We start from the raw sequence: 72,089 nt of genomic DNA, 5'->3' as shown, positions 1-72,089 counted from the left end.
AAAAATTCAGTCTTCAAAGTCTTGATTTCTAACCAACCAAATGGACATCATTTCATTTTATATAATTTAAGAATTCTGGTTCCATTAATGCAGCTGGGATAAGCTACATAAATGAATAAGGCTGTCAGGGTGGAGCAGTTTCCTTTTCTCAATTCTCCCTTTGTTCTGGTGACCATGTTCTGGTTCTTTTTGCCTACACTGGAATTACGCCACAAGGTCTTTGTCTCTCCAGCGCTCTCCACCCTGTTCTAGTTAATCCTCCCTCTTTGATCTTTGTTACTTATTTCTGCACATGTGGGCTGCTTGCTAAGTCTCTGATTGTAAGGGGGTAAGCATTTGTAAGAGTGCATTAAAGCAACAGAAAGAGCAATCGGTGATTTAATTCTGTAACTGTCTGATACTGAGTAGAGGAGGTGTTGATTATACAGTTGTGGAAAGGGGTTAACTCTCTGAACTGCCTGTTTGAAAATGTTCTATAAGAAACAGGCCTTAGAAACATACATTTGCTTTTATTTACAATCTTCTCAGATTAAGCTGCAGGTTAAACAGAAGGCAAACTTGATTAAACTCGGTTGCAAACACTCAGCATTTATTCAGCTGTGCTGTAGGATTGTGGTACAGAAAATATTGTGTTGTCAAATGTCTGTGGCTGAATATAACATCTTTGTGAACAAGGTGCTCTCCTTGTCTTCATACATTTTAATCAATAAAAAAATACATTAATTAATAAAATGTTCTACATAACCCCCTGATTCTAATGCAAATGGATGCAGGTGATTTAAATTCATTCTGGATCTATCTCCTTCTGATTGCACTTCCAAGGAGTGCAGCTAATTAATATGATCATATAAGTGTCATTGTTCAGTTTGAAGCTCCTGAGAATATTATACTCTATATTTCACTGGGATCTGATGGCTAATTACATTTTTAGTCAGTATTGTGAACAATGTAGCCAGGCTTTTGATTTTATCGCCAAAGCTGTGATCACACAGGACTCTGCCACTGGACAAAACTGGCACTCATGAATAAAAAATCATCCTGTTTTTAATTAGAAGAGCATAGTAATGTTTTTCTTTCATGTAGATCCCAGCTTTGTATTATTAAAAGGATGCAATTTGGGGTTGGTCTTTAAAGTGCAGCTAACTGAATATTCGTATGAAAAGTAACCATGGGTATTTACCTCCTATTTAGCCTGTGACTATATAGTTCTGCCTGTATATTTTTTTCACAAATGATTGTGTTTTACACTTATTTTATGTAATATTTTGTTAAAGCTGTAATCATTTTTCTATATATTGTGCACTACAGCCTGTTGCTTGTTATGTCCCGCTGTGGCCTTTGCCCTGTGGCCTGTGCCCCGTGTGAAGCCAGTGGATTGAGTTGCTCCTTCCCAGGCTTCATAGTTCCGGCTGGAGTTATAGTTATTTAATTTCTCGCTTTGGCTTTTAGCTGTCCCCTTTGGGCCCTGGCGGGCTACGAGCGCAGATTGGCCACAGGAGGACATACTGTCCATCGAAGCCTCTGAGAAGGTGGGCGAACTGTTCCTGTCTGAGGACGTGGAGTCTGACAGTGTATCCCCTGCAATTAAGCTCTCCCTTTTGCAGGGCACTACCTGCCCCAACAAGCAGTGTCTCTGAGGTGATCCTCAAGCAAGCCTATTCAGCCAGTGCATTCACAGCAAAGCTAAGTAACTATAACAGAATCATGTTAGCCTACCAGTGTCATTTGCTGGGGTCCCTTTCTGAGAGCCACAGGCCTTCACCACAACACAAGAACCCTGTCTGTGTGTCCAAGTTCTATGGGCAGGCAGTGGGTAGGAACCTGGCTGCGCTTGCAGCCTCATGTAGGCAGTTTTGGCTTTCCCAGCACAGATGTCTGACTGTGACAAAGCACCACTATTAGACACCTTGATTACAACAGGCATGTGTTTGGTTACATGATAGACAAGATGCTGCAGCGCACTCACTGTGCATGGAAATCCATGAAGGAGCTGGTTCACCAGCTTCCCAAGCACTAGGCCCCAGCAGCTGTGCCCACTGCCAGAAGAGATGTTCGGTACTGGCCCTCGGCTACTTACCACAGAGGCTTTAACCCTTTAAGGACCAGGATCACGTTAACACCATAATAGTGAAGTGATGGTCACTTCCTGGTGTTTTTTTTTTCTCTGTGTGATGTCACTGACAAGGGCATGTAATGTATAAAGAGCAGTTTACAACAGCCAGGCTGAGACAAAAGCAGAAACAAAACATCACAGGAACTTGTTTAGAGGTAAGAAAAAATGGGAAACACTGTAAGTCTGATGTATTATAACATTTATTCTGTCTATAATGTGTGTGTGTTTTTACAACATTTATAAATATCAAGAAACGAGTGGCTATAAGCATATTCTATTTCATTAAATGTATCAGGTAAGTTTTTTTTTTTTTTTGTTCCTGATATAATGGAATTAATAACTAGTATTTTATTCATAAATATTTATTTTAAGAAAATAATTGAGAGTAGTGTCCATTATTGCTTATAAAGACCCTGAGACCAAAAACATTTTTGTATTCTAGTATCAAGGAAATGGGGACAAGGTCTTCAATCCATAGTTTGCCTTTTTAAGTGAAATAACTGAGAGTGTTTCATTAATGTTTAAAGCGTGAGACAAAGATGCGGAGCCAGAAATACCACGTTTATATTCATGCAATCACTCTCTCCAGAAGTATTTATAGGTCCCTCTAGATGCAAAATGTTCTAAGAAGCAAACATACAGGATCTGTTGAATATTTAACAAAATATTGTAATAAGTTTGTGTGTTTCTGTAACATGTATATCTTCTAAGCTTACAGGATCATACCGATTCCAAATGCACTGAAAGGGTTGCTGCCACAGGCCCAGGGCCCCTTCTTAGGGAGCCATCTGGAGTATTGGCATCATAATAGACCCCCTCCAATGGGATTAAATGTTCTACTCCAGGAAAACGTTTTTTTTTTTTTTTGTTCCTGATATATATTTATTAACTCATAGCCCAGGGCCCAATTACACCTGATACCATCTGGAATTATTGGATTTCAAGGTAACTTTCCTAGTTGAGGAGATGGGTTTTGCAGCCACAAGCCCAGGGCTATCATTACGTTACGGCGCCTATATACCACTGGGGGCTCCCTGCCGTCAGTCATTGACAGATATGGTGTTCGTACAGAGGGAGCATTATCAAATGTTTTCCGCAGACGTGAGAAAAACTAACGAACGTTCTCAATATTGCATCTTGAATGAAAAACAAAAAGTTTGTATGGTTTCTGAAGTACTGTATAATCTTCCCCACAGTTTTCTGAAAAAAGGATACCGTTTCCAAGATGCTACTGTAAAAAAATAGAATTTTTGTAAATTTTTATAGGAAGAGAGTCAACTACAGCCAAAAGACACCTGGTCCTGGGGGAGCCCCACTAAAGAATGCCTGGTAATGAGGAGGAGTTTGGGAGTTTGCTGCCACAGGCCCAGGGGCCCTTGTTCAGGGAGCCATCTGGAGTATTGGCATCATAATAGACCCCCTCCAATGGGAGGAGAGGTTCTACTCCAGGAACTTCCTAGTGCCAAGGCAGGATGGTGGCCTAACCACAGACAGATTATCGACCTCAGACAGGTCAACCGGTATCTGTAGCCAAAGGAGGTTCAAAATGTTGACGATCAGACAACAGCCGTTGCAGGTCAGGGCCTCTTTTTTACATTAAGTGTGTACTTCCATCTGATACGGCCTCACAACATGCAGCCATGCCCGACACGGAAACACCTTAGGCTTCTCCGGGCTCTCCAAAGCACGTACGGGAGAGGCCATTTCTCACCCAACCTTCGGACGGACGCCATTGTAGGCTAGGATGGGTTGATCCGTTATCTTACCGGTCCTCAACATGGATGCCCCGATCTCCGCACTTGGCCACGTTGAGTCTTTGTTCAGAACCTTCCCTTCAGTCCAACATGTTTATAGTGTTTGAGTTAACCTCGTTTTCACACTGGCAAATTTGGGATTTGCCTAATTACAGCAGGTCCAGTACCAAGACCAACAAGATGTTTTTTACCTCACGATGACGATTCAAACAAAAGCTCCAGAATATTATGTTTTCACGAACTGGGAATGGTTCTAGACTAAATAAACTATGATTTGAGCAAAAACCCTCTTAGTTCATTTCATTGTTAAACTGTGCCCTGTCAAGTGAGAGGAGTTCCGTGTGCTCAGCCTTGCGGGCCTTGGAGACTGGGAAGACTTCTCTGTACTTTGCTCCATTAATTTTCCCTTCTATCCTGACACGTGCCCCAGTCCCTGCCGTTGAGAAACATCTCCATAACATGATGCTGCCACCATCATGGTTCACAGTAGGGATGGTGTTCTTTGGGTGATGCGCTGTATTGGGTTTGTGCCAAAAAACGCTTTGCATTTAGGCCAAAAAATTCCATTTTAGTTTTGTCAGACCACAAAACCTTTTGCCACATAGCTACAGAATCTCCTGAGTGTTTTTTTTGCATACTTCAAATGGGATTCAAGGTGGGCTTTCTTGAGTAATGACTTCCTTCTTGCCACCCTACCATACAGGCCAGATTTGTGGAGTACTTGGGATATTGTTGTCACATGCACACTTTGACCAGTCTTGGCCATAAGTCTGTAGCTCTTGCAAAGTTTCCATTAGCCTCTTGGTAGCCTGCCTGATCAGTCTCCTTTTTGCTCGGTCAGCCAGTTTGGAGGGACGGCCTGATCTAGGCAGGGTCTTGGTGGTGCCACACACCTTCCACTTCTTAATAATTATCTTTACCGTGCTCCAAGGAATATTCAAGGCCTTTGATATTATTTATAGCCATGCCCTGATCTGTGCCTTTCAACAACTTTGTCCCGGAGCTCTTTTGAACGCCCCTTGGTGCTAATGGTTGAGTCTTTGCTTTGAAATGCACTAACAAGCAGAGGGAACCTACAGGAACTGCTGAATTTATCCTGAAATCATGTGAATCACTATAGTTTAACACAGGTGGAGACCACTTACCTTGGTGTGTATTTTTGAAGGTGATTGGTTACACCTGAGCAAATTTAGGATTGCTATTACAAGCAGGGTGGAAACTTATCCAACCAAGCTATTTCAGTTTTTATTTTAAATAAATTTCCTACAAATTTCCAGAATATTTTTTTCACTTGGAAGTTGTGGGGTAAGATGTGCAGATAAATGAAAAAAAAAAAAAAAAAAAAAAACTATTTTAATGCATTTTAACTCCAGGCTATAAGGCAACAGAAGATGAAAATTTTGAAAGGGGGTGTAGACTTTCTGTAGGAACTTTATATATATATATATTTTTCTAGATTTACAATGCGCATTTCTGAAGAAAACCCTGCAATAAGTGTTTTGTTGAGAAACAAAGCCCTGGACAGTTGTATATGTTGACTAACAGAAACCAGAAAAAAATGTCATTGTTATTATGTGCTGGATAAGCAAAATACGTGATGATTCTGGATAAGCTGTTGAGGAAAGCCATAACCTAATTTTGAGCTTTCAGACTCACCTCACTTGTGAAATATCATTGGAGTACCCTCTAGAAGATTGTGTCCTCTATTTAGCTAATAGCCTCAGCTTCAGCCTAAGAATCCTGACATCTTCAGCGTTTCAGGGTTTCACAGTCTGGGATCTGTGTGGAGCCTGAGGTACACAGAAGTTGAAAGCAGCTGAAAGGCTTTCTCATTGAGTTCCTGCTTGGTAAACTAGTGTCATTTGTTTTGGAGAGAAAGGGGGCTGTGAGAGGGGATTGTAAAGTTTGCTGTGAGTTTGAGAGAGAAATTACAAAGTTGCAAAGAATTTAAGGGTCACAAATGTGTATTAAAATCCTTCTTATTCGTAATATCAGTACTATATCATGAACAATTAAAAACTCTTTATTAATTAGGATAGTCCCTAAAGTGTACCCTTATAAAGCCTCAATTCATTCAGTTTACCTCCAGGCTAAACCCAACTGTGTTCATCCTCGCTGCTGTGTAATTTACTGCTTATTCTGTTTTGTGCTGTTTTTTTCTTCCTGGCAGTGAGAGAGTTAAGGCCTTTAGCGATGTATCATGTCATGAACTTGGACTCCAGCAGTGACTCTGCAAAGCTGGCTTCCCCAAAGGGAAGTGGTGTAATAGCAGTGTTCATTTATTATTAATAACGCTGTCCTTACTAAGTGTAGCCCACTCAGCTATCTGCCCTACTTCCCTGCTTGCTCTTCCTCTCTCGTTCTCTGTGTCTCTCGCTCTACTGCCTCTCATTCAACTGTTGTTTCTCCTCCACACCCACTTTACTTTTTCTCATGACCCCTCTTTTCCTCATTCCCTTTCCATTTCTCTCTCATAGCTTTCTAACACACTGATGAAGGCACTAGCCAAAACATTGGCCTGCAGTACTTTGCTTTTCTTTTGACATTAGCTTTCCTTTATAGCCTGTCTCCCCCTAGTTTATCCTTTTCTGTGCTATAGGATCACAACATACACCAGTCCTTCTATCTTCTTGTGTCTTTTCCCCCTTACTGCTTTTGAACTTAGTGTAATTGATCAGCAAATCTCCTCTCCTCCCCCTTCCTCATCCTTTCACTCAAGTTAGTGGAGGTACAACATCTCTCCATGTGCCTCTTTCCCTGTCTCTCTGTCTCCACTCCACATTATTCTCTGTATCCTCTTTTGCTGTGTCTTGTTTATCCTTGTGATAAACATGAACCACACACACAGACCTGTCCTTGTCCCTTGCTATCTCTGCCTCCTCTTCTTCTTTCATTGTTCTCTCCCTCCACTCTTCTACTATACCACATTAAACCAGGAGCCTTATTTTTCACTGTGCTGTAATGCTAAGGCATGACTTTTCTAATTTAGCACATGTCAAAAAATTATGCTGTAATTGCACCTGTTTCATAGTTACTTTTCAGTCTCAGGAGGCAGCGTGAACCAGTGATTAAAGCCCTAGGCTTGTACTCAGAAGGTCACAGATTCAAATCCCACGTCTACCACTGACTCACTCCCTTTGTGACCCTGAGCAAGTCACTTAACCTCCTTGTGCTCCATCCTGCGGATGAGCTGCTAAATCAGTGTACTATTGTAAGTGACTCTGCATATAATGCACAGTTCACAGTCTACCTCTGTAAAGCACTTTGTGATGGTGGTACACTATGAAAGGCGCTATATAAACAATAAAGCTATATATTATATTATGCCCTTAATCAGGGATCTTTAGGGTATTTAACTTAACGGTACATTTTATGTTACAATATTAAGCTAACAGCAAGCTACTTCTACTGTTATAAAGCCTAAAACCTTAAAATGTTTCACAATAGAAAATTACCACAGATGCTTGTAGTGATCTTCATGCCTTTTTCTGTACATCTGATTTCTCTGAGAGTGCTCCATTTTAATGACAAAAATACTATTCTAAATATGTTCAAGAATGAGGCCTAAAGGGGGCAACCGAGTTGCAGAGCAAGATGTCATTGCAATTGCAGTTCTGACACAACAGGAGAGAAAGAATAGATGAGGGTGGGCCCTCGCCTTTGCAGTCACAGTAATTGGAATTGTTTGCATTAGTTGACTGCATAGCAACTAAATTCTAATGGTATTATATAGAGCAGGTATGGCCAAGGTGTACATTTATATACCCAGGATATCCACAGGATCTCATACTTTCAATGCTATATAATGTAATACCAAGTTTAATGACTTTCTGATGAGTGGTTTTCCAGATCTATGCAAAAAGTGTAAGTGTGACAATTAGATGGACAGAGTGGAAATGCATTAAATGGAAAAGATCGTGGTGGCAATGAGCCTGACAAATCTCTATGAATAAATATGTCAATGTGAGTTGCTACACTTTGTTTGGGATTTAGCTGCTCTCTTCGATTCCTCATGAGCTTTGTTCTTCTCTCTCCCACCTTTCCCAGCTTTCACATTTAGCCTTTGTCCCACTGGCCTGCAGCAGCACACCATGACCAATGTCTAATTGCATCTCTATCGACACGTCTTGCTCTTTTTTCTGTAAATGACACTGAATAGTCTTTCTCCCTTCCCCATCCTCTTTTTCTTCTCCTGAATCCAGGACAGATCGATTAAGATGCAGTCTATTTTCTTTTCTGGTTGCTGATAAATATTTGATGCTCACATCTGGCATTGGTGACTGGCCTTGACTACATGGGTGGATGTGGGGCATGGGGTAGTTTGTGGGAGTGGGGTGATGTCAGGTTTAGTTTTTTAGTTTTTTTTTTTTTTTGTGTGATTGGTGCCCGTGCATATACTGTCTCTTGTTTTGTTTTGTTTTTTTATCAATGAAATCCCAGAGTTCAACAGATCAAGAGATGAGTCATTCAATGATTTAATTACTGTCTGTCAATACTTTTTAATGATCAAGGTCATCTTCACTCCATCTAGACAGCCTTTAACCCTATTAAACTAGCTTTACATTCAGGATTGAAGTATAAGGAAATTCCTGTTTTCTTTTCTTTTATGGAGTAGATGGAATCCTTTAACCTCTTGGTAGCCAAGTAAAGTGAAGATCCAAACCTTATCCAGTTTATTTTTTGTATTTTTTGTATTTTTATTTTTATTTTTGATGAATTTAACTCACTTTAAGGTTACTTAGAAATATCAATAGCAGGGTTGGTCTGTTTGATTTAGTATGAAAGTACAGTACAGGTACAAAGAGGTGTACATTCCAATGGTCTACAAATCCAGCTAAGAACTTCTATACCGGGAATCTATGAATTATCTCAAGAACAATGCTGTAGTAACACTATAATTATTTATCATAATTATGTATTGTTACTGACCATTTTATTATTAATACATTCAGTAACATTTATTTTACAAACAGAATAATTAGAAAATTCACATATATAATATATATATATATATATATATATATATATATGCAATAAGGATTTCAGTAATTTTTCAAGGTATGTGTCATTGAGAGGCGGATAATTTCCAGAATGGTCTTTTTGTGTTTTTCTGTGACGTTTACAAACCAGCTTTTTATCAACTTCACTGTTTCAGCCCAAGTCACTCATATTAAAGACGGGTTGAGATTATAAAGATATATATATATATATATATATATATATATATATATATATATATATATATATATTATATATATATAATATATCTATAGTAAAATAGTGTATCACAACGCTTGTTATTAGAGGTGCAAGCCAACATAAGGCAATTTATAAATTAGAAAAAGGAAGATCCAAATACTTTTATCATTGCTGGCAGACTTATTGCTTGATGGTTGATCTTTTTTTTTTTTTTTTTTTTTTTTTTTTTTTAATGCACATGGCTTCTGTTTTATGAAATTCAGGAAAATGGGCCAGTGTGCCAAAAAAGTTGAAAATGAATTTACAAACCATTTTTTAAAGAACATAACTACTAACTAATCCTAACTTTCCCGCAGCACGTCATATTTGTTGTACAGTCAGAAAGTAACGTTTAACCTTGTTTGGCGTCAGTTTCCTAGACTTGCAGATAAAACAGTAGCTTTATTTGTCGTGAATTCAACATTTTGATTACATCATATCCAGAATCACTGTAAGATGTCCCGGTCGACACCCAGATATGCGATCGAATTGTCTAAATTTTTTTTTTGGGGGAACTGATGCGTTCAGGTCAAAAATGCCGTTTAATCTTTCTAGGAGTCGCTGGTATCACACAGCAAGATTGACGCCGACTTGGGAGGTGCTGGGAGCGACAACGCTCTATATAGGATTGTTATTATTTTGTACTATGAATATTGTTTTAATAGTGTTTATTATTAGGATTAGGGTGGAAATTCCGAATAGTTTCCTATTTGAATACACAGGGTGCAACATTTTTGTGTATTTGATTACCCGAACTCTGGTCCCTTACGCTACCAATAATAAAAGGCAGATGCGTTTGCACAAGCAGACAGCCTAACAGTGTAAGCCAGTAAAGTTTAGCCGGGTTCACAAAGTGTTAAAACAATGCCCAAGAGGAGATTTCTTCTTTTAATACCCTATTTCTTAGCCACAAGTTTTTCCTTTTGTTTACTGAATTAAAATAGGAACGTCACAGAGCGTATCTCTTCCAATTAAAGCAACAGTAGCATAATATTGCGCAAACCACCAGATAATAATTTTTGCTGTAATGTATTCAGAATAAAATAACACCTATCATATAGCAACCTCAATATTCTACATCTGTTGAGTTCTAACAAATAATTATTTATATTTATAAAATAATCTAATAGTGTAAATATTGTAACCTGGCCAAAACAATAGAAAAATCATTCCAACATTACAATAGTTTAACACTGCTAATTACAACTAGCTATCAAATTTCGACATCAGATGAATCTAAGTCAAGTTATTTTGTTTATTAAGTAACCCGTAAATAATTAAAAACAAGGATACCTGCTTGTACTTTTAGCACTTGCTATATACATTATTTTCTTTCAGTTCGTACATTCAAAGTTTGCCAGTACCATGCCTGGCTAACAACAGCTGCAGAAGCTGCTGTGTACAGCCATTACAGGGGAACTCATGCAGGGATCTTTAACATTAGCTAAACACAAGGCAATGAAATTGGCAACATTTTCAAACAGAATACGATTACTGTAGAATGTTGCTATTACAAGCATTGCATAATTAATTAGGGTCCTTACGTTTAATATGCAAGTAACAACGGGTTTAAGACTGACATAATAAGTGTCAACATTAAAAAAAAAGAAAAGAATGACGCATGAGGCGTTTGCTTCTACTAGTAGCTAATGTGTAAGGATTTTTTTTTTGTGTACTCGAATATGAATGTACTATTCAAATTTTTTTTTTTCGTGTAATTGTGTATTTGATTACACTGACCCTAATTAGGATTATTATATTTAATTAGTACATTCAATTACACCTGCAACAGATAGTCACTCTTGAATATTTTTAAAATACAGCATGTTCCCTGTGGTATATAGCATAGTCCAACTGCTCCCTCTTTGTATCCCCAGCACAGTCCACCACTGTTCCCTCTTCTGTATCCCCAGCACAGTCCACCACTGTTCCCTCTTCTGTATCCCCAGCACGGTCCACCACTGTTCCCTCTTCTGTATCCCCAGCACAGTCCACCACTGTTCCCTCTTGTGTATCCCCAGCACAGTCCACCACTGTTCCCTCTTCTGTATCCCCAGCACAGTCCACCACTGTTCCCTCTTGTGTATCCCCAGCACAGTCCACCACTGTTCCCTCTTGTGTATCCCCAGCACAGTCCACCACTGTTCCCTCTTGTGTATCCCCAGCACAGTCCACCACTGTTCCCTCTTCTGTATCCCCAGCACAGTCCACCACTGTTCCCTCTTCTGTATCCCCAGCACAGTCCACCACTGTTCCCTCTTGTGTATCCCCAGCACAGTCCACCACTGTTCCCTCTTGTGTATCCCCAGCACAGTCCACCACTGTTCCCTCTTGTGTATCGCCAGCACAGTCCACCACTGTTCCCTCTTGTGTATCCCCAGCACAGTCCACCACTGTTCCCTCTTGTGTATCCCCAGCACAGTCCACCACTGTTCCCTCTTGTGTATCCCCAGCACAGTCCACCACTGTTCCCTCTTGTGTATCCCCAGCACAGTCCACCACTGTTCCCTCTTCTGTATCCCCAGCACAGTCCACCACTGTTCCCTCTTCTGTATCCCCAGCACAGTCCACCACTGTTCCCTCTTCTGTATCCCCAGCACAGTCCACCACTGTTCCCTCTTGTGTATCCCCAGCACAGTCCACCACTGTTCCCTCTTCTGTATCCCCAGCACAGTCCACCACTGTTCCCTCTTGTGTATTGCCAGCACAGTCCACCACTGTTCCCTCTTGTGTATCCCCAGCACAGTCCACCACTGTTCCCTCTTCTGTATCCCCAGCACAGTCCACAGTCGAGCATGTTCCTGTGATTGAGAGGAGTAACCACTGGCCCAGCCAGCTTGTTTATTTTCGTTAGATTTTTGTAATGATCCCGTGGCAGTGGGCAAGAAGTTCATTGACACAACAGTTATTGCTCAGATTAATATTTTAATAACAGTGATGTGATGCATTCCAGTATGGATTAAATGAGCCAGGTTATTGATTGCAGAAGTGACTGTAAGCAGTCTGCCTATGCAGTCCACGGTGTGAAATATAACAGCACAGGCCGCTAAGGCCTCACCTCCCATGGGGCTTGGCTGCTTCGTTTTCTTTTTTTCTTCAAAGACCACAAAAAGCCTTGTGAGAGCTATTTAAAAATCTTTAAAAGGACACACTTTGCAAAGCCCACAATGCAAATGTGCTATTTTATTAGCCAGGAAATGTCTAATAATTTAATAGAGAGGCTGCTTGAAGATTACTAATTGAATAGTAGCACTAAAGAAGGTCACAGTCGCTACTGAAACATCTGTTTTGTTTTTTGCAGTAATGCACTTTATCTTGTTAGTTGTCTACCTGTTAATAAATGTGTGTGTTTTGGCAATCAAATGATGAGTTAGTCTTGGATCTTTATCTATATCCATTGAGAATTTCCCATGGCAATTTGTATTTAATGTAATATATTATATTACATTAAATTATGTGTAAATATAAACATTATTGTATTAAATTAAATGAATGTTAGGATGTTTCGAGTGGAGATATCTTTACTGGATGTGGGCCTGTAGTGTTTAATGACTTAACAAGATCTAGTCATTCAAAAAGAATGTAGCAGGGGTTATCCTGAAAAGTTATAAAATGAATTAGTATGGTTCTAGAGTAACTACCAATTTGGCTAGTATAGCTACACATATTGACAAACATGCAGAATGTTAGGTTATGAACTGTGAGATAATGGACTACAGTACATGTGCTTTTTGTTTTTTTTCAATATCTCCTACTATGGGTCATAAATAGTTTATGGAAATACAGCAGCAGTTGTTCTCCAGGCTGTAATTGTGTTGGTATTGAGCTCCTAGAAACTCACTCCCATGTGTATATGGTTGTTTGGTCCAGAATGCCCTTGAATGAGCACGGATTGCTCTGATTCCACATGGCTGGGCAGTAGTACACGGAAGCGACAAATTTAAAAGCACACTGACGGGCTGAAGTGTACTGTAATGTTAGAAGAAGAAAGGTTCTGAGAAACTCTTAATTTTTTTAAATACCCCACTGTGGCAGGAAATGGCTTTGAGGTGATGTCAGGCCAAAATGAGGAAGCACATAGGTATGCATGGTGCAATGGCACATGTGCTGTTTATTTTCAATAGCACAAAAATAAATGAAATATTTAAACAAAGAACACTTGCTCACAGAGCAGAAAAGTAAAAGGTTTAACAAAACAGATAACAAACAAAAATAGGTCAGGCTGGGCAATCACCTTCACTGTTCCTATAAATTGTTTTTAAATTAATCTCTACTGTCGCTCTGCCGTTCTCCGCTTCCGAACATCCACACCGAGCAGGGAAAACTGCAGTGTTTTTATACAGATGAGCATCTCCCTATTAGCAACAAATTAATCACTTAATTAATTTGGGAGATGGCCACCTTCTGCACAGGTTTTTAATGTGGCTGGGGCTTCCCATCCACGCTGCAAAACATACTAAAACAATAACAAAACAAAATTTATGGCCACGCCATCATATATACAAATACATGCATAAATCATAAACAAACCACACAGATTTCGTCGTCATTTACATATATATAAAAGAATAAATAAATGATAATATGAACACAAAATAACATGGTACAGAGGTGGAGGGGGAAACCCTGTTCTAAAAATAAACAAACTGAACATTTAAGCAGGGCTTTCCTACCACCCTGCTACACCCATATTTTATATCCCAGCCAATATATATATATATATATATATATATATATATATATATATATATATATATATATATATATATATAATATATATATATATATATATAGAAACACCTGCAGTCATTGGAACATATGTTCAAAGCAGTCTATAATTTAAACTCCAGTCTATAATTTACAGGTTCACTGTAGCCTGTTGCAGTATCAGTGAAGACTACACACTTTGATACTCTCTCTTCGTTTGGAACACAACAATTTCATATGAGTCTTTCAGTACCGTTGTTGTCCAATAATAAAATAATAAGCATTTCACTGCCAAATAGTTTTAACTGTGTAAAATGTGATACAGATCTGTTCACTTCATGTTTACAAACTATTCCATCAGAATAGTAAACTGTGATTTGGAGTGCGTATTTGTCAAAAGGCCCTTTCTGGAATTGTTAGCCATGCATCAAAAGTTGCAAAATGATCAGTACAGGGCCTTTGCTGTGAGTGTAATGCATTGTTAGTGTATGAGTGTGTTTTTAAGTGTTTTCTAAGAATCTGTGCATCTACGTGTGAGTGCAGAGAGGGTGTATAATTAAATAATAAGGTGTGAGCTGGAACAAAAGTACAGCGAGCGTCATCCCTCTCTCAGGAGCCTGACAAAAAGAGTGGATGGCATGTGAAAGAAGCTGGTATTAGACATAAAAATGATATGCTGCCTGGAGGAGCTATCACTGTGTGTGTGTGTGTGTGTGTGTGTGTGTGTGTGTGTGTGTGTCTGTGTGTAAGCAGGGGTGGATGTTTTATCCAAACAGAGCAATTACGTGAAAGTGAAAAATGGAAGCAAGTGAATTCTATCACCACCTTCCTGAGTATTCGAACCTCTCCTGCTTCCCTCCAAGTGCTCACAATTAACTTTCAGTTTTACTCCACCTCCCTTTCACAACTAATTTAATCTGAATTACATTTTTAATTGCCTTTGATAGTTTAGGTATCTGAATTGTTGTGACATTAGGATTATTGATGTAAAGTTTGTAAAAAGCCACTTAGGTACAACCATGATCCTTAGAAAAACCTCAAACATGAATGAGGCTTAGTGCGTGTGCATACTCATTAGTTGTATTTAAAGTTTTGTTGGGTTTTTTTTGCATGTCAGTCCAGCATGAACTGAGCTGTGAAAAAAAAATCCCAAAGATGTACTGTACAGCTTTACAAAGACCACACTGTGAGATCTGGGCTTTGTGAAAATGTTCTGTATCAGACCAAGCTAATCTTTACATAATGCTAGCAAAGTGGCAACTGTAGTACTAACAGTGGTACAGCATACTTAAGGGGCAGGACGTGGGGAAAAAAGGCAGGGCACTAGAAAAATGCTGAGTGGAACAGCCTTCTGTTTTACCTAGAGTGAACACTAACCATATCTAGCAATTTAGGGGTGCATCTGCAATTTAACACTTATTGCTGCTAAAAATATGGCCGTACTCAGCAAACAGAGAGTACAGCTGGAGCTGCAATTCTGCAGACATGCATTGGTTAAATGAATACAGATAAAAACTGACAAACGGCAATTTGAATATGAGTATGCAGCCACCCCTCAAAGAGTGTAGTGGGGATTATTTTTTATTATTTTTTTTTGTCAGCGCAAAAAGAATTTACAAAATAATAAATTCCATTTTGGCAGATGGTAATTTGATAGTTATTAAAGAAGAGGCACTCTTTCATTTATATTGAATTTATTTATTTTTATTTATTTATTTATTTTACAAAACAAACAAACAAAAAAAAACCTGCATAATAACACGTATGGGAGGTCAATGCCAAGTGAAATTTCCATCCAACACTTAGGGGTTGTCAGCAAGCCAGCAATGATGTATCAACATGTAAGACAGCTTATACTTTATCAGCATCGGCGTTCATTATAGATGCCGTTGTTGACAGTTTTTAGAGGAAAGAACGTTGAAGTCTTTTTTATGCTCCCGGCACACAATCCCCTGTCCCCTTTTGAATGTGTATTTTTGGTTCTGGTCACCAGGGGTAGTGGTGGAATGGTAGCTTCTGACTAAGATCGATAGTTCGATAAGAAATGGTAGTTGTGACTGGAACAGTAGAAGAGCGAATGCTGGCTGGGGGAGAGGGCCAGGCAATTGCATTGTGTGTCTGGTGATTAGTTTATCTCCTTACCCTCATCCTTCTGGAAATCTGTGTTCCCTGAGCCTTGTATGGGGTGCCAAGAAGGCAATATATCAACTTTGAGATATAGATATATACACACACACACACATATCAATGTTTGATATATATGGATTGATATTTTTATATATTAAAGTTGATATTGCCTGTTTGGCACCCCATAGCCTTGACTCTGGAAGAGAGCAGGGAAGCAGGTAAATCATTTATTATAGGTTGTTGTTGTTTTGAGCTGAATCCTGTTTGAACTTTTTCTTTCCATCGTATGTGTATAGACTGTTTCCTCCCTTTGAAAAATAAAATAGGGCAACTTATTAAAATCACTGAATAATATAACATGCTGATAATGAAACTAAAGCACAGGCTTTTCATGATTCTGTATTGTCGATACTAACAGATAGGAGCTGCAGTTGGGGTAATAGTAAAACTTTTTGCGTTAGGTAATTACACGTTAGATTTTTAATGGGAGTAATAATATTACAGTACTTTCCAAAAAAAATAAACAAGTTTGTCTAGTTACTCAAAATTCTCTGTTATGTGCCTACGTTGGTGGTCTTTTATTTTTTATTTTTTTAAACCAAAGTACATTTGAGTTCAGAGCACTGTAAATGTGAACTTCTCTTTATTGTATTTACAGTCAGCACCACAGCTGTCAAACCGGAAACACTAACAACTTGACTTATGGCAATCCCTGAAGACGTAACTGCTACTTTTCTTTGACACATGGAAACCCTGATCACATGTTTCATTGCATGCGCACAATCAGGATTAACAGGCTTGAGTACAGAGTTTAATAAAGGCAAAACAGAGATCCTAACATGTACAGAAAAAATACTTCATTAACTTAACCACCTTCTGATGTGATACAGCAAGGACTGTTTAGACTTGTAAACAACACGTTTAAAATAATGACTGAATGTATGCTTTGAAAAACTCAGACTGCAGTATAATTGATGTGTATCTACAAAATACATGTGTATCTATTACGTTAAGTAATTTATCTAACACAATGTTTTATATACATTGTCAGTTTTTTCCTTACTAATGCTCACTATTCTTTTATAAAAATTTAATTTTCACACCTTATGACTTGCGCAAAGTCGCATGTATTGTGATGATTACAATTTACCTTTTGCTACATCCAGTCAATTATTAAGAGTTGTTTGCTTATTATACTACAAAGATTTTAAAAACCTAAAATTACCAGACATAAAGTTACATAGTAAATAAGTCACAACAACTGTTTCGCAGGACAAGAGAAAGAAATATAACGAGTACTATAACGAGTAATATAATGCGCTACTTTTTTTATTAATAAGGACATTATATAAGTAACTTTTTTCAGTATCGTGCTTGTGACAAGGATGGTGAGTGATGGGTGAAAGAGTGAATGTCCAAACAGTGACTGTGGTTTCAAAACTCATATATATTTTTTTTTTTATATTTACAAATAATATTTATAAATAATAATTGCAGTAATTCACCCCTCTACCATCAATGTTATCGGGTGAAAAAAGGGTACAGTCCCGAATAATAAATAAAAGCACATAACATGTAATCCAGCACAGAACTGTGCTTCCTGTTCCCTCTGTGCTAGAAACCGTGCTCTGGTGTTCAAGGGGTCTGTGGTGCTGGCTCTGATGCTAGATGTGCTGTGCTGTGCTGTGCTGTCAGGAAAGTGCAGGGGTTGTGCTGGTTCTGGTGCTGCAGCTCTGCTCTCAGTCCTCTAAAACGAAAGTAATCAAAGCACACAGTGCTCTGGCGCGTTATGTCACTGCCAGCGTAAGAGGCCATTCTTACATAGCTGCAAGCCCTTTGTAGTGCCAAACTCCTCCCCATGATCAGCCCGGCGCCATGCTCTATCCAATCGCTGCGCGGCCCACAGCTGATCACAATGGATTTGTTTAGCCTGATTGCAGCTAATCCCTTTCTCAAAGATGGACGATTTCCGGTTTTGCCTCGCCATTGAGTTGGGCCATCTCTGGGAAAACGCACCGCCAACCTTACCAAGTGTCCTTCCTGGTTGGGAGGTAAGAACACATCTTAGATTCCTTCTCTCCCCTTCCCAATGCCCAAAACCGGAGTCTGCTGGCATCTTCTCAAATTCAAGCACAATCACCTCACCCCCTCCCTCACCCCAAGCGTCAACACTCACAACTGGCTCCTAAGAGGTGAATTGAAACCTACATGTGCCAAAACTCATTTCACATACATGGCCAACTGATATCTTTGGCATTGAGCTATTAAAAGCTGTAACTAAAATCAAGTCTGGAAAGCTTTGTATCCATTAGTTGTTGTGTTGGCAAACCCAGAATGGATGCTTTATTGTATTTTGAATACTTGTGACAGGTGCCCATATGTGCAAGATCCTTCATGTCAGACTGCTGGCACTGTTCTGTCTGGTCCATGTGAACTACTGCAGACTCTGCACCAAGTGTCTGAATGAACAACACACACTGCTGTGGTTTTCTTCAGTCCTCATTTTGTTCAATTAATAAACAACAATGGTTTTGTTTTTGAAAAAAATGGTCACAGATTAATAATGATAAATCTACTGATTTTTAACATAACAAGCTATACCCCCTTAAGAATTGACGTGGCATACAAAAAGTCTTTTTTGGAGAATTTGTGCACTTCATGTTAATATACCTGTGACCATAGAACCAATAACCAGGTTTTTAAAAAGCTGTATTTATTTACATTCTCTCTCTCTCTCTCTCTCTCTCTCTCTCTCTCTCTCTCTCTCTCTCTCTCTCTCTCTCTCTCTCTATATATATATATATATATATATATATATATATATATATATATATATATATATATATATATATATATATATATATATATATATATATAAAATGTAACCTGACTGTGCAGCATCGGGTGGCCACTGGTTGACTTTGTGTAGTTATCCTATTTTTGTATTGTGTTTTCTAATCAGTACAGTACTTTGCTTTGTGTTGTGTTAGTCCCTTTTACCTTTCCTTCTTCTCACCGCCTCCATCCGTTCTCTTCACCCAATCGAGAGGCCACTCAGAACCAGTTTATTAATTACACAATAACAAAACCAAACAAAACAGGAGACGGGTCGGCACACAACCCAAACACTGAGTCCTCTTGCTTTGGATACAACTGTGCCTCAATAAAAATAAACACTGATAAAGCCTGTTGTCATAAACTAATGAATGCACACATGTTCACTTATTTTCCTGACTGACCATATATAATATGAAAGGGGAGGGGGAAACCATTGTGTCTGCCTAAATTCAGAGAGGTACCTCACAATGTTTACTGGGGAGCGACAGCTTCAGCAAGAGAGCGAGACTTCCAGCATGCAGCACCTTATACTAGCCTGAAACTTTGCCCTAAGAAACCCATAACCTGTAACTTTTGGTTCCTCTGTAGTACACTGCCATTGGGACTTAGAGTTGTTAAATGTATGTGGATAAGGCAGCTACTGCAGGTACACTATTCCTTTATTACACCCTTCCCCATGAACTGGCGAAACACACCCCAGTTGTTGGTCCTTCTTCTTTCGAAAGCGCGACATGGTTTTGCTGCTCTCATTTTTCTTTTTCCATTCTCCCCACAGCTTTCAGCCATGAGCTAACAGCCCCTCCCTCATTGGCCCACCAGGGGATAGATCTATTAATCTATATAGATATATATATAATATTATAATGATATATATATATATATATATATATATATATATATATATATATATATATATATATATATAATATATATATATATAAAATATATAGTCAAAAGTTTACATACCCAAATAAAAATTTATAATTTCTAGAAATTTCTCAAAAATAAAGTATTGTAAAGTATATAGTATTGTCTACAAGTTGCTAGAAATTATAATATGATGCAGAACCTGATTCTAGAAAGGTCTAGAAAATGTTGGATTGTAGGTGAACATAAGTAGAGAGTATAAAAGGGTTAGGCATAGGTTAATTGCTGTCATTACCAATATGTCAATATGGGAAAAAGTAAAGAGCTATCTGAAGACCTTAGACAGAAAATGATTTAGAGTCATAAAACTGTCATAAAAGCATTAGAGTATCCCAATTTCAACTATTGTTTTATATTACCAAGAAGTACAAGACTCAAAGTGAATTGTCTGCAAGTGGGCCTGGGGTTTCCATGTCAACCACAGGTCGAAAATTACATGGTGCAGGTCTCAATGGTCGCAGGCCAAGGAAAAATCCACTCTTAGGAAAACGATGATTGATGGGTATTAGTTCTGGTCTAAGGTTTTGTGAAGTGATGAAACAAAATCAAGCTCTTTGGTCTCGCTGATAGTTGTAACGATTGGATGAAGTCTGGTGAGGCGTAAAAAGATGAGCAACATACCTACTGTCAAGCATGGAGGTGGTAATATCCTCTAAAGGCACAGGAAATTTAGTTCCAATGTATGGTAAAATGGATTCCATGGCATACCAAAAGATATGGGCCAATCATCTGAAACCCTCCGCTTCCAAACTTTGTTTAAAGTGCAACTGGACGTTCCAACACAACAACGATCCAAAGCACACATTAAAATCTACTATAGAATGGTAAAAGAAGAATAAAATCAAGGTTCTGGAATGGCCTAATCAAAGTCCCGATCTAAATCTGACTGAGAATCTTTGGTATGAGTTGAAGAAGGCTGTGCACAAGAGAAGCCCTCGGAATTTGAATGAACTGGAACAATTTTGCATTGAAGAATGGTCAAAAATCACTAAAGAATCATGCCAAAAGCTCATTGACAGATATCCCAATCATTTAAAGTTATTATTGCTAAAGGTGCCTCAACTAGCTACTCATTTAATTTTCCTTGTCAGGGTAGAAATACTTTTGAATTAGCATTTTTGGAGTTTTGCAAAAAATAAAAAAAATAAATAAAGAAAATCTGAAATAAATAACTGTATACATCGATTTCTTGTAACTTTTTTTCCTCATCCACAAAAGCAAAATGTTTTCTACAAAAGATTTTTCCTATAATTGTTTTTTTCAATAAATTTCTAGAAATTATAAATTTCCATTGGGGTATGTAAACTTTTGACTATAACTGTGTGTGTACAGTATATACAGTGTCCATAGAAAGTCTACACTCCCTTTCAAACTTTTCACCTTTTGTTGCCTTATAGCCTGGAATTAAAATGCAATAAAATAGTTTTTTTTTCTCATTTATCTACATATCCTACCCCACAACTTCCAAGTGAAAAAAATATTAAAAATAAAAACTGAAATAGCTTGGTTGGATAAGTGTCCACCCTCCTTGTAATAGCAATCCTAAATTAGCTCAGAGAACTCCAGGACAAAGAACTCTGGGACAAAGTTGTTGAAAAGCACAGATCAGGGGATATAAAAAATATCAAAGGCCTTGAGTATCCCTTGGAGCACGGTCAAGATGATTATTAAGTGGAAGGCTGTCTCTCCGAACTGGATGACCGAGCAAGAAGGAGACTGATCAGAGAGGCTACCAAGGCCAATGGCAACTTTGCAAGAGCTACAGGCTTTTGGTCAAAGTGTGCATGTGACAACAATATCCCAAGCACTCCACAAATCTGGCCTGTATGGTAGGATGGCAAGAAGGAAGCCATTACTCAAAATGCCCACATTGAATCCTGTTTGAAGTATGCAGAAAAACACTCAGGAGATTCTGTAGGCATGTGGCAAAAAGTTTTGTGGTCTAACGAAACTAAAATGGAACTTTTTGGACTTGAAGATTGCCGCCAATCAATGCTCCCCAAGGAACTTGACAGAGCTTGAACAGTTTTGTAAAGAAAAATGGTCAAATATTGCCAAATCTACGTGTGCAAAATTGGTAGAGACCTATCCCAACAGACTCACAGCTGTAATTGCTGCCAAAGGTGCTTCCACCAAGAATGAACTCAGGGGACTGGTGACTTCTCCAATTATGATCTTTCAGTTTTGTATTTTTAATATATAATGTTTTTTCTTAATAAAAACTTTTTTCACTTTAACAGTGTGGCATATGGTGAGTAGATAATTGGAAAAAAATTATCCACCCGTGAGTAATCCTCATTTAAATGCATGAAACTCTGAGGCACTGACACAACAAAATGTGAAAAAAGTTCAAGGGGGTGTAGACTTTCTATAGGCACTCTATCTATGTAAGTGATAGTGCCCATCGATGCGGGCTCTAGAATGAAAACGACATGCTGAGAAAACATTATTATTTATGAATATAATACTTATATAATAATAATAATATAATTAATAATAATAATTTATTAATATAGCATTATTATATATAAACATTATTATTATTCTAACATATTTATTTATTGGGGTCTTACTCTTTCTTATTATAATTTATTTGGACATGTACAACTGTTGAATAGTCAGTGTAGTATTGAGTCTGACTCGAAACTTGTTGTTGGAGGCGGGGCGTCATTCAAGCAAACAGGGAGTGGATTGGCTGGTGCTGAAAGAACTGAAACAGGGCTGGCAGTTTGACTGGCTGGTTTTGAGGGAGGGTGTTGTTTGGATCCAGCTTGTGACAGAATTGTGGACCAATCGTCTCTTCCCTGTTGATTTGCTGTCCAGTAGCTGCAAATTGAGCCTTCATTACAGTGTCTTGTCTCAGACCAGCATCAGAAAGTATGTTTTTAAGTAGCTTTTAATGTTGTCAGATTAGTTGTAGATTAGGATGTTAAGGGAAAAAGACGGTCTTCGTGCATGGATTGATTTTAAAATATAATTCACAGTTAAGCACTTCAACGTTCCAGCGGGCATCTATGCAAAATAGAAGGCCGCGATATCTGGAACAGATTGGCTGTTCTCACTCAATTGTTATATATATATATATATATATATATATATATATATATATATATATATATATATATATATATATATATATAGAATATATATACCCTGTAGTACAGGAACAAGCCTTTGCTATAATAATTTAATTATTTTCCAACTGGGGTTAGCGGATCAGCACAGTTATGTTGAGTTAGTATTATCTTGTCGAGGACAGGAAGCAAATACCACTTTAATAGTTTTGTGGTTAGATTTGGAGGAGGTGCCTAGTACCACCTAATGGTAAATTTGTGAAGAACAATGACATATATCATACCTCTATATCCTGCTTTACAATAAAATGAGATAGCTAAAGATGTCAGAAGCTCAAAATAAGTTATACATTTATGATCTATTTGTTTTAGCTACAGTAATGTATTTTGTAAGTTAAAAAATATATGATAAATATGATAAAATATATGATAAAAAATCATATATGATTAGTCAGATGTGTAATTTCACTCAGAAAAATACTTTTTGGGGTGTGTTACTATTTCTTTATCCTCCATAGCATATTAAAGCGGTGTGTTCAAATAACATACCTGTAAATTTTAACTCATGAGTCTGTATCATAGCTTCTTTTCAAGTTGGCTGCTCTAGTGCACTAATAGTGTAAGGATTATTGACCACATTGTCAAACAGGTAACACAGCAATAATGACCCATGATGTGGTATGGAACGGAAAAGCCAGAGCTCTTCCTGCAGCGATTTAGAGGAGAGATCTCAAACCCCAGTGCACTAGAGCGGCCATTTTGAAAAAAAAAACTTTGAAACAGACTAAAGTTCTAAGCGTAAAAAGTTGTCAGGACGTTAACAATGAAAAGAAAAATGACAGGTGCATTATAAACAGTTGTAGCAACATGTGGGGACATGTAACGTTTTTTTTTTTTCAGAACCCTGCTACTTACTCTATAATAAGTAATAACAACAGAGGATATTGAAGCCATACAAATCACAGGACTAAAAGGTATAAGTTAGGTTGATGGGGCTGCATCTAATTAGCCTAAAACAAAAAAGGTTTAGGGAAAACTTGAATCATTGGGAACCGAGTAGACCCGGTTTAATTAGATTAAGCAGCTGCTAGGAAATGGACAATGTAACATGTTTAAGAACGGTCTGCATGGGCAGTTCTAAACAGATTACTTTCTCCTGATGTGGCCCAGGTGAAAACAGGAGCCAGTTTGTTGTCTGGAGCTGGGTGGCCTCCATTTCCCATGGCCTGCCATTAGGGATGTAAACAGTTAACTTTGCTCTCTGCTCAGCCAGCTAATACATTTTCTTTTCAGGCAGGCTGACATTATTCACTTTCTCCTCCTGTAGCTGTGTGTTAGTGCTGGGGGTTGGGAACAAAAACAACAGTTTGTGCTCAGACTCCCCTATCACAGTTGTATGATCAAAACTGTGGATGTAAGGGTAATCTTAATTAAGGGCCTTTGTGGTTGTTATTAGTGAATCATTGCTAACACTGACAAATGATAGTTATTGTACAGAGATTGCTGGAGTGGGATGTGACTAAAAGCTACAATTAGTTTCACTTCTTATTCTCTTGTGTCACCCCTACCAATGTCTGCATGCCCTCAAAGCAGCTTCGTTAAAATAACAGGAATGGCTTTCCTCTTTTCTTAGGTGAAAGTGCACAGGGGAGGGGTGTGTGTGACTCAAGTCATTTTGGTTTTCATTGTGTGGAATTCAAAGGTATTAATTTGACAGGACTGACAACTACAGCACATGCAGCAGAAAGGTAAACCTCCCTAATCTGCACATCAGTTTGCCTTAACCCCTGCCCTGAATGATCTGTCTTCTTAAGGATCTCCATAATTTTATCACCCTCATTTGTGAAATTCACAAGGAGTTACTGCAGTACTATACTTACAGTGCACCTGCACTAGTTAGAGACTGCATTGAGTGCATTAGTATTGATATTATTTTTTACACCTGATTCAGTAAATTATTTCCAGTCATGGTCTTTTGATAATATCCCAATTTCTTGAATGTTTGTGCTCAATGTCTTTGAAAAACATCTACAAAGTAATATAATTACGTTAGAAGAAGCAGAGCTTATGTTGGGGCAAGCACTTGTACGCAAGTTAAGTCCATGTGTTTGTATTGTATGCAGGTTTACTTGAAGAGAATTTTTTTTTTTTTAAATTAATTTTACTATCATAACCAGGCAGTTGTATAGTAACAGATATTTATAACACTTAACATCTCATCTCCAGTTATTTGCACTTACTGTATATTCAGCTATGGAGGCACTTAAACTCCAACATAGGAACATTGGCTAAAACCAAGAGTACAACATTTTCACTGAAAATAGGACTCAACCAGGTATAAGCCCATGAGTCTATCTGTGCGATTATATACTATGCCCATTTGTTACCATTGATGAACCAAAACTATTATTAAAAACTCTGTTTTATCCAAACTCATTTCATGTTTTTTTTACACAGTATCGATCAATTCAATCCTACTGTTATTAATCCATTGATTAAGCTTTTGCCACGGTTCATGTGCACAGAGTGTTGCAGTAGATAAAGTTTGCAATGCTCCACCCCATACTTTAACTAAAGATCTGCTGTACTTATGCTTCTACTTTGCTTTATTCATTTTTTCTAGGCTTTTGACATTTTTTGGCATACCGCACAAAACCTTATACAGAATGTGTGCCACCATAACTCTGCTGTATGAATACACTGCAATTCTGTGTTGGGTAGTCAGCTAGAACAGCAGTGTGGGATGGTTTTGTGTCGAAACTGTTTGAAGAAAGACCCTAGGCTTCCTTGAAACTTCAGGGAAGACAAAATAACAGCCTGCAAGACTTTCAGATGACTTCCATCCGTTACACATGATCTAGCTGTGACTAATGCACGGACAGCTGATGGGTATGTCGTTTGGGTGACACTTATCATCCAGACATATTCATCATGAATAAACCATATCTCATGATTGAGCGGAAAGGTAACAACATCATTCATTAATTAAGCATCAGGGATATCATTGATACAAATGGATGGAATGCATTAACATTCTATTGTACTCTCGTTACATATCTCATCATACTTTTTTATTGAACAAACACAAAGGGCACATTTTAATGCCTTCTTTTAATGTATTCTTTAAATAATTTGGTACATTGTGATATTAAGCGTGATTGGGTATTGTTTGAGGTTATGCAAATTGCACATTTGTTGTATTCTATCACAGGAAACCGTTCCACTGTTTTAAAAAAAATTAAATAAATGACATGCCAGCAATCCAATATAGAGAAAATTGAGTAATCAAAAGGCAATTACAGACACATTGACTGGGTTTATTTAGAGAAAGCTATATAAATGTAGGCCATGACTAAGACCTGTATTTTTATAACACTGAGACTGCTTATTCACAAAAACTCATGCCATTTTTTAAAATCTCATTCATTATGCTCTTCTCTGTATTATGTACTCAGAAACATGAGCCATTGCAATATTCATACCGTTTGAATTTTTTAACATACTGCTTAGATCATCAGTATACTGTAGACATCAAGGCTGATATACTAAATATTGCAATAAAACATGAAAACGTGAATTTAATGGAAGTTATTTGCAATGTACAGGTTTAGAGTGTCCTCAGAGAAATGAAAGTGATTTCAAAGGGTCGACTCAGCGAGAGAGAGATTTACTGATTGAGACAGTGCAAAACGCCTTCCATTTATCTGTACTTCACAAACGCATCCCTGGTAGGGTAGAAAAAAGGAATTTTACTACCATGTAAATAGTTTCCTACAAAGAAAGGCAGTTTATGCTAAGTGTGGCCTTTTCTAAAACTTGCTGTAAACAACGGCAGCTTCAGTAGCTGAATATTTATTGGACATGGCAGTTTAACTTGTAGGAGGCTGAGTTAAAGCAAGGCTGTGCAGGTTGAAAAGTGTGAGTGCCTGTGTGCCAGCTCCTAAAATGGCAGAGAAGGGGCAGGCTGGGCTCTGGCCAAGATTGACGAAGACAGGCAATTTATATTCTGTATTATCTGGCCAGTGGATTCCTGTGCATTATGGTGGGACCCTAATGCTTTGGAACATAAAAAGTTTAATAAAATGCAGTTGAGATTTTTGCTAATTATTATTCAACAGCGCGTGATAGTGCATGCTAATTGGAATTTTTTTAATGTTCACATTTATACAAAATACAAAAATAAAATTCTAATGACCCAGGATAACCCCTCTTGTATTTAATACAGCGGAACAAGATTGTGAATACATGCTTTATTAATTTGACTAGAATGAAGGCTATCAACCATTTGAAGAATACTTGTTGAGTTCTTATGTAACCCCTGGGAAATCAATTAATTGCACCAATTACATAAAAACAGCATGGCGTCTAGTCGAGATCTTGGGAGGAGAATATACAGTAAGGTTCAAGTTGTGTTACCCTGAATAGCCACACCCCAGTCATTACATATTTACCCATGTTTGCCCACAGGGTGCACCAGAACTATTAACCTTGAATAGTAACCATATTATGAGCCTGGAACCATGCTATCATAAAGATGTGTGTTTGTGTACCTTGGTCTCGGTGCTCTCACATGGTTTGCCCATCACCTTGGATGATTTTTGTTTAGCAGTGTCATCCTGTGGTTTAAGCTTTTGAATATACTATGGCCAAAAGTTTTGCATCAACTTGAACTTTAGGATTAAGACATAATAAAAAAAAACAAACAAACAAACAAAAAACAAAACCCAGTCAACCTACATAATGTAAATGGAAGGCATATATACAGTAAAGGGGATTGTGACTGGTGACAGAGACACAACATCCTAACTTATGCACACCAGACAGAGTCTCATTATTGTTGCCAGCTCATTATCTATATCACTGGCTCATTATCAGTCTTGCACATCCCGAAGTTAGCTTATGCATGGGAATAATTAGGAAATGGACCGGTGAAGCTGAGGAAACAGGGGGGCTTCCTTTTAATTAGCAGGATTGTGGTGCTGCGTGGCTGAAAGGAAGTGGTAAAAATGTAGCAGGTTCAAGTAATTACCCCTGATTGCATGCCCCATCTGCCATTGTGTTATCACTGCGAATGGGAATGAGTAACGAACACTTTCTACTTTTACTGTCATTGAGAAAAATAAGACGGCCTCAATTCAGACAGCAAAGATGGTGTTCTTTTGTCAACGAGCCTCGCATGTGAAGTTGTTTGACACAGGCTAACTCACTGATCTGCCAGGGCTGTGAGTTATATTACTTCAAGGTGCTTCAGAGGAACAAAGCACCACTAAAATGGGCCAAGTGTTTTGCAATATTTTCACACACAAGCAAATAATGTATGCAGTAATACTTAGTTAAACACAGAGAACCTACTCTTTGTCACAGACCCACAACTTACTTTTCGACCATATTTTGTCTGTCTGTCTGTCTGTTGATCCTCCTGAATTTATCTTGATGTTTTATTCAGTGTAGATTCAGAACCTCAAAAAAAAAAAAATGCTCTAAAATAATTTTGTTTTAAAGTTTGTCATTAAACAATGATGTTCCAGTATCAATCCATCTTTTCAAGTCTAAAGGCATTGTGTATATTGTTTCCTTAATTCCAATTCATCACAAGGTTTGCGTCTATCAAAAAATACAGTGGCCACATCTTGTTTTATAGTAAACAGTCACTCAAACTTTCCAGAGACATAGCACATACGGAAATAAAAGCATATTGAATGTTTCCACATCTTTTTTGCATGTTTGGATACTATTTCCGGAAGCTTCATTCATTCAGTAACAACATAAAACAGGAGAATAATGCAGGGTGTAAGGCTTTTCTGTATATTCTGGGAATATTATGTTGCATGGGTGGGACAGAAATAAGTAAGCACAATAATTAACAGTATTTGATTAGTATATGTTCAACCACATTAATGATAAACTTAAAGTAATAATTCACAACACTTACTTACTATACCGATGTATTTAATTTAGTTAAGGTTTTTGTGCTTAGAGACATATGTTTACTTATATTGCTGATTCAAGTTTTGCGCTTGCATACTAGCGAGTACAGAACCGTAGTTAAGTTATGTCACTTTTCAGGATTGTAGAGGGAGGCAGGATGTAGGAGAGGATTGAATCAACAGGACCAGAGTTAGTTCTGGTGCTAGTTTTTGTTTTGCAACCACCATCATACAGCTCGGTCACACAGCAGTATCTAAGATATTCTACATCGCTGGTTTCGTGAACATTAATGTTCCTATTCTAAACTGCAGTTGGACACAGGTTATGCACATTTTAACAAAACAATAGTTTAGAGGATGCAGGTTGTGAATATTATTATGTCATTTTAGGTGGGGGTTTAGGGGCTTGCCCCTGACAGACACTGTAACGTACTATACTCATAAGTGCATTGTGATTGTTCATGGCTGGCTACAACCTGCTAGTATTACTGCTGTAAATTACCACTATAAAAGCATAGCGAATCACAGTCAGCGTGAAACACAGTCAGTAAAGTACTGTAAAATACAAATCACAGTAAACAACACAAACCATGGTTAATCATGGTAAAGGCATAGTACAGGCATGCAGGTTGCAGCATCTCTAAATCAGACTGTTTATTGCTAAGGAAAGTCCCAGAGATAAAGTATCCCAGTGAGCTGGGATCAGATCAGGCAAATGTGTCTCTCCAGTTAATACACTGGAGGTATGCAGCTGATGATAGAGCAGCTTCCCTGGGCACCTTAATTCAGCCCAGTATTTTGCTTTTCGCTAAAGTCTTTGGATTTGTTTGTGATTTTTAATAACTTTTGTTGTTGCAGTAATCGAAACATATCAACATGCAGAAAGAATAAGGCAATTATTCTAGAAGTATTCCCATTGCAAAGTTTGCTTGTGTGTGTGTATGTGTGTTAACACTTGAACAAATATGACCAAACTGTATTCTGTGTACCTACACTGTTTTTCCATTTTAAACTGAGCATGTACACACTTGATCCAACCACAATAATGGACAATTACTACTCCATCCTCTGGCCATTGATGGTAGTCCTGTAATCTTGTTGTCCAACGTATTATTTTGTGGTGAATGTTTTTTCCACAGCAGCAATGTTTGTATAAATACATGTAGAATTTAAGACATTGTTTATATACAGTACGGTACAGTACTTGGGGACCCTGCCAAGGGTACAATAATCCACAAGACTTCAGACCAACTTTTTGAAGATCTTCCATTAAAAGAACAGACCAGGTCAACCCTTGCTTAGCTTTTTAGAAGTTAGGACTGTAGATAATGCTATAGCCCTTTTTAGACGCGAAACACAAAACTGTGTATTTTCCAGTTGACACAAGCATGTGTTTTTTGATACACCAGAAACATCTGACAGTTTGAAAACCCTATAGTATGGTCTGCAGTAGTTTTTGTTATATTACTGTGACTTCTTGGTTCTGTGCTCTTTAGTGATGCTTTACAGCAGCACCGGTAACTGGGCTGGCCGAGGTGTCTCATTTGATTCTTATTACAATACACTGAATGACAGTTACTTATAAGCATCTGGGTGACAGCCCATTAAATGTTTTGCTGAGATTCCTGAAGGGGAGGCCCTAGCTGAAGGCTGCTGCTCTCTCCCTGCTGTTTAAGGGTCAGAGGCCCGCTGGTGAACAGGCACTTCTCTGAATTAATGAGATGCTTAGCTGTGATTGGGAGTGAGACTACAACTCACCAGTGTTAATAATGCACCTCGGCTGCTTAATTCTCCATTTTCAGTGACTACAACTCATTCTTATCTCTCCTCATATTTAAATATACAAGGAGGGTCTCCAGGGGCCTACACCAACCATGGCAATGAAATCAAGCCTAACTCTCTGGTGTTTCTGGCAAACAGAAACAAAGAAAGACAGCAGTGCTGAAGAAACAGACAGACAACGACATCCAGGTGCGAGAGGGTTTATTGATTTGTAACAGTCCAGAGCCTGACGGCAAACAACAGTAAGCAATAATGTTGTAAAGTGGTACAGCGGCGTGTATCACTTTAGTTATAATCCCCGGGTTTGACCCGTAACCAAAAGTCCCGTTCTTTTAACACCCACACTTAAAAACAAAACACAGACACAGTTCTTTTAGTGAGTGATTTTAGTGCTTGTGGTGCGAAATACAATTGGTTGTAATAAGGGAAGTGCTGGTGTCCTGGTTTGATGCTGGCATTCAGCTACAGCTCCGGATCGTGTTAGCAGTTTTAGAAAACAAACAAAACAAACAGTTCACTAGACAAACGAACAAACAATACACGTATTTATCACCGGCTCTTCCAATCCACGGATGCCACGCCGTTTCTCGTCCGAGTAATTGAGTTTGGGTACCATAGCTCCGTCCCTTTTCTAGATGCCGACTTCCACCTAACCCTGGGAATAAACTGTTATGCCCTTTAGTCCAGGGTTCTCTGTTCCCTTTACACAGCGCCTTCGCAGGTTGGGAGGGAGATATAACACCAATAATTATTTGATCTCTGTCACAGTCTTACATCCCCATCAGGTGTCATTTGGCTCATAGGTTTAGCTGAATTGTCTCGACTTAGATTCCCCACAGCCTGCAGTGTGTACTTGCAGCATTATTAACCTGACAAAAGCCCTGTCGGATCTCTACTTTCATTTTCAAGAGACTATATTTCGACGTGTATTCATTTTGAATCCTGTTTATGGCCTCTTAAGTGGTATATCAAAAAATATTATTGGCTGGCCTGTAAAGCAATGATTTGGGCTGTAAGTGCCTTCTTTATTGTATGCAGTGAAATACTGCAGCACATTATTGAATGTGATAATAAAGGGACAAAGAATTAGAGTTATTTTGTTAACGTCTACAGTGACAGAGTTGAGAAAAGCACTATAGTCTTCTTGATGTCTCACCCTCAGTATGTCAAGGAGTGCTGATAGTGGTGTGACAGGACTGGGATTCACACAAACCACCTCACGCCAAAGAGGTCAGTTCTCCAGCACCCTGTAGAGCCTTCAGACACTGTGCTGGACCATTCACAACAGTTCCATTTAGAAAGTGGAAACAGGGAAGTATGCTTTGAATAAAAGATTGAACAGTAATTTAGACTTCCTAAAAATGGTCCTTATGTAAAGTGCTTCCAAAATACTAAGGAATTTAGAAAACTAATCTAAAATGCTACCTCAGACATCTGTTAGAGATTTTCCTGTATTCCTCAGTTAAGCTGCAGTTAAGCTGACTGCAATGTAGCTGAAATCATACATCACAGATAGGAGACCTCGATTAGCACTAGCCATGGACTTCTTTACAAGGTAACATTGGATAGTCCAAGATTAGTGCTAATCAGGCTCTATGAAAGCAGTTTATATAGTCAGTCTGATTTCATTATCAGTTTATCATTATATACTAAGAAAGCATAATATAAAATATAGATACTGCGGTCTTCTGTCTATGACTCTGTCATGAACTATACAGAGGTGGAAATGGCCACTGTCTGTTGATATCAGTTCTTTGTTGAGCTTTGTTTGAGTTTGCTGGTTCTGTTTTATACAAGAAGATTTTCAGGGCTTTTACCCCCAGTTGCAGATGATATAAAATCATTGCTAATCATTGTGCCAATTTCAAGCCAGAATCATGGCTTTTCCTGGTGCTCAGCCCTTCGCATTAGGCATTAGGATATATTCTTCTTAAAGGTATTTGTCTCAAGAACACATATCATTTTGAGCCCAATTTTAGTTTAAACTGGTTGAATATAGACAGTCATTTTTCCCCTTTTTTTTGATAAATACTCAATTGATGAAATACTTTCTTCTGGGAATTACAGTACTCTGCTGCCAGAAACAGGCTAAACTGATGGGACTTACAATACCCTTTCATATTTTAATGCAAGGTGTACACACCCTAACCCTTTCACGCTTTGGGCCGGATTCTCAGAGATATTTACTCCAAATGATCATTTTCATGTTTTTGTTTTTTGTTTTTTTCCACCCACATAGCAGAAACACAGCAAAACCAGAAATAAACAACTTAGACATTTAATTTAGGTGCTTGTGAGTAACCCAAAAAAGCTGATTACTATTTGTTTTTAGAAATGTAAATTGGGTTTTTTTCCTTTCAAACAAAAATGTGCTAATGACAATTGAGTTGAGAATTGAGAATTTTCTACTATAATATGCCATAATAAAGTTTTATAAGCAATGATTTACCATGGGGGAAACTTCCAGATTGCCGTTTATTACCTGACAGAACAGACATGGTATATCAACTGCAGCTCTGGGCTCCCCAGACCCACCCTTTTCCTCTGGGCTTGAAGCAGAGTAATCCTTTTCTTCCATTACCATATGTATCCATTGCTCTGTGCAAAAGCACTGCAACGGACAGGCCTTCCACCAGAAAACAAGGGCTGCCTTGTGGGTGAACACAGAGCAGACCCCATATTTGCATGTGTGCTACTGCTCTGCGGGGGTCAAAACTCAGACAGGATTGCACTGTCTAATGATGCATAGACTATTCTTATGATTTTTGACACAAATAGTTAATGTGAATGCATGTTTCCATGACGTCGAGCTGAAAGGAGCAACACAGTAGGACAGATGGTTTAAATCCTTGCTGGTATAGAAGAAGACACAGCGAGTATGTAATTGAACTGACAGCACCTCGGGACTAAACTGTGTGGGGTTTATTTTTAAAGACTGTTTGACTTTCATGAAATGCAAAAGTGTTGCTCTTAATCATCTAACAGCATTTTTTTACACTTTTCATATCACATCTGATTTAATATCTCTTGACTGAAGGACACTCAGGGCCCTATTTTCATACGTGACTAAATTGACTAAAGTTATGCTTTTTTTTTTTTAGGCAGGTTTAGTCAGGACTGGTATGGCCCTGATTTTCATAAATGACTATGTGTTTAATTAGGGGTTTAAGCATCTAAATCCCTTATGTTCATCTACTCTAGATGTAAATTCTCTCCTACAGGTAACATTGGATTTAGACATGTCCATGTAGGTATGATTTTCTAAACCTGTAGTCACTAATGTGCTCATTGACTAGGCAGAATATCAATTTGGATGGTAATGAGCAGGTGAGGCTCAGAATTGCCTACATTTTGTTGTTTAGATGTTTGTAATGGTCATTTGGAAAACACAAAAAAGGACATAAAACTTATTTTTCGACCGAGGAAGAAATACTTGTCAATGCCTGTGGAAGGGCACGAGGCTTGCGCATGAAGAGGGTTTTTTTGTGTAAATATATATTGTAAATAGTGTGTGTTTATTGTAATTGTTGTAATTAATTAATGAAGTACCTGATGTTCCTAGGAGAGCCTGCCTGCTGTGTGTAATTACCAGCTGTGGAATCTAATCAGGAGGTAGGTGTGTTCCAGCGGGGCGTCAGGTACAAGGGTATAAGGGCTGCTGCAAAGCCAAAGGGGTGAACGTCGTCCACGATACCCAGACAAAGAGAGCAAAACATCTTGCTGAAAGCCTCAGATCGCCATGAGGGTAAGACAAGGTCGGAGCCAAAGAAAGAAAGAAACCAAAAGCGCCAACAGCCAGGCGAGAAGCCGGAGTCGGGGTTTGTTTATTGAACAGGGAAGTTCAGGAATTGGAGGTCCCACGCATGTATAGAGAGCAAGGTGAATAAGCAAGACCTCCATGCATTAGGGAGTAGTAAACACTGTTTTCAGAGCACCTTTTATTTTATAGTTTTAGTGTTTTTATTTTGCTTTACTTACATTCCCCTGTATATCATCATTGCACTACCATTGCTGGTAGTGTCACGTGAGTTGCTCATTGTATGTAAATAAATCATATTCACCTGCGGGGCGTATCAACTTCAACTTCCGTCTCGATCACCTGCCTGTCACTCAGCAGCGAATGCACACACACGCCAGTAGCCTGTCACAATGCCGTTCTTCATTTATATAAAATCTTCCCACAAGGCAAATGATCACTGCTTTATTGAAAAGTATAACTGTTGTGGCCACATTAGGAACTTTGTAAATTTTACATGTGAGTGAACTCTACATTCACCATTGTTTCCTCCGTAAGAAGTTCTTGTCCAAAGCCACAAAGCAGTTCTTTGTGCTGGAAAAAAAAACATTGAAAGCAGTTTTCTTGGTGTGGCCAGACATGATTGAGGTTGCATCACTACCAGTTATGACATGGAAGGGTAGGAAGCAGCTGTGCAGTTGAGTGGTCTGAGCCACATGATTTAATCACCTTCCTCACAGGATTGAACTTCTTATGTGTTCCTGCCTTCATCCACAAGTGTGCACCTCATACTTTCATAATGTGCTAACAGTAAGAGCAATACATCTGCGTCACGTGCAGACAACACAGTGGTATCAGAACTTGCATTTACACAGTGAAGCACAATCCTAGTGTCTACCACTACTGTCCCTGATCAGGATCTACTTGGTTGAATTTGCTCTTTCCCACCTTTACTACAAAGTTTCCCCTTTTGAATTGCTCAAGGACCTCATCAGGAAGTTATTTCTGCAAGATAGATGACTCCCCACTTTGCATAATTTGTATGCTCATATCTGAAAATAGGGATGCATGCAACAGAATGCTGACAAGTGCAGCTCCCATAATCCCTATCTTTGTGCCTTGATGAACATTAGTAATACTTTTACCATGTGTAGGTATTTCCACCACAACTTGAAGTTTGGATATGCAGCACGGCTTTCACCAAACTGGGATAGCACATATCTGAACCTCTGTGTCGACAGGATTATAATTAGATGTTCCTCATCTTCAGTATCTGCTTTCTCAATACTTTGTTTGAATTCCTGGTCTTCTGTGATTTTGTGCGCTCTTATTGTTTTCTCATAGCCTTTCCAGCCATTGCATTTTCTGCCGTTTTCTGTCCTAGCAGGCCGCTCTCAGTCCAAACCTCCAAAAGTCCTGTAGACTGCAATGCTGGTCTGTTGTCTTCATGAAGTTGATTGCAGTGTGAAGACCACCAAGTCTAGGCATCAGAAACTCTTAATACTCTTTATTACAGTGTGATGACCACCAAGTCTAGGCATCAGAAACTTTTGATACTCTTTATTGCAGTGTGAAGACCACCAAGTCTAGGGATCAGAAACCCTTGATACTTGGTATACAGCATTTTTTGATTCAGCAGGTCAAAATCATTAGGAATGTATTGTATATCACATTTTAACACAAGAACCTTATAACCCATTTTACAGACCTCTTTTTAAGATTTGGGACCAGACTATCCTATGCCTTTGCACCATTACAACAAATTTAAAATGCCTCTGCCTGTATCATATTTAACCTCCCCCACTCCTTCCATATCTCCCCTCTCCTCCTCCAGCTACACTGGCTCCCTGTCTATTATCGTTACCTGTTCAAATTTCTGACCCTTGTGTACAAATCTCTCGATGGTCTTGCCCTATCTTATCTGGCTGCACTGATCAGCTACTATGTTCCCAATCCCTATTGTTCCTCTCTCTCACACCCTTGCCCTGTGCCCAGTCCTGTTTTCATTCCTTTACACTTCTTGGAATAAACCACCCCTTCACATAAAACAGTCACCTTCACTACATAGTTTATGTTCCTCCCTTGAAACATATCACTTCTCTCTAGCTTATTCTATTGCTACTCCTTGTCCCTGACTTCCTGTTATGATCCTGTTTGCCCCAACCCTGACCTAGTCTCTGGCCCTCTGCTCTCCTAAAGCAACACATCTGTATCTCGCCACCCTAACCCAATAAATGTACCCTCTTTCTTACCACTTGTCTTGATTGTACCATTTTGTTATAATTTTGTAAAGCGCCTTGTTTAAAGGAGCTATACAAATGTAAATAAATAAATAAATAAATAAAAATATGAAGGATATTTTATGCCAAAATAAATACATGAATAAACTAATAAATATATACATATATATATATATAAATAAATAAATAAATGTCGATTTAATAAATATAGACATGTATTTATTTTTAATTTTGTCATAAAATATCCTCCATACTTTTGAAAGCCCCCCTCAGAATCTTAGTGGTTAGCTTCACTGCCACAGGAATGGCAAAGCTGCACATTGTGGAGTTCTCCAAATCCTCTGACAACTCTTTACATAAATCCAACATTGCTTGTGTATTTAGTTGAAAACAACTAACAATCTGATCATCTGTTAGGTCCAAAAAATTAATATGGGATCTATATAATCTAGCAAATGGTTACCGCTCCCTCCTCATTATTCTCCTTCTATCTGCCTGCACTGCAACCACTTAAAAAAAAAAAATCTGCCATTCTCATTCATATATATACAGTATATATATACTATCGTGAGAGTAAACTCAGCCCCGAACACCGATATTACTCTGGCAACGTAAAAGCCACCTACGTGGTTCAGGGCTTGTTTAAGTGTATAGACCTGACGCTTTCCATGTTGTATTCATCTAGCCGGGGCACAGCGAAAAGGAATGTCCACTAGAAACTCTACTCAGGGCATCAGATGATTCTAGGGCATTTGCCAAGCACTCCCACCTTTCACTTCCCGAACTCGTCACCTCTCCAACATGAACCCACCCTGACCCTAACCCAACCCCAACCCTAACCTTAAGCAACTGCAACCCTTAAACCTAACCCTAACCCAATACTTAACACTTCGACCCAGGTACATCCCAGGTATGCGGTTTCACACTACGCAGGATTGTGGCCCTTAAACCCCCTAGTCATGTACGAAAATAGGGTCTGTAGTCTATACTTTCAACATGACAGCACTATCAGTAAATAAATATGTTGTTTAATCATAAAATATCTTTAAATACCTTATTTAGACCATGAAATTATGTGAAATTTTACCAAGAAAAAATACAGCCCTACGAATAACTTCACAGTTTGAAACAAAACCAAGCACCTAATGTTGCAAAACCAGTAACAATCAACTCTCGATATTCATTTAAAGATTCAAAAGTCTGCCAAAGCTGTCTGTTTTTCTATTTGAGAAAGGAGGTTCTAATTAAAATTGCAATGAACCTAGCATATCCCTTGACAGATCTGGCATGGTACCTGAATGTTTGCTTAAGGGATGGCAATGTGCAATCTGATATTTTGTATGTGCTTTTTTAATGATGCTATGTGTGTAAAGTAGCTTAATTAACTAAGCAAAACAAATTAGCAGCTCGCTGTGCAGTTATTGGCAAACAATGTGCTGTGATTTCCCTTTGTTTGCAATGTTTTGAAAGGCAGTTCCATCACCAGGGAAACGACACCTCTAACACACATATTTTAAGGGTACATTTTCTTTTACTTTCGTGTAACCCCGCGGATAAGATCAAACGTGCCAAACTAGAGATCAGTTTTACTGTACACAAAGCTTAACATTCTAATGTTTAGTAAAACATGCAAATTAAATAGTACAAATATCAATACCAGGTGTAAATAATGCTCGCATCACGTGGTTCAAGACTGGGACATCCTGTAATTTTTCTGACCTGTCACTCAAATACAGTTTTTCACATGTTAGCTAAGATCCAACGATATTTAAACAATCAGTTTAATTAGTAACAAACGAGCAATTACCTGAAACATCAACATAGTAAAGAGATTAAATATAGCTACTAACAATGGAAGGATATGAAACGCTTGAAGGAGACCGGCTAATAAAAGTTTAGTTACATGTGTGTTTACATATTTGTACTCAGATAAGTACATACTGTACACGTGCAAATACATTCACCTGCACAAAACTCACACATACACAACAGACACACAAAATACACTATGTAACACAATTTTTGTTCCTGGGTAGTAAGTGTTATTTCCTAATTGCTTATGCCTCAAAAGTATAGAAAATGGCTATTATTCCCCACAAACTTTGCTTTTGTGACCAGGACAGTGACATTTTGAAATTTACCTATTTCCAATGAGAAAACGGGCGAATTTGTGTCTTTTCGTTCACATAAAGTCAGAAAAAAACAACATATGATTCCAAATTAACATGTATTTATACTAAAGTAATACAAAAATGACTACAAAAGATTTAGAAGTGAGTAGTTTTTCGAGATTTACGATTATACTGTAAATCACTTTCACGAATCAGCCCCCAAATGTAGTCTCCCATCATGTTCTCGTTATACTGTCCTTGGTAGCGGCGTTCAAAGTCCAGTATATCCTGGTGGAAGCGCTCGCCTTGCTCCTCCGAGTACGCTCCCATGTTCTCTTGAATTTATCAAGATGAGCATCAAGGATATGGACTTTGAGGGACATCCTACAGCCCATTGTGCCGTAGTTCTTCACCAGAGTCTCAACCAGCTCCACATATTTTTCGACCTTGTGATTGCCCAAGAAGCCCCGAACCACTGCGACAAAGCTGTTCCAAGCTGCTTTCTCCTTACTAGTGAGCTTCTTGGGAAATTCATTGCACTCCAGGATCTTCTTTATCAGTGGTCTGACAAAGACACCGGCTTTGACCTTTGCCTCAGACAGCTTAGGGAAGAAGTCTTGAAGGTACTTGAAGGCTGCCGACTCCTTATCTAGAGCTCTGACAAATTGTTTCATAAGGCCCAATTTGATGTGCAGTGGTGGCATCAGCACCTTCCGGGGGTCCACCAGTGGCTCCCACTTGACGTTGTTCCTCCCCACAGAGAACTCGGTCCGCTGTGGCCAGTCCCGCCTGTGGTAGTGCGCCTTGGTGTCCCTGCTGTCCCAAAGGCAAAGATAGCAGGGAAACTTGGTAAAACCACCTTGGAGACCCATCAGGAATGCCATCATTCTGAAGTCTCCTATGACCTCTCAGCCATACTCATCATACTTCAAGGCGTCCAACAAGGTCTTGATGCTGTTATAATCTCCTTTGAGGTGCATCGAGTGAGCCAGGGGAAGAGAGGGGTACTTGTTACCATTATGGAGCAGCACGGCTTTGAGGCTCCTGGATGAGCTGGCAATGAAGAGGCGCCACTCATTCTGTTTACAGGCGATTCCGATTGCCTCGAACAGACTGGTCACATTGTGGCAGAAGCAGAGCCCATCTTGACTTGGACTTGGTGAGACCAAGATCTCTAGTCAAGTTGTTGAGGTCTTTTTGGTTGGGGTAGTATGGGTTTCTCTCCTCAGCTCCACCTCTGAAATTGTCATCTGGATCTACAACGTCTTCCTTGCTCTCTGACTTGCTGCTCTCTTCTAAAGACGGCTGCTCTCTCTCCGGAGGAGTGGGTACGGGGAGCTCATGGCAGTGTGGCACCGGGGCAATGGATGAAGGAAGATCCAGATACGTGATAACAGGTGCATTCTTGCCAGTCTGACGTTTGGAAGGGTCCACCATGCAAAAGTAGCAGTTGCTTGAGTGGTCAGTGGGTTCCCGCCAAATTCTTGGGATAGCGAACTTCATGGCTCTCTTTTCCCCCTGTACCATCCTACAAAAATACATTTATTTCACCCATGACAATGTGTAAGAGATTCTCGCAACATTTTTCATATATGATATATTTTTTCAATAACATTGAAAATTGTATAACATTTTAAAATTAAAAACTTTTACAATTTTAAAAATTGTAACAAATTTTATAACATAAAATTCCGAGCAACAATTGTCCATCTTACCTTCCAGTTTTTTTTTAGTGCTCGCAGGTGAAATGAGGTGCCCAGGGTTTGTCTTGATCCCTGAGAGGCATGCCGAAATATGCCTTGTAGGCCTCACACATCTTAGCAGATGCTTCCAAGGAGTACTTTTTCACTCTTGTCTTGATAAATTGGCTGCAGTCATAGCAAAATGCGTCTGCCGGATGCTTGCAGCCTCTTGATGCCATCTCAGAAAAATGCAGATATGTATCCACTTAGGCAGCTGGAACTAAACTGAACTGGTGGGCTTAAGGCCCCTGTATTTATACTACTATTTATATTACTAGAAAGTTCTAGAAAGTTCTAGAAGTTACTTCAAGTTTACTCAGCACTGAATCTATCTGGAATGTTCTGGAAAATAGGTAAATTTCAAAATATCACTGTCCTGGTCACAAAAACAAAGTTTGTGGGGAATAATAGCCATTTTCTATACTTTTGAACCCAGGAACCAAAAAAAAAAAATAAAAAATTGTTACACAGTGATATCCCACAGAAACATTAATGTGTCTGGATGGACAGGGAGACTGAACTGCTCTCTCACTCGCTAGGAGTGTGGTCACAGTGAGTCAAGCATGCTTTGCAACTGATTAGCCAAGTCCACATTTCTGGAATGGTTGAATTGCAGCGTGCATGAGTGATTCATGATTGAGAAAGTAGATGATGGAATTTAATTTTTTTAAGACAGAATACAATTTAATTGACTTGAGAAAGATGCTTCAGCCCTGATAGATAGACAGTAGGTTTCATCTTGTAGGCCTTCCTTTTATATATATATATATATATATATATATATATATATATATATATATATATATATGATTGAGAGAGAGAGAGAGAGAGAGAGAGAGAGAGAGAGACATCACTACTCTCTGCAGTGCAACACTTTTTCACTTCACTTTTTCTTGTTCGAATTGTTTTATTAGTCCTTACATTAGTAAAACGAGTGTGAAATAAACCAAAAAACATTATTAAAATTCAAACAAGAAAAAAGTGACTTACCACGGTTAGTTTCTAAGTGCTTCTACCCAGAGTTCCACAGTGGTGATTGACATGTGTTCCTCCAATCAGTGACCTGATACACTTTTTGCCTATCTCCCCTCTCTTACCGGTTTAGAGTTAATGTCGTTTTGTTTTCTCATTCGTTACTTTGTTTACTATTTGTCGTTGTTTTTTCCCATTTGCTATTTTGTTTTCCAATTTGTTGTTGTGTTTTCCAATTTGTCGTTGTGTTTTCTGATTTGCTATTTTCTTTTCTAATTTGTCGTTGTGTTTTCTGATTTGTTATTTTGTTTTCCAGTTTGTCGTTTTGTTTTCTCATTTCTTAATTTGTTTTCTAATTTGTCGTTGTGTTTAATTTGCTATTTTGTTTTCCAATTTGTTGTGTTTTGCACTTCAGGGCCACCGTATCTTATAATTGCATCACCTCTTTGCACGCAATCTAAATAATGCCAGATCATAGAGTGCAAATCCTTATAGATCAATAGCCAAAAGATCGAGTCTGCACCAGGCAGGATAAAAGCCAGGAATGAGTAGGAAAAGGTTCTCCTGCCTGAAAATAAGTAGCGTGTTGCCTGTTCTGATTGAATGTGTGATAATGTTCTGGTAAATCCTTTGGATTATGCTGCTGCATCCGTGGCTGTGAAAAGCTCACTATTTCCAAAGTGACTACTTTGCCACTGCCGAGGCACAGTTGAGCTACACGTAGATAGGCATTGGTATTCCATGTCTGCTCTCAAATCATCTGGGGTTTCGGGTTTTCGTTTTAATTGTGTTCATTCGAGTGTGAAATGCCTGCAGTGCCAGATAACTGTAGTGTGTTAAAAATCACTCTGCTGTTTTAGGGGGAGACTCCTTTTCTCAAGCATAAAGGGTATTATAACTTAGGGACCAATTACATGTTCACACCCAGTGTTAGGGCACGCTGAAGAAATGACAGAATAATGATCCCTTTACCTGGTATTTTATCTATGAAGTACCCCTGTCCTTTTAATATATCCATATACTTATGCTTGTCAGCTGTTTTCATACTGAAAAGAAACTTGGTTGTACTCAAGAAAGAAGCTCCCAGTTCTTTGAGGGAATCTCACATCTGTGCCCTGTTGCAGTTTTCTCAGACCTTTCGTCTTGTTGTATTTTGAGTTGCCTAGGCTAACGCTGAATTTTAGTATAGCTGATCTTTGATTCAGTAGACCATTTGTATATTGTGACAGAGGTGCCCACCACAACCCAAATGCTCAGTACTGCTGTTTTATAGAAAGTGTTAAAGGTCAATATAAGACAGCTGAACGTTTTGTGTAATATTTACCTTTAATTTTTTTCTCTCAAAGTCAGTGTGGTTTTAGACAAAGTTCCTTAATGAGTAAGTAGCGGGGTTCCGAAAAATACAGCGTTACACGTCCCCACTTGTTGCTACAACTGTTTAAATAATGTACCCGTCACTTTTCATTGTTAACATCCTGACTACTTTTTAACTTTCTATATTTAAAGTCTCTGTCAAAGCTCTTTTCCAAATGACTGGTTTATACTTCACACTGCCTTGAGCTGCATCTCTCTTAAAAAGTCGTACAGCCTTTTCTTGTGTGTCTGCGACAGCAAAGCACACAGGATCGGATAAAGCTGAAAAAATCTAACATTTGTCTCTTGGTCGCAAGCCAGTGAAGCGCATTAGAGGAACTTTTAATAGAAGACATTCATAAACATGAACAACAGAGCAGGATTTTAAACTTGCCCCTAAACTGAATGAAATTAAAGCATAAATGAACCTTTGCTAAAATGAATATTGGTGCTTAAATATTTGTATTATTGTTTTACTTTTATTTATTTATATATATATATATATATATATATATATATATATATATATATATATATATATAGTCAATACCTTTTAGAATTTTGAATGCTTGAATTAGGTCGCCGCTTAGTCTTCTTTGTTCAAGACTGAATAGATTCAATTCTTTTAGCCTGTCTGCATATGACATGCCTTTTAAACCCGGAATAATTCTGGTCGCTCTTCTTTGCACTCTTTCTAGAGCAGCAATATCCTTTTTGTAGCGAGGTGACCAGAACTGAACACAATAGTTCAAATAGAATCTCACCGTGTTTGTTTAGTGTTAGTCCGTTTTGTTTCCTCTTTGTTTTGGCTAACAGTACCGTGTCCTGTGTTTTGTTTGTCTTGCAACCTTTTATTTTCTGTCTGTCTGTGCACTATTAAATGCTGAGCGAGACCGTTCGCTCAGCGCCACCAAACTCCACCTCTCTTTGTTTATTTCCTGGTTCCTGTTTCTGGTCTGACGTCCCCCACTTGTGTTTCCCGAAGAACATACTTCAGGTAAGGATTTACCTCAATGGATTTTTCCTTTTTTCATAAATCAAGTCACAATGAACAAAGAGTGAACAGATTTTGAAAACCACCGTACAGTATATCCACTGGGATATTAACCATACTTCGTTTAATATAGGTATGATTCTGTTACTGTAACTTCTGGCACTGCCAATCATCTTATTCACCTGTCTCCCTTGAAACTGCAGAAATAAAAAAGAAAAATTATACTCAAACATCTGCACTTGCTTTCAGGAAGATAAAAAGGAGGCATATAATATAATAAGATATGGGTATTTGGATTATTTCCACATGGTAGTGATTATTCAGCATATTAACTGTTTCAATAATGAGATTCAATGCAGGATGTTGGGGCCTAACAGATTTTATGTTTTTGCTACTGCAGCTGTTGTTCACTGAAAAAAAACAAAATGTCATGTTATCTTTGAAGCATAAAATTACTGGCAGCTGCTCTCTCTAGATATATATATATATATATATATATATATTATATATATTATCATCTATATATATCCATAAAGGGAAGCATTTAGGTCCATCTAGTATATATATATATAGGAAAAAGGGAAAGCATTTAGGTGTAATTGTGTACTTGTACATAAAAACATTTTCACATATTTATACTAAAAATTTTATCAAATAAAGCGCCTAATGTAATAAAACAGCCGTAAGGCTGCAAGTGGTCAGATAGTTGATTAGCCATTCCGCTCAGTGGAACCACTGCAGGTTAATTGAATTAGTCTCCTTCCCAACATTAAAGAAACCAGATTGAATAAATTACACCCCCATCAGAATTTAACTTGTTTTTTTTTAGTACTACTCTATAGAAACCTTTTTGTTTTCCTCTATACTCACCAATCCTGCTTAGTTGCTGAGGCAGGTGACAAAATGTGGTAAAGGGTTACATTTTAAGTGAAAAAAGTAATATAGTTACTTTGGTTAATGCATAACATGGAAATCAGAAAGCGCTTCAACAGTGTAAGTCAAATCTTACATGTCAAATCAACACACTTTTCATCTTGTTAGAAAATGGTGTCAGAGGAATGAACAAGCAGGTTTCATAGTTGGACCTTCAAAAAATGTTTTGCCTGTGAATAATCTATTTGTAACTTGTTACTTTTTAAAAGTAATTTCCCGAACACTGAAGCTGTGTGATCAGTTTGTAAATCATTCATTTTTCTGCAGGAAAGCCAGCCCCAAGAGACCTTAAAACTAGGAATGTAAATTAGCCACCGAGAGAAAGAATGGGTTCAAATTTGCGACGTGTGTTTCAGTGTGTGTACAAACTATTCCTGGAAAGTCTAGACGGCAGCAGGAGATTGAAAGCATATTTAGAGAAAGGAGGCAGTTGAGGAAGCAATGGAAAAAAGCAGAACAAAGTCAGAAGGAGGGACTCAATCTCTTACAAAGGGTCATAAAAGATAAGCTTGCAACATTGCGCAGAGCTGAGCGCTTACGGAAACGCTACAAAGAGAAAGAGCGTGTGAGAACTAACATAAAGATCCATTCAAATTTGTAAAGAAGATATTCACCAGCGAGAAAAATGGCACACTAAAATCATCTAAGTTTGAGCTGGAGAGATATTTGGAGGAAACACATACAGATTCAAAAAGGTAGGAGCCTTTGTCAATTCCTTCAGATATTCCACCTATCAATCCACCCGAATACCAAATGGAGGACTGTGCACCTAAGTGGAAAGAAGTAGAGCAAGCTGTGAAAAAAGCAAAGGCTTCATCATCACCAGGGCCTAATGGAGTTCCGTACAGAGTGTACAAGAGTGTTTCTGGAGTTCTACGAATCCTGTGAAAATTGATGAAAGTGGCATGGGAAAAACAGGTTGTACCAAGAGCATGGTGCCGAGCAGGTGGAGTCTTTATATCAAAAGAAAAGGATTCTACAAGCATCGATCAGTTTTGTCCTATTTCCCTATTAAACGTAGAAGGCAAGATTTTCTTCATTGTTATTACTCAGAGATTGTCAATCTACTTATTAAAGAACTGCTTCATTGACACTTCAGTACAAAAAGCAGGCATTCCAGGTTTCCCAGGATGCTTAGAACACTTCAGCGCAATCTGGCAACAAATTCAATCAACAAAAAAGAAGAGGAAGCCTCGTCCAGGACAACTGGAAGCTGCTAGAGACTGGAAGATGCTGGCAGATGTTGGTCAACGGCTTATTTTTCCACCTGAGATTGCCAACACTGAACTTCGACCAGACATTGCCTTGTTCATCTGGTAGAGTTAGCAGTGCCATGGGAAGATGCTGTGGATGAGGCATTTGAGAGGAAGAAACTTCGGTATGCTCAACTAGCTGCTGAACCAGAACATTGAGGATGGAGAGTCCGAGTTTACCCAGGGGAGGTGGGTTGTCGAGGATTTGTGGCACACTCTGCAACTCGGTTTCTCAGAGATGTCGGGTTCAGTGGCCAAGGGTTGTGTCGCACAGTGAAGACTTATCTGAAGCAGCAGAAAGGAGCAGCAACTGGCTGTAGTTGAGACGGAAAGATTCTGGATGGGGATCTCAAGCACAATAGAAAGAAAGCAACGCTGATGTACAGATAAGTAAGCTGGGCTGAGCTGAGTGGGGGATGGAGGGGGGTGATGCTGGGATGCCAGAATCACTGTTGAGCCCTCTTGAGGTGTCGTGGGCTAGTCAATGAAACACCAAGGATGGAAGGTGCCCACTTGAAGACCCCAGAGATGAACCCTACTTCGCTCAATCCAGACGGTTGTCATGCTGATGCGCTGGGGAGACGATACTGGGTTGATCCCCGGAGCCAGCATCGCAGCTGTTGTGTGTGCTGATGTGCTGGGGAGGCAAAATGAGCTGATCCCTGGAGCCAGCATTACACTTCAGCAATCAATACCAGACAGAAGGATATCTACACCATCAGATGGAAAACAACGCAAATGGATGGAGATGCAGATGGATCACATTAGTTTACTGCAAAGCTATGCCTTAGTTGGTGCTTATCTTGGCGAGAGCCAAGTTCAAATCAGCATGAAGTTCAACATCTACTCTCATGTAATGGAAATCTTGTGTATTAATAAGGCCTATTTTAATATTGGTTTACAATTCTTGGGTTAAGTGAGGTGTTACATCTCCTTCCTGTGTTCTTGTAATTTATATCTAGTTGATTTATGACTTTGTACTAATCATCCATTAAACCACAATTACAAGCTGTAATTTGGAAATTTACAGAAAATGTCATTCTAGGAGCTGTCCTTCTGTAGAGTCGTGAACAGAGCCTGAAAATCCAACGGGACTCTTAAAAACAGACCGGAAATCAGACTGGAAATGCAACACATATACTTCAATCCAAATATTTTCACATTAGAGCAATAATTGATTTATAGCCGAGTAAGTTAGGTGGTTCAGGTGGTTAGGTTTTGTGATTCAGGACCCTGTCGCAAATAACGCTGAATCAGCTAGGCTGGTCAGTAAAACATTGAATCCTTTTGTATGGAGAGTATCAGTAGCTAAGGCTCATGGTTCATCAACTGATTCAGATTCAGTTGTATTGAGTTTGCCCACGGATGATGATAAACAAACTACAAGTTGGGTGCCTGCTGATATGAAAAACAATGAGTTTTGGCCCCCTACTGTAGTCTGGATGAATGGCATCCCTTCTAAAGTGACCTTGTGTGAGCAGAAAGAAGTGTATAGTAACAATGTGTACAGATCCAGAACTATTGTACATGGTGCAGAAGTAACCCTGACACATAAATTAAAACATAATCCTCTTGTTAATTGTGCATGTAATATGTGCCAAAGCAAGTCAGCAGTGACTGGGCTCAGACTTTGTCCAGCATGCAGTCATTTGGCTAAACACTGTAGAATCTTGTTTGAATGCAATGATTCTGTAGGTGTTTCTTTCTCTCATCTAAATGTAAACCCAAAAAGATATTAAGAGGATTGAATGCATGAGTTGTGAAAGGGTCACTTAGTAAAATGGGCGGATCTGGGAAAATTAAAATGTGAGGAAGGTGTCCCTGCTAAGCGTGTACAAGTGTCTTGTAGGTACGAAGTCAAGGACATGGCGACTCACACCTGTGATGCGAGACGATGGATTCGAGAGCCTATTGTCGTGTTCACTGAGCCTACCCGAGTGGAACCTGAGACCGAAGTGGAGTCCTGCTGGGAGTGAGCTGAAACCCCGGACATGGATTGGAGAATTTAAAACTAAATGTGTTAATGCAATAATATGTGTTATAATCCTTTGTCTTGTTTGTATAATCTTTAGTTTGGAAAATTGTGTAAGTGTGTAATCAAAAGTAATGCGTAATGCTGTTTTAATTCTTAATTGTGAAACTTATGTATTTTCTTTATATAAAATCATGCAGTAGAAGCTGGTATAGTTTGATACAAGTGGCCAGTTTTTAGGCAGCTTCTTATCAAGATGGGCTTGATTCCCAGAATTGAATGCAAGTTTCTGCAGCACCCTTTTTAGCCTAAGAAAATGTTGTTAAATGTTGAAATAAGGTTTAATATGCTTGCTTTTTACTATAAACTATTTGTGCGTGTAAGACCATATGCTTAACACTGCCTGTTATAATAATATACATGAAATTGTTTCTCATCAAGATAGGTTCGCATTTAAAATAGTTAGTAATCGTGTTCTATAGGGAGTAAACTGTCTAGTTTGACTCTGAGTTAAAAGATGATGCAACATAAAGAGATGTTGTTTGAAATATAAAATAAGAAGCTTAAAAAGTAATTTTAAGGAAAAGAATAGAAGATGGGTTTTAAGAAAGTAAAAACTTTATAACTTGCTGTGAGCCTGTCTTAAAGTCATGCCAGAGAGTGAAGGGATAGTTGGCATGAAGAGCGGAGTTCTCTTATCAAACAGCGTCAAGGTTAGAGTGTCTTCCCACCATAGAAAAATTGCTAAAAACCTTGATTATCGCTGGAAATTGGAAAGCTAAGTGCACAGCTAGCGAGCCGGTTTTAGCTGGTTTTTGTGCAGCTGAAAAAAATAGGAGGTCGTCTGCAGTTCAGCTGAATTCGTGCTGTTAGGAAACTCATAGGACAGAGACATTACAATCTTACATTTAAATAAAAAACAAATAGATTATCCATGAAGAGAAACTCTATATTGGGAAAAACATAAGATGGAAGCTCCCTATAATATCTGTTAAGCACATGCCTGTAAAGAGAGAAGGAAAACTAATTTGAAGAATAGAATGGCATGAGGGAATGTATTATTAGACATTAATACATATAATCAATATAATCATAACTAATAGTGTTGTATATATTTCAGACAACACTCATATATTCAAAATAGTATTATTTTCTTTGTTTCACCTAGCTTTTTAGATAGAGGAGGGGTCGAGAAATGAGTGGGTGAGATCATGATTGGATGTGTAGACCAGGTGTCATATCTTGAAAAATTGTTGACACAAGGCTCTAAATTTTTAGGTTGTTGTGTGCCAAAGAGATAAGAATTGGACTTGATAAAGATTCTCCATGTATTCCTATGGAGACGAATCCTATAAAAACTCTTTTCGCAAAGGGGTACTACATTCAAGACCTTTGCTTGACAGGGTGAAGTGGTCCATCACTTGCAGATCTCCACCAGACTGATTCCTTTGTTCACGCTACTTTTCCTTATAATAGGAGGTAAGCATATTACTAACATTATTATATCTTACATGTATTGGTTGTATTGCTATAAGGTTTTGAAACTATGTTTTGGTTTTAAGAGAGTGTTATATTGAATGAAACTGAAATATAGAAGTGGGTGCTTGTAGACTGCTTGTGTTGGAATTTGGAGGTCTGATCAACCTACCTTTCCAATATTAAAAGCATTTTAATAAAGCAAAAGAGCATTGCTCTGATTCGTAAAACTTAAAATGACTGAGTCTTGAGTGTCTTTCTTTTTGACTAAATAAAGGTTATATGGACTTACTTACAGCTCATCCAGTGCTCGAACATAAACCACTAGGAGTTTATAACATCTCTGTCCTCCTAACGTCTCCCCTGAGTTAAGAGTGTGTGTGCAGAGGAAATAGAAAATAAATAAGACCGAATAAAAAGAGTACGTGAAAATCTGCAAAACACAGATTTAGAACTGAGCTGTAATGTGTTATGCATCCAGTCAGCGCATTGCACTACAAGTAAAATAAACTTCAGCAGCCATCAGTATGTGATCAACAGTTTGTCAGTTTTGAGTATTTTTGAGCACTGCAAACTTGCTACTTGCAGGTTTTAATTGTTTTTCATGCAGGTAAACATGAGCAAGCCTGATATAGTTTGCGATAGGTACACATTTTTATAGAAAATTTACAGAAAGGCTCTGTGAACTTAATAATATTACATAATAGTCTTATGGGTAAATACATTATTTATTGATAAATAATAAATAATGTACTCATTTAGCCAGACCACAACAAATTCAGACTGTAAGATTCAAGCCTGTTCCTAAATTGTCAATTACAGTAAGTGTCTGATTTTGTTTTTACAAAAATGGTGCCATTTGCAATTTTGGTGCCATCCACCTTCATTACAGACTTACAGAGATTTAATGATTGCCTTTAAACAAAAACAATATAATAAATAATAATAATAATAATAATAATAATAATAATAATAATAATATAATAATAATAATAATAATAATCAGAAAAGCTGTGCATTGTACCGGCAGGACTTCGTTTCTGGCAGCTGCAAAGTATGGGGTGTCTGCTATCTGTACTAGCATCATCTTTAAATTCACACAGACAGCAGTTTTGTGTGCCACCTACTAGTTTATTGCTTATTCAACTGACAAATGGAAAAACATTAACTCATTTGCTTTTGATGTTAAATTATTTTCACGATTGTTGTAATAGTTTACTAGTAGTTGTATGAAGGCTTCCGACAGAAGAAGGAAACTGCAGTGCTACAGGTCTGCTAAATACAGGTCACCTAGTGGAATAATTCCTTCCCTTTAAGGGTTACTTGTCATTAAGTAAATCTCAAAAGATTTGGGTAAAAGCATTTATCTATATTTATTTATTCATTAACCTTCAAACATTGATGTCTATTTTTCAAAGAAGTTTGAGGGAAGCAGGTAACATTCATAATGTAGAGAAACAACTCATTATGAGTCAAAAACAAACATGGGAGTATATTACTGTAACACACTGCATTCTTGTAATGTTGTATGCTACACTTATGCAATAATTTACATAAAATTAACTAATAGGCAAATATATTTTCATGTATCTAAAAGTATTAAAATGCAATTGTGACAGGATGCAGGCTGGGATGGAGGCGAAATGACAACTTTGTGCATCGCAAGCAAGCGTCTTAACCGTGCTTGTCTGCATTCGTGGTTTAAAGAGCTTTTCACCTCATCTCATTTCACCAACAGGGACAGAATCAGTAACTGCAGTGTATCACACAGCACTGCCTGTTACACAGTGTTGTGTGATGCATGCAGTTTGGGGATCAGGCCTGTTGAACAGCGATTAAGAGGCTTGCTTCTTTTGGTTAGTGTTTTGGTTCCCCCCCCTGCACAATGGCAAACTAATGTTGGTATAATTTGTATGTGGAAATAGGTTTATTTTGTGTCTCTTTGGAGTTAATTTGTGTGATTAAATTATTGTTTACAGATGTGAGCTCGATTGAGACTTGCTGTCTGCTAGGCTTGGTTGAGGAGAAGGGCAAGAAGTGATTGGCTGTGCTGGTCCTCAACCAGCAGGTGGACGGATCTGGACCGAGTGTCCATCAGTTTAAAAACATCTGGTGGAGATCACTTGGGACAACTGCAACACCATGCTACAGAGGGGAGCACCCGCTCTGCAGGAACGACAGCTACGCAGCCCTGAAACTGCAAGCGGTGCTTGTGAAGGCAATGCCCAGCCAAGGCCGTACGAAGCAGCAGGAGTCGTTTTATGAATACCTGCTCATCAGTAGGTTAGTTTAGGAGATAGTGATCCAACGTAACGTATAGCGAGGGTTACGTTGTGTAGTCGGTTCCTGGAGAGGGACGCCTTGTTCAATAAGGCTAGCGCTCGCCCTGTGTGGCACCTTTTATTTGTAATTTTTGCACTGTGTTTTATTTTAGCCTTTTGTACAGCTTGCATCCTCTGTGCATTACCATCACTGGTAACGTCACATGACCCCTTTATTTATTTACTTTTGTGTGCCTAAATCATGCCCCCCTGTCACACCCTGTTATGCACACTTCTCACTCAGCAACTAAGGACAGCCTTCACTAATACACTGACTGACAGCTTCACTGTTCAACAAATTCAGATTCTTCACTCTGCCCCATTAGTCATTTTACCCACCTCTCCAAAATTAAACTATTATTAACAATGCCAGTCCATGTATTTTTACAATGAGCATAAACCGCCCCTTGACTGATCCTCTTATCGAGTGATATAAAGTTCTTATCTGTTGCTAATGTAAATTAGCAGCACTTGGTTTACAAATCCTTCATATTTTGTTATGTTTAGTTAAAACATACTTTTAATATTTAATATTGATTATTTGAATATTTTCACCTGTGTGTTATATATAGTTAATTATGAATGGTTTGTATTGATGTCAACAAGCTATTGTTTATGCTGTTATGTTTATGCTATCACAAAAGAATAATCAATATACCATTTTAAATGTGTAAACTGTTTATACAGTATGTACTATACAAAGCCAGGTGTCATCTTTTATTTAATACACACACAATAAAATATAATTTAAACTACTATAGTGCAATATCATGCCAAGGAATCCTCTTTTCCAAGTGGCCGTTCTAGTGTACTGGGGTTTGAGATCTGTCCTCTAAATCAATGCAGAAAGAGCAATAATAAAAAAACATAACAGCAAGTGCTGTGGCTTTTCTGCTTTGCTGTGTTACCTGTTTGCCAATGTGGGTAATAACCCTTACACTATCAGTGCACTAGAGTGGACATTTTGAAAAGAGCTTTGAAACAGGCTTTAAAGTTATAAGTATAAAAAGTTTTCACAATGTTAGCAATTAAAATAAAAATGATAGGTACGCTAATTAAACTGTTGTAGCAACACGAGGGGACGAGTAACTATATGTTCTGGACCCCCGCTACTTACTCTTTAATGCCTAGCAACATGGTAACATCACAAATGTATTTAAGTTAAAATAATTATATTTGGAAATGTCTGACTTTACATGAAGTAGATAAATGTAAGTACTGTATTGAATATGTTTTAGTGCAATGCAAGGCTGTCTGTGTAACCTAATGTAGCTCTGGAGCAGTGCTCTCAGAGCCACTTTCTCTTCTGTCTGTAGTGTATGCATCTTACCTTCAGTTGTCCCTTTGATTAAGAAGCTCTTCAAGGCTCCTAAAGGGTTTGGGCAATCTAGTCTTAGGTAGAAGAAAGCAGTCAAAATGAATTGATGTTGTGTTTTAGGATGACGCGCGTCTAATAGGGACAAACATTCTGAAGCTGTGTCTTCGCTGCTGTTCAATGCTGCAGTCTTTCTTCTTTCTTGTTAGTAATAGATACTGTGTATTTGTGTGTGTCTCTTTAAGAACTCCCTGGTCACCAGTATAATTTTTTTTTTTTTTTTTACCAAAAAGGTTGGTTGGCTCTGCTCTAAAAACAAAACGTGGGTGAATGAGTGGTGTTTCAATTTTTTGTTGTCGCAGGTATTGTTATCAGTCCCATGTGTTCTAGGTGAGCCCTCTTTGCTCCTCTCCTCTTTCTCTGTAATGTATCTTCCATTCACTTGGTGGTTTTGTTTCAATGAAACTCAACCAGTAGTAGAATCAAATGTCATCTTTTAAACAAGTTAAGCATTTGGGATGTGCTGTAATGAATTCTCTCATACTGTCGATGTGCTCTAATCTATTAGATATTGGTTAATTTTTTGTAATTTGAACATGCGTTGATATTTTAGAAAAGCTATTTTTTCAAGAGGAACAATATAGAGGAGGACTCTATGTTTCTTGAAAACATTATGCTTTTACCCCCAACGTCCCTAAATAAATTAGAGGTGGCAACCATTGTAGAATGGCCATGTATTCCCCCAGAACAAGTAAAGTTTTTTGCAGACAAGAGAATGCATAGGGAGTCTAATGCTGGCTCCAGAGATCAATCATCAGACATCCCTGGTGCATTTGCATCAAACTAGACCACTGATACTATAAATACAAGGTTAGCAATAGGGAAATGAGAGAAAAGCTTTTTACACATTTAGACAACTCTAATATTACAAAGATTGACTTTAAATGTTTATGCCAGAATATAAGAAACACAATCACTCAAATTAACATATTAACCCAAGCATAAGCCTATGTATCAAATTATATGGACAATTTCTAGGAAAACAGACCAGTGGGGGTATTCTGATATCTTATGGCAACTTGTCCTATTGGTCATGCCAAGGACATTTATTAATATATTGCCAGCAGGGAGCTGTATATAAGTGCAATCAGTTGAACTCAAATGACAACATAAATAATCAGCCATCTGACTTGGAGCCTATTTATAGATAATTATAGGCTAATGAAACAATCTCTAGAGTCAGGAGTTAACCATCTTAATTTATTGCATACTGCACACTGATGAGTGGGAAATTGGCCCTGGAGTACAGTCTATTGAACAGAACAGTCTACATCTTCCGTTCTCAGTAAGGGGGCTTACAGAGAACGGAAGGGGCTTTTCAAGTTGAGTAGAAAACCAGTAAAACGGGTGTTTGGTAAATACATATATTTCTATATATATATATATATATATATATATATATATATATATATATATATATATATATATAAAATCAATCTCGGTTAACACAGGCAAGCGCACCACACAAAGGCAAAGGGCAGATGTGAACCCATAATCTTTCACCCTAAAACATAGCGCCAACACCACTGTACAAAAGAACCGGCTCACTTGCAAGGAGCGTATATTGGGCTTATGTCTTTATGTGTGATTACTTCACCTACCAGCCCTGCTGCTGCCTTCCCCTGTGCCTCGCTACACTCTCCCCTGCCAGCCTCAAGTCCGCCCCGGACTCGCCAGGGTACAGTCCAACGAGGGCATGCTGGGGTACCTGCGCCCACTTCTGACACCAATGTAGCGATCTCTGTTAACGCAGGCAGACACATCACACAGGACGAGGCAATCCACACACAGGCAGAGGGCGGGTGCGAACCTGGGCTCTCTCGCACTAAAGCTTAGCTCCAATAGCGCTGTAAAAAAGAGCATATCTAAACATTATGTATATATATTATTATGTTTAGATATGACTACTGTGAGATATAAAATGCCTTAAAGAGAAACTCTCTGAAAACTAGTAGTTGAATTAACATCCCAATTTGAACCCCTATGCAGGTCTGTTCATTGGAATTTGAGAGTTCTGTTCAGCCCTCCAATTGGGTGAGAGATCCAATGGCATAGAAGGAGCTTGCAGGTGGATAGAGTATATAACGCTAATGTCTCCACCTCATGGAGTCAGCAGAACCTTTGCACAAAAACCTATGCTAGGGGAGGGTGTCATTTACTTCTGGCAATGTGACTATGAGAACAATGTGATTGTGACAGCTCTGCACCATTGGCTCATTTGACATTCTCCCATTGTGATCCAAGGGCATGTAACAGTGTGTGAATGTGTTTTTGGATTGATTCTTAGATTTCAGGAAGGCATCAGTGTGTCAATCCCCTCTGTTCTTTGGCTATCTGTATGCATCATGTATTCTGGGGAAAGGAGTTATATTTTTAGGAAAATCTGGGAGGATAGTTTACTTTCTGTGGGTGTGTCAGGCATTGGTTGTGAGAAGGAGTTTTTTTTCTTTTTTTTTAAAAAGATGTGAACTCGGTCCATGTATAGTTGATTTGTGGTTGTATAATCTTCAATGCTCCATACAGCATATGGTATTCACACAGGCAAGGAACTGGTTTAACAAAGCTATTTGAAAATAACAGTTCAGGCAATCTTGAAACCTGCCTGCTCAGGGGAACTAACACTTAAGGCAGGTGCTCTTGAACATTAATGTTGGGGGACCCCCTCTTTAAAACATTGAAAACTGAGGAAGATGTACTTGCAAAAACAAAAACAACAAAATAAATATGGTACTGAAATCCACATAGCTATGTATATGTAACAGAGCTTGCAATATTGTCTGTGTAATGTATAATTTTATTCTCAATTCCCTCAATTCAAAAGGTTGTTTTCAAAAACTATGGTCCATATCAACAAAACTTTAAGGACTGGTTTTATCTTTAACAACTAAAACAACATTTTCAGGCTATTTTACTACTTGACTAATTGCCACCTCCAAAATGATTTTTGTAATTATGGTTCACACATGTTTTACAAAAAAGAAATTTCCAGAATGCTCTGGGGACCCACTGCGAAAGCTTTTCGGACGCCAACTTGTGAGTCACTGCTCTAAAGGACCCCCTATCTGTTTGTCTTTTGGCCTGCAGGTATATCCGTACTATGTACCTGGGCATTCAAAGTCGGCGGCAGAAGGAACACCAGCGCCGCTTCTACTGGGCCATGATGTACGAATATGCAGACGTCAACATGCTGCGCCTCCTGGAGACCTTCCTGGAGAGCGCCCCACAACTGGTGCTACAACTCTGCATAATGATCCAAAAGAACCGGGCTGAGACACTACCGTGTAAGGGGAGCTGCTTCGCTCCATATCTGGAATAGGGAAAGTGGGCCGTGGTGTTTGTGCTTGGGGAAGACGAATGGGGCATGTTGGGGCATGTGGGCGCAGACAGGCTTTTAGTTTAAAAACACCTCTCCCAAAATGTTTTCTGGAAAACGCAATATGCGGACATGTTTACATACATACTATGTACATAAAGTCCTACTGCACTTCAGCAATAACTTCATAATGTAGGTACATTTCTCACATTTCAAGTGGCAGCTTTGACAATGCTGATGGCACAGCTATCAACATGATGGTATCTGTGGAAGAGAAGGCTCAGTGTGTGCAGTACGCCTTTTGCACATAAAGGGAAAGATATGCAGTGAAAATATGTTCTAAGATGAAAACGTGGCAGATAATTTAAAAGAGAAATTATAGAAACTAAACAAATATCTTTAAACAGATCAACCATTATTCATTTAGATGAATAATCCCATCTAAATGAAAGGTAATCATAAAGTGTTTGTGCATTTCAGAGATTGTTTAGTAGTAGATCATGTTTTATTTTATTAGCATGATATGTAGTTGTGTAAGGCATTGAGGGAGATCAGAGCAGTTTTTTTTTTAATTTAAAGTTTACAAAAACAATAGGTTACTAATTTGATAATGAGCAGGTACGAATGAGGAATTCATTGCAGTCAATTAAAGAGGTTAATTAAAAATTAAATCCCTGTGAATCCTTTCCACCGCTGCATTGTAATCAATAACTGAAGTTGATGTGCATTAAAGTGAACAATCAGCTCCAAAGTCAGTCTACAGTATTTCAATAAAATAATAAATAAGAGAAATCACTTGAATGTGCTGCAGGGAACTATTTCTTAGGTGAACATTCAAACTGGAATTTAAAGTTAAGCGATGGGCACAAAACACAGCACAACATATAGAGTAGATATTTGGAAACACATTGACTGTATTAACTGTGTTTAATGTAGCCTATCACCAATCCTTCATTTTCTTTTTTTATTCCACCCATTCTGTTGACTTTGGTTATAGGTATGGTTCTAAAAAAGTAAAGGGTAATCTTTGTATTAGAAACTGGAAAGGAATACTGCTCCAGTAGTCATGTGTTTTTTGTGGGAGACTTGTTTTAAGGTTAGGTTGTTGGATTTTCCAGTGTCTGGTTAGGGTATTTCCATGTAGTGTATGTGCCATGCCACCTGGCCAATGCTGATCATTCAGTTCTTGGCGTTAAAGATTTAACTACATCAAAGTCAGCCAAAATAAAAGTCCACTGGGTTTATATATATAAACAAATTCATCTGGTGGTCTGTTTGAAATAATGGACTAAGTACAGGTAACTCCACGGATGTATTTTTGATATATTTTTTTTAACCCTTCCAATGTTTTGGCAGAAGAACAAATCCAATTCTCCATTTGGTAAGCCTGATATCGATCACAGTAAAACAAAACAAGCACAGTTTTAGTCTTTATCAAAATCCAGCTGAGCTGTTTTGTCTGCTGTTTATATTATTTAGCCTAGTAAATCAAACTAGTACTGTAGTTGCATTTAGAAAAGGAAAACTAAAGCTGTATATTAAACTAAAGCTATATATTAAACTAAAGCTATATATTATGTCCTAAGCATTTAGCTTTTCAAGGGCACACAAAGCCAAAACCCTCCCTCCTTAAAAAAAAACTTATACTTGGTGCAAAGGTCAACTAAAAACAGCAACCACTCTAGGCATTAGGAAACAGACAGGTATATTAATAGATTCCCTATATCCTGCATTATCAAGGAAGCATCATAATTTATGAATCATGTAGTCTCCTGTTACAAGTGAAACAGTGGAATTATTCAATCTCTAATAAGTGTAGGAAGGGTTGTATATGGAGATTCAATGTCTTTTTTAAAACCTAGAGAAAACAGCACAAGCATCTTACTAAACCTGGAGGCTGTGCTGTGGGCTTAGTAGTTGAGTCCAAATGTTGTACACCTCCATAAGGTCTTTAATTCTCCTGCATTCCCCCTATAAAATGGTGCATTCCAACACATATCAATATGCTAAACAAAAGATCAGATAATAATTTAATCTTGCAATGTGCGTTCTGTTTACAAGACCAACATGACGCTTCTTTGTTCAGTCTCAGAGGCTGACAGAAAAGAATGCATGTGTTGAGACTAAGAAATGCATACTAAACAAACATTGTCAATAGGGTATATGGACAGCCAGAACAGTACAGACTCAAAGTGACTTGCCTGGAAGGCAACATTGTAAAAAACAACATCTGATGTGAAGAACTGTGGAGCAGTCGGCTATAAAGACTGAAATAGACTAGGGGTTCTCAACAATTTTGCTTCTGAGCCCCTCCCCCCACTATAAATTATTACGTGGCTCACCAGACATAGCAGTTTCACCCTTTCCAGGTTTTACAATGAGCTAGTGTGAACAAGTTCAGGTTTGTCTTATTAAACTTATACCACTAAAGCCAAAAATGGATCAAACTGTTATGCAATGGGAGTTTTATTTCCTTCTATGATACATATATACATACTGACTGTGACAGGTTGGCTAAGTAGTGACGTCCCCAGACCAGACAGCTGACAGAGAGACACACAGGCCGGTAATCGTGTGAAAGCGATGCGGCGCGCTTTTATTAAAAAATAAACAAAAACAACGCTCACAATGCAAAATAAAAGAAAAAACAAAGCAGTTCATGGACACCATAAAGGAATCCAGAAAACAGGCGAACGAGCGATATGCTGAAGCTTGGGAAAAACAAAAGGAGTGTGAATGACAGCAGCTGGATGAAGCAAGAAGGTGTGAAAAAATAAAACTAGCTGAGAGACGTGAGCATTAAGAAAGGTGTCGTCCGCAACAGCTGCAGAGGTATGCTCAAATGAGAAGAGAAGAAAGAGAGCATGAACTTCATTTGTTCCAGTTTGGGCAGATACTTTCAAACTGCCAAAGCACAAGTTGCCCCAGTTCAAGCACTACAATTTCCTGCATATCAAAATACACGTTCTTTTTCTTCCCAGGCTTTTCCTTATAGCCACCATCATTGTTCTCCACCTCAATCACAAACCTAGGGAGCTGTTACTCCACCTCACATGGATGTATAAAGAGGACATTTTGACATCTTCTCCAAAATCACCAACATATCATAGGCTTTAAGCGTAACTTTGGTCAAATATTGTCAACATACATATGCATTTCAAAAATGTAAATAGAAAACCACAACCTGTTTGATGTTGGCATTTTTTATTGAAAGTTATTTAAAGTACAAGGTCAGCATTTAGTTTTATTTATGTTCAAGTTCACTGTTATTATTGTACCTTTACACCTGCTTAGCTGCCCTGAGCTGAACAGTAATCCATGCCGAATGTTAAAAGCAGTCCCATGTCCCGCTATTAGGGGCTTTGTCCTGTGTCCCAATCGAGGTACTGTCGGGATGCCATTTGTCCTGATTTTTAGGTGTGAAATTTATATTTTCTCATTAGGAAATTTTGTGTTAAAAAGGAAGTTTTTGTGTAAAATTCCAACTGCATTAAAAAAAGTAAACAGCAGGTTGTTTGAGCCGAGGTAGCTGTGCTTGATTGTTCCGGTAGTGTTGATATAACTGGGGTACAACCAACACAGGAATACTTGTTTTTGTCTGCGCTGACTTTCCAGTTTGTTTTCTGAAAGCTGTTGTTTGTTTTACGTTCTGTTCTGCAGCCTCTGTGGTAGCCTTTTGTTTAATGTGTGATTCTGAAATTATAGCGATCGATCGTATTTTCTTTGTCACATTACAAGTTTCTTTGGAAACTGCCTTTACATAATCCTCAGCCGAAGTATACTTTGCTTGTTTTGCTTTGTCGTCCATTTTTGGTATTTTATGTCTAATGCTGAAAACTAGATTTAGAATCCTAAATCAAAACAATGCAGCATTGACTTTGGCCCACCTGCTACTGTAAAGTACATAAATACCTTGGTCTTTCCCTGCATGCTTATGACAGTTTCTTTCTCCTTTGAGAAGCTCAATGAGATACTTTTTGTTTTTAACAGTGCCTTAGGAGCCTTTTAATCTTGCTTTTTCTCTATCTTTCTCTGGTTTCTCCCACTGCAGGCATGTCCTCATTGGCCTCCCTGTTCTCCCTGGCCTGGATGCTGGCGTCCTACCACAAGCTCCTGAGGGACTCGCGGGATGACAAGAAAAGCATGAGCTATCGAGGCGCCCTGATCCACATCTTCTGGCGCTTGTTCACCATCTCCTCCCGGGTGCTTTCCTTTGCCCTTTTTGCCTCTATCTTCCAGCTCTATTTCGGGATTTTTGTGGTGATCCACTGGTGCGCCATGGCTTTCTGGATCGTCCATGGGGGCACTGACTTTTGCATGTCTAAGTGGGAGGAGATCCTCTTCAACATGGTGGTGGGTATCGTTTATATCTTCTGTTGGTTCAACGTCAAGGAAGGTAGGACCCGATATCGCATGGTGGCTTACTACCTACTGGTGCTCACCGAGAACGCCGCCTTGACGTTTCTATGGTATTTCTACAGGGACCCTGCTGCCACTGACTCTTACGCGGTGCTTGCCTTGTGCGGCGTGTTTCTCAGCTTTGCCACAGGGGTGGTCTTCATGCTCGTCTACTATGGAGTGCTCCATCACATGGGCCCCCGGGCAACGATCCTGGCTAGCTCTTGCTGTGCTGAGCTTCTCTGGGGGTTGCCTTTGCCTCCCGAAGCTGAGCTCATGGCTCCCACCCCAGGGCCTAGGGGATCCCAGGCTACCCGAAGCAGAGGAGGTTCCACCGGGGAGCAGCAGGAGGAAGAAGAGGACCTGACAGCTGACACCTGCCTACCGGTTTTCCAGGTGAGACCAACGGTGCCAACCACCCCCATGGGAAGGCCCTACCACCTCGAGGGTCCACTCATCAAAATCGACATGCCAAGGAAGCGCTACCCAGCCTGGGACGCCCACTTTGTGGACCGTAGGTTGAGGAGGACTATCAACATCCTTCAGTACATCACTCCCGCAGCAGTAGGGATCAGGTACAGAGACGGACCCTTGCTCTATGAGCTTCTTCAGTACGAGTCTTCGCTTTGAAGGCGGTTTCTTTCTTTTTTTATCCCTCTGTCTGTTTCTCAATTATAACTAATTTTTGTTAGTTTTATTTGTTTTCTGTTTTGTATTTTTTTTTGCTTTTGTTTATTTTTTTTGGTTCTTCAGCTAAAGAAAGGTACCTTTATTTTCATGTTACACTTTCATAGTTCACAAGACAATGAGAAATATAAACGCTAAAACAAACAAAAAAAAACCCCAGACAAAAATATTTTTTAAAACCTGCTTTGTTTTTTTTTTTTTTTTTTTTTTTTCTTCTGGTTACTCTGTGTATATAAGAATATGTTTTGTATGTACGAAAAGAAACAAAAAGTTGTTTTTCTCTTCATTTTTCTATACAAAAGATATAATGGTATTTAAATTCTATGCTTCACCATGTGGTGGAGAGAGGTGTCTTCACCCTGGTGTTTTATATTCTAACGTAGCAGCCGTATAGCATCCTGGGAATGGTGGAGGACTGAAAAGTACTTTGCTAACTTGTCATTTGAGCAGTTAGCAAACCTCCAAACCACCACAACTGAGGCTAGCCCCCTCTAGTGCTACATTATGATACTTTTCTCACAAACTGACTCAATTCAACTAAAAAGTGTTTTAATGGAGTAGTTAATTACTTGTCCCTGTTTAATTCCTGTGCTCCAGGTATAGGAGTCCTACCTGACTATCACACTCATGTTCTGTGCTGTACATGAGACAGGTGGGTTGTGGTGGGATCCTGCTACCTCCAGCACTGGAAGTAAACAAAAAAAAAATGATAAAGGACATGTGAGAAAGTTTCAATGAGAAGCAAGAACTTTATTTTTTAAGCTCTGTTTTTTTCCCTCGTTTTGTAAACTCATAACAACACTGAATTGGAGAATAGGTCAGTCTGGTAGACAAGCAAGTCCACTTTGTACAGAAGAAAGCACATACTTACACAAACTGTTGTACTCGACAGTACTAGGAAAAATTATGGAAAAACCTTTTAGTAATGTGCATTAAATGTTGGCTCAAAACTGGCTCAGGAAGCATATAAATTTATACAAATATAACAAAGTAATACATTTAAAACAAACACTAAAACAAAAATCTTATCTCAGAAATGAGATAATCTCTGCAATAGAAATGCAGCCCAGCTCACTGTATGTCTCTGCTGCTGAAGTGGTGAAAGCTGAAGTTGAAGATAAAATCTGTTCCAAAGAGAGACTGATCAAGTGCCAGAAGACATTTGCTAATGATCTGGCCAAGACATCACCATCCAGATTATAAAAGACTGATTCTCTTTAATCAAAGAGATTAAGAGGATAAAGTGAGATAGAATAATATATCATTTTATTACAAGTTTTGGACTTCAGTGGCAGTTCATTTGAAGATGTGAAGGAGAGTTGAATGGCAAACAAGACTTCACAGTCCACAGCTACAGTGATGAATGGCGTGGCATCTCCATCTCGTGAATTTAGGGTGGCGATTTGAAGAGAGTCCACTCAACACCAACCAAAAAAAAAAAAAAAAAACTGTGCATATGGTAAATGAAAAATAGCTTGAACAGGAAGCCATAAGCAGGAATTTAGTTTGTTAAGGTGTTTCCATAATATTATTTCCAGTACAGTATGGTGATAGCGACTCAGACATCTGTGTTTTTAAACACGCATACCCTACTCTTAAGTCAAAAATACATTTAGAAAGTATTCTTCCATGACTGTGACATTACAGGAGAGGGCAGGCATGTGTATAACAAAACACAACAGTAGCTTGAAACCTTCCACTGGAGAGTTATTTAGCCCAACATCTGTTTGATTTTTTGGGTATGAAACCCTTTTTAATTACAACTCATGACTGTAGTTTTTAGGTTACAACTGTTACTTTTGGGCTGTGTGGATTAGATCTATTTCTGAGATTAAAGTGACCCCTGCAGGTAGTGAATGGTAGTGAGGATTTGCCAAAGCTAACATAATTGGTGCTATCATTATTACCCATACCCTATATTGCTCATCGCCTTAAAGTATCTTGCTTGCTTTAAACTAGAGGTCAGTATCAGTTTCTAAATTGCTGTGTTGTCAAACGTTTGGATAGGTTACCCTAAGAGTAAAAGGGGTTCCTTTTTTAGCTTGTGTACAAAAAGGTGACTCAGATTAACTGTTCCCAAAAATGCATCAGAATTCTTAAAATACGTTCTTTACTAAATGATTGCTTTGGCACAATGTTTATTGTTATAATTTCTAAGGGCCCAGTTTACACTAATGGTGTATATGTTAGCCATAAAATGCTGTGCCTGGCATTACACCACTGCTACTACTACTACTACTACTACTACTACTACTACTAATAATAATAATAATAATAATAATAATAATAATAATAATAATAATAATAAAACATGTCAGTTGGTGTAATTTACATATTATTCTTTTTTAGTTTACGAAACCAAATCTGATCTCATGAGCTGTGACATGTGCAGCTTTTAGAGCAATGATAAAAATAAAAATAAAACAATAAAAACATCTGCAGTCTTATTAAAAGAACAAAAAAATACAGGTCCTTGTTCAAAAAATATTTATAAATGCAGGCAGAGAGAAGAGCAACGGCAGTTTAGAAGTCTTTGTGTCTGTGTTGTGTACGTGTGAAAAGCAACATCTCTATCATTGCACTCGAGCTATTGAGTGCATTTTTGTCTTTAATAGTATGTACAGTAGAAAGTACATCTGTCTTAACTAGGGTTTCTATCCATGAAACACAGAAGTGGGCTTTAAAAACAAACGCACAAACCAAGAAGCACATCAAATTGTACATACAAAATATATATGCATCCCATTCCTTTTCCAGAAAATGTATTTTTGAAAACAGATATTTATTCAGATTAATTCAGAAGAGAGCACAATATTTTATGGTAGTGTAGTGTGTCAGCACAAGAGTGACACTAGGGTTATAACATTTGCAAGCAAGTTAGGCTTTCATACTCCATAATACATCTACATACACTTACAGTAAATTTGTCATATATGTTCATATGTATTGCATTGCTTGTCTAGTGATTATGATTGTAATAATTTTTCACTTAGATTCATCTTGTTATTGCTACATGGCAACGTTAGTAAGATTTATTGACTTAAAAACTAAAATCTAAAATACTTTTAACCCCAAATCTAATAAGAATTGCAAACCCCAAAGTATCATGTCATCAAACAGATTTCTAGGTTACCAGCCTCTTTTTATCCACCACCATTCCCTGCTCGGCAAAAAGTAAATACTGTTTGCCCATTTTGTTTTTTAACAGAATTAAATTCAAGTAATATATTTGCAGGGTGCAAAATGCATGTCAATGGTCCCAGGGGGGAGGGATTATGACATGCATATTCTCTCTTTTCCTCTTTTTTAAAACATGTAAATGTTATGTTTTTCTTTTTGTATTTTGAATTGTTTATCTTGTCTTTTTTATTTTTTTTTTAACTTCTTAGAAACAAAGCATACTCATTTTAAATCTGATGAAACTGGAAGCTATCTTTGCCTGAATATACCTGGATTTGAATGCAGTTGAACAACACTTTGCAGTGTTAACACAGTACACTTTTCTATACACGCATGTTAAAAAAAAGCGGTTCCTCTCATTCAGTACAGGGCTGGCTGACTATGGCTCCTGCCATACAGTAATGTTTAAAGCCAAATCATAACCTTCACTGTAATCCTTATTCATGTGTACTTAGGCTTCTCTTCAAAGCTGCCAAGGATCTGTTTGGGTGAATATGTACAATATGTAAGTTTAAAGTTTAAAACATGTTTGTATACTCACAAAATCCCACGAACTTCGTGCTTTGTGTTGTGTACACTGATATTAGATATGGCACATATATATATTATAATATAATCCGCATAGGAATATATATAATATATATATATATATATATATATATATATATATATATATATATATATATATATATATATATATCAAAAACGACACAAAATTATACAGTAATACTTGCTGCTATTTAAATCTATTCCATTCCAAGACCTTTTCCCGACCAGGGATGCAGATTAAATCTAAATTCCGTGTGCAGCCTTAGCTTGGCAGTAAAACAAAAATACAATGGAAAAATTACATTTGTTCAGTGAGTAAAAGGCTGTAGGCTTTTTATGAAAAATATTTCAAATGAACAAATGATCTGAGATGGGAATTGTCCATCCTTCACACTCCATAGCACACAAAGTAGGCTGTGGTGGGCATTGCTAAGACGATCCGTTGTTTTTGTTGTTCTTACGATAGGAGTAGAACCAAGAAATTCCATGAATTTATTATTCATCTTAAGTTCTTGAGATAACCTCTTTTTATTCTATATTCTTTATATGTTGCCGCCTATTTCTTACCGCAGGTTGTTTTTGCGGTTCTAGTTCCTTCTTTTTATTTCAGTAAAAGTGGTTGATTTGTGGAAATTCGGTTTCCTCCCAAAAGACAAATATACTGGTTCTCTATCACCCCTTTCATTCTTAGGGTTGCCAGCTGTCCGATTTTGGACCAGACATCTGGTCCAATAACATTCATTCTCAATAATCCAGGAAGAGAAGGAAGGCAAGAGTCTTTAACTTTAATAGCACCTTGCTTTGGTAGGGTCAAGTCACCAATAGTTATTCCCAGTTCTACATAACCCAAATATGGGATGGCTAAGCCATTAGCTCCCTTTAATGAAAGCCAAGTTATGGGTTCTTTCAACTGGCCACTAGACTGACGAAAATGCTGTTCAAAGAAACTCTGTTTAAGCATAGTCACTTGAGACCCAGTGTCTAAAAGACAGGACACCCTAACACCTCCTGTGGCAAAGTGGTGAGTAGATACAAGTCAGTGCAGTGCAGTGCAGGTACAAATAACACAGACAATTACAAACAGATGCAAGGGTGTTTATTGGTATGTTTTACAATGTCCAGGCCTTATGGCGAATACCTGTAAATAATACATGATGGAAGTGATACAGCTGCATGTAACATTTCAGTTTGTAGAATCCAGTTTTATCACCCACACAAAACACAAAGACGCAGACACAGTTCCTACAGTGCGTGAATTAAGTGCTTGTGGTAAAAAGTGGAAAGTGTGGCTGCAGCTCCAGTTCCATTCTACAGAAGTTAGTAATCTAATGTAGAATACGAGGGGCTCTCGGTGTAAAAAAAGCAGTGGAAGGCAATTTAATTAAAATGTTTACAAAAAGATCCCACAGGGGAGAACTACTATCACACAATTTCCATTACATGAGAGTAGATGTTAAAACTTGAGCAGTGAGCAAAAAAATGGCTAAAGAAGAATGGGGGTTTTACAAGTAGTGTGCAATAATAATAATAATAATAATAATAATAATAATATATAATAATAATAATAATAGAACCACCAAATAGAATTAAAAAAAAAAAAAACGTGAAAAACTTAAAAGCAGCGTAGCAGTCTGAAATGTGGCTGAATCAGCCCCTTGACCAGACCCAAAACAAAGCAAAACAAAACAAACAAAAAAACCCTTGTCTTCCAATTTCTATCTGTGAACTGCATTGACTCCAATAAAAACAGTTCAAGAAAAAATACATTGCTTCGGTAAAGAAAAAAAAAGAAAAAGGAACAATCCAGCTTCCGCTTTTTTTTTTTTTTTTTTTTAAATATTATTGGTCCGTGAAGAGCTTGAGAACTACATTGAAATGTATTCTGCGTTATTTTGCCATTCACTGCTTAGCGGGATCCGATTATTGAGCACCTAATATTAATCACACAAAGTCGTCGTCCCCCGTCCCCCGATCGCATTCTTGCATTCTCATGTTTTGTGATCAACATGAGCCCGATCACAACCTCATTACCCCCATTGCTGGTTTTGTTCAGATTTAGAAAAATGGAAGGTTGGCAACCCTACGCATTCTGCGGCACCCGAATCGTGAGGAGTTGTTAGATTTGTTGCTGCTTAGAGAAACCGCAAACTGGAGAGAGAGCTGTACAATTGTCATAGCTTCTCAGAACGCAAATACCACCTTTAGTTTTAGATTGAATCTACCTCCAGGTCCTTAATTATTGAATTGGGAAATCCAGAGCTTTGGACTGCAGTTGTTTAATTAAACCCAGGTTTCCAATTAAGTAAACATGGGCCTGGTTGAAAGAAGGCACATTACAAAATGGACTGAAGGAACTACTAAGTAGTACAAATGTGAGTACCACTGATATACAGTATATGTATGTAGACATTAGGTGCTGTGTCAATTAAGCAAAACAACAAGGTGTGAAAAACAACATTATATTTAAAGAAAAGAAAACGGATATGAATAAAAAAGATGGACATCGACAGTTTTGTTGACTCTCTAACTGTTTCCATCCGTATACTGGTAACTGCAGTGCTATCATATGCCCGTTCACCTGTGTGTTTTATGAGTATCATTCCAGTTTGTTGTTTTTCACTATCAGGGTATTGCTTCTTAGCACTCAATGCATTTACTAATGCTTGTGCTGCATTGCTACGGATCTAAAGAAGCTCAGGGACAATAATCCACTCTTTCTAATAATGAAATACAACAGAAACTTTTCAACAGCCATCAAAATATATTTAGAGTGACTCAACCTTGTCAAGAGCAGACAATACAATGTCTATTTTATTAGTATTCAAATCTGAGGGATTTGTGTAACACTAAACCTAAAATGGGTTAAAACAGCAGGTCACAGACATCAAAGTACCTGATCAGCTCTTAGGCCCTTTGAAGATTTTGATTATGTAAGAAGCTAACACACCAGCAGATTACGAATGTAATCATTACCTACAGATGAAAAGTCTTGTATCAAAATTACCAACCCACAGAGATCACAATCCCCTGGCAACAGGGATTTAGTAGAGGCTACCATGGATAAGCTGTTGAATGCAATATAATTCTGTGTGCAGCAATGCAAGGGCACTTGTTATGAGATACAGGTCATAGTGAATTTACCATTTCAAGTTAGAGACCTTTAATTGGTTTTCATATCCTTGGAGGGTTAGGATATGTATGTAAATGCTGTGCTAATTGGGTATTGTCAAAAAAGTTAAACTCTTGAGTTATTTGAAGACAGTTTTGATAAAAATGAATTTAGACTGATATTCACAAAACTATCTAGACTGTTGTTGGCCTTAACAGCTGTCTTGATAAGCTGCATGATTAACAAACTGTTTTAATTAATCAAAGCCGATTTAAAAGGTCTTACAAGTAAACAGCTAAACTAAAAAAACACAGTATCAAAGTTTGTGTGTACAGACAATATTCAATTATACTTTATAAATGTATAGTACTTACAAATGTATGTATGCGCTCACAAGTGTAAATATGTACACAAACTCATTACACATACTGTACATTCACACCTATGATACAGGCAGCTGGAGTACATGCCTAGGTACACTAAGAAAAGGAGCACTGCTTTCTTAACCCTTATGTGCCTGCCTAGATCATTGCAAGCAGATTTTGTGTGGGTGAGATCATGGGGTAAAGGGTTTTGCCAGGGATGGATGACAATCTGAGAATCCAGCTGCCAGGGGGTACAATTACAACCAGATCGGGTAAACTGAGCCTTTATGTACCCAGCGCATACAATATCTTTATGTCTCTCTCTGTGATGTCATAATTGACACTATCCATGTAATCGGTTAAGTGGTGCCCTGCCTTTGGGCAGTGCTGTATATTGCATAGGTTTGTAGACACATGTTTGGATATCAGCATAATGGCTCTGAAGCCTATTGGCCAGGTTAGACTCCATCCCTGGTTGCTGCTGTCCCTTATTCCCTTTCAGTGTGGGGCTCAGGTGTATTCTGGTGCAGAGATTCACAATTTAGGGATTTCGATGGAAGATTCCTCCAAAAGAATGACGGACAAGCATTTCCCTGCCAGTGAAACGGAGCCTAAAATCTTAGCCAATGTGACACTGCACGTACAACTATCTTCAAAAGCAATTAGATGCATGAGCAATTTGGACGGCCATTTTACTATTGCAGTCAAGTGTTTGTCCGCATTCTTCAAGTAGTTCTGTTTCACTTTCACTCTGGGACGCTGTTGTTTGCTGGAGAATCTATCTTCAGTCTTCATCTTGAGAAGTTGATGTTTTTTTACTAGAAGAAAAAAAAGTTTGCTATTTAGTTTCCAGGCTGCCTAACACAGAAAATCATACTTCATGGTGCATCTTCATTGAAATACTGTATTGTATATAACTTGAGAGAGAGTTGAATCCTCTGGGTGCTAAAACACTGTGATTTTTTTTTCTCTCCCTCACAATGAAATGACTATTGTAATAAGTAAGAGCCCTTGCTCTGTACAGTTACTGGTAATCATAATAACAATATTCTTGGTGCACTAGCCTGCTGTGCAGAGATAATAGTCTTAGTAACCAGAGGGTCTTCTGTCTAGTTTTTGATTGGTTATTACATCATACCTTTTTTGTCTAGAAAAAAGGAATGTTTTCTAAATGTTGATTAGTTGGTCTTATTCAGTTTCAACAAACTGCTCAAACTGTTGATACTGTATTATGCTCTAGTAGTTGTGAGTTTTTTTTAAGATTTTCCAATCCAGTTATCACCTGTCCTTTTGCAACCAGATTTTTTGCATGCCTTGTAGAATTTTAAAAAGGCATTATTTGATAAGCACATTGTTGAAGAAAGAAAGCTTTATTGCTGCATTATTCAGCTGAAAACAGTGCAAACGTGCATTAGTTTTAATAAAACTTTCTTTTCTATTCGCTACTGATCTGCGCACTGTCATCTCATATTTTCATTTTATAAAAACAACTATCATTAGCTTCATACATAAATGCAAAAAACTACTGTCAGCAGGCTACACAAGGGGACCTTCAGTGTTACAGACATTGGAAGAGCTTCTTCTGTAAATATTACAACCCCCCTCCCCCATCAGCAGGAAGAGAACGGAATGTATTAAGATAAATGAGTTTTAATTTATGCATTTATTTATTAATTTACTTATTCTTAATGTATGTACTGCATATTTGGGATTACTGCAGCTTACACACAATTACAACACTGTTTGTAGTTAACCAATCCATCCATAAAACTAAGCAGCAGTATTGTTTAAATATGTCATATGCAAATAAACAGTTTCTCATATATATATATAATTACAAAATATTGGCAGTACTGGGCCAATGCACTACAACATAAAAACCAAGGTTCTAATGCTATTAACCTCATACAGTGCCAGTGCTGTAAGAAATAAAGTGATTAAGATCACAGAGACACTGCTTGCGCAAGTTGTCTACTGAAAGCCTTCACAGAAAAATCGCTTTTGATGAGTAAAAAAACAACTAAAAGAAAATGTTGCAAGTTTGCTAACACTGAAAGTCCTAATTTTTTTGTTTGTTTGTTTTGTTTGCATTAACCATAGCGCTTTTGTTTGACATTTAACAAAGAAACACTCACAGGAAAAAAAATAATGTAAACCATCAAAATGTAGCTTCTCGTATCTTATGGTGCCTTTAGTCTAGGTGCTTATAGCCCTTTTGAAGGCAGTCACTTTCAGCAAACAACAATGCCAGTAGGTTTTTTTTTTTTCCGTTCTGTATTATGTGCCAGTTCAGTAACAGTTAAATGTATGTACTGTATGTGTATATATATGCACACTATTATATATATATATTATATATATATATATAATATATATATATTATATATATATATTAAAGTAAGATTCAACAATAATAGCACTAATGATGTAAAATCTATCTATCTACACTCCAATAGCCTTGAGATATCTGACAAGAACTCCACTTATTGTGAATACAAACATTTTGGTAAAACCGTTATAAACTGTGACGATCATTGCTATTATATTATATATATATATATATATATATATATATATATATATATATATATATATATATATATATATATTCATATGACTATATTTTAAATGGTTTTACATAGAGCTTAATCCAGAATTTGTTTGCTCACTGCATTTCCTTCATAGAAGTGAAGCACCAAAAACCCAAATGTATACTGTATACAGTCGCTCACTACTGTCATGATACTGGCATTTTGATCTTGCTTGCTGCGCTTAAAGTGAGATAAACTGTCCAAATTCTTCCTTTAAAGCGACATTGGTAAGGTAAGCAAATGGCTCCATGCTCCACTGCAGTGCATTCTGGTATATTTTACCTATTGCAGGTATTTTTCACTTGTTCCTTTTCTTTAAGAGAAGCAGGACTACACTTATCAGAATGCATTGGGATGGGCATTAAAAAGCTTGAACTGTCCCGGAGAACATGAAGTCATATGATCACCCTAAACCATACCAAAGGAGGGAACATTATTGGGGGTCTATTTTAATACCCTAAGCAGCAGCTAATCTAAATACCATTGTCAGTTAACCTGTTCTAACACAGACCTCATTAAACCTGGAAAGTTCTGGAAAATGGCTTTCATAAAACTCTGTCATGGAAAGAAGCCTTTTTTGTTTTTAGGCTATGTAACAAGTCATATTTTTAGTGTTGTTGGGATGGAAAAATATTCTTAGTTCAGTTCTGTTGTTTTTCAAGGATTGTGTATTCTGAAAATCTGTATCTCCTGATGTATTTAAGAATATAAGAACAAAAGAAAGCTTCATATACAGTTAAATCGTGGCTATATTTAGATTGCTCAGAATTTAGACCATTAAAATAGACTCTGTAAGTAACGCTGGGCAATAGCTTTCTGTCAGACATATCTTGTAGTGATTGAAAACAACACTGTGTCTGTAAGATGTGAGGTTTTATATATATTTTTTATATAGTGCTGGGTTATACACAGTGATCTGAAGGTGCTAAAAA

At 38.1% G+C, this 72,089-nt stretch overlaps 2 protein-coding genes across 3 annotated transcripts in view; both read left to right on the top strand.

Annotated features, from left to right (window-relative positions):
* LOC121315629 (XK-related protein 6-like) overlaps positions 1-739 on the top strand; it is a 36,430-nt gene extending 35,691 nt beyond the window's left edge. For both annotated transcript variants that reach the window (XR_005950290.1, XR_005950289.1), the window contains exon 3: positions 1-739. This exon is cut by the window's left edge. The gene's annotated coding sequence lies outside the window, so the exon portion shown is untranslated.
* A 17,158-nt stretch (positions 740-17,897) lies between these two features.
* Positions 17,898-61,306, top strand: LOC121315415 (XK-related protein 6-like). The gene is made up of 4 exons (XM_041249475.1): positions 17,898-17,990; positions 54,617-54,669; positions 56,050-56,246; positions 60,330-61,306. Exons 1-4 carry the CDS (start codon positions 17,898-17,900, stop codon positions 61,304-61,306), a joined length of 1,320 nt encoding a protein of 439 aa, XP_041105409.1.
* Positions 61,307-72,089: the final 10,783 nt, after the last annotated feature.

Source organism: Polyodon spathula, chromosome 5 (assembly GCF_017654505.1).
Source record: "Polyodon spathula isolate WHYD16114869_AA chromosome 5, ASM1765450v1, whole genome shotgun sequence".
Classification (NCBI taxonomy): domain Eukaryota; kingdom Metazoa; phylum Chordata; class Actinopteri; order Acipenseriformes; family Polyodontidae; genus Polyodon; species Polyodon spathula.
Note: the sequence above shows the minus strand (reverse complement) of the source record. Positions and strands in the feature narration are given on the sequence as shown.

What these genes read in the sequence shown, in the direction of transcription:
- LOC121315415 (XM_041249475.1), top strand. Translation starts at nt 17,898, where the DNA reads ATGGACGATTTCCGGTTTTGCCTCGCCATTGAGTTGGGCCATCTCTGG. An exon ending in GTGTCCTTCCTGGTTGGGAG is followed by an intron (nt 17,991 to 54,616) that starts GTAAGAACACAT and finishes CTCCCCTGCCAG; the next exon opens with CCTCAAGTCCGCCCCGGACT. An exon ending in TCCAACGAGGGCATGCTGGG is followed by an intron (nt 54,670 to 56,049) that starts GTACCTGCGCCC and finishes TTTGGCCTGCAG; the next exon opens with GTATATCCGTACTATGTACC.